The sequence below is a fragment of the Lactuca saligna genome, chromosome 2 (assembly GCF_052625555.1).
Source record: "Lactuca saligna cultivar CGN05327 chromosome 2, ASM5262555v1, whole genome shotgun sequence".
In the NCBI taxonomy this organism is placed as follows: Eukaryota; Viridiplantae; Streptophyta; class Magnoliopsida; order Asterales; family Asteraceae; genus Lactuca; species Lactuca saligna.
This window is the reverse complement of record NC_136418.1, coordinates 164239593-164311681: the sequence shown is the minus strand read 5'-3', so window position 1 is coordinate 164311681 and position 72089 is coordinate 164239593. Positions and strand designations below refer to the sequence as shown.

The 72089-nt window shown below is 35.8% G+C and overlaps 6 protein-coding genes, 1 long non-coding RNA gene and 1 other non-coding gene across 11 annotated transcripts; 3 read left to right on the top strand and 5 right to left on the bottom strand.

The window, feature by feature from the left end:
* Positions 1–2058: 2058 nt before the first annotated feature.
* On the top strand, positions 2059–3336 carry LOC145030333 (uncharacterized). The gene has a single exon (XM_078978716.1). It carries the CDS (start codon positions 2059–2061, stop codon positions 3334–3336), a length of 1278 nt encoding a protein of 425 aa, XP_078834842.1.
* Positions 3337–6007: 2671 nt separating this feature from the next.
* Positions 6008–7417, bottom strand: LOC145030332 (uncharacterized). The gene has a single exon (XM_078978715.1). The coding sequence runs from the start codon at positions 7415–7417 to the stop codon at positions 6008–6010; it is 1410 nt and encodes a 469-aa protein (XP_078834841.1).
* Positions 7418–10409: 2992 nt separating this feature from the next.
* Positions 10410–13863, bottom strand: LOC145030331 (uncharacterized). Its single transcript, XM_078978714.1, has 2 exons — positions 13839–13863; positions 10410–12865 (listed from the first exon to the last, which is right to left on the bottom strand). Exons 1-2 carry the CDS (start codon positions 13861–13863, stop codon positions 10410–10412), a joined length of 2481 nt encoding a protein of 826 aa, XP_078834840.1.
* A 166-nt stretch (positions 13864–14029) lies between these two features.
* On the bottom strand, positions 14030–15466 carry LOC145030329 (uncharacterized). Its single transcript, XM_078978713.1, has one exon. The coding sequence runs from the start codon at positions 15464–15466 to the stop codon at positions 14030–14032; it is 1437 nt and encodes a 478-aa protein (XP_078834839.1).
* Positions 15467–33427: 17961 nt separating this feature from the next.
* On the bottom strand, positions 33428–41988 carry LOC145032549 (uncharacterized). Its single transcript, XM_078981397.1, has 3 exons — positions 41681–41988; positions 41091–41398; positions 33428–35436 (listed from the first exon to the last, which is right to left on the bottom strand). Exon 3 carries the CDS (start codon positions 34901–34903, stop codon positions 33509–33511), a length of 1395 nt encoding a protein of 464 aa, XP_078837523.1. The 5' UTR covers positions 34904–35436; positions 41091–41398; positions 41681–41988; the 3' UTR covers positions 33428–33508.
* Positions 39279–39381, top strand: LOC145033090 (U6 spliceosomal RNA). The gene has a single exon (XR_013677332.1). It is a non-coding gene; the product is annotated as a U6 spliceosomal RNA (small nuclear RNA).
* An 11355-nt stretch (positions 41989–53343) lies between the features above and the next one.
* LOC145032548 (uncharacterized) lies at positions 53344–58942 on the top strand. 2 transcript variants are annotated; one of them, XR_013677159.1, is made up of 6 exons: positions 53344–53661; positions 56259–56427; positions 56502–56573; positions 56677–57943; positions 58529–58699; positions 58884–58942. It is a non-coding gene; the product is annotated as an uncharacterized LOC145032548 (long non-coding RNA). The 2 variants fall into 2 exon arrangements; XR_013677158.1 differs by having other exon boundaries at positions 58529–58796.
* On the bottom strand, positions 54128–61334 carry LOC145032546 (DNA glycosylase/AP lyase ROS1-like). Of its 3 annotated transcripts, XM_078981396.1 has the most exons (16): positions 61200–61334; positions 60742–60867; positions 59795–60640; positions 58085–59569; positions 57844–57934; positions 56664–57752; positions 56500–56584; positions 56242–56402; positions 56052–56171; positions 55509–55934; positions 55384–55420; positions 55101–55298; positions 54934–54999; positions 54727–54841; positions 54596–54634; positions 54128–54519 (listed from the first exon to the last, which is right to left on the bottom strand). In XM_078981396.1, exons 3-16 carry the CDS (start codon positions 60444–60446, stop codon positions 54407–54409), a joined length of 4677 nt encoding a protein of 1558 aa, XP_078837522.1. In that variant the 5' UTR covers positions 60447–60640; positions 60742–60867; positions 61200–61334; the 3' UTR covers positions 54128–54406. The 3 variants fall into 3 exon arrangements, with proteins under 3 accessions (XP_078837522.1, XP_078837521.1, XP_078837520.1); XM_078981395.1 differs by lacking the exon at positions 60742–60867 and having other exon boundaries at positions 59795–60635; positions 61200–61330; XM_078981394.1 differs by lacking the exon at positions 60742–60867 and having other exon boundaries at positions 61200–61326.
* Between the last annotated feature and the right edge of the window lie 10755 nt (positions 61335–72089).

Genomic DNA, 72089 nt, shown 5'->3' with positions numbered 1-72089 from the left:
TGTGTGCCGTCAATGCTAATCACCGGCCGACAATGTACAAACCCCTTAATAGAAGGGGCAAAAGCCCAAAAAACACATCTAAATTCCATGGGTTCTTCATTGGTTGAGCTCGAAACTAACCACTCGACTATAGTCCCTGGATTGAACTTTTGAACTGCGCATAGAAATTTGGGTAAAGCAGAATAAGATTCTTCCCAATTGCCAAATACTTGTTCAATCGCTTTCTGTTTTCCGGTCCAAACCTTTTTGTATGAAGGAATATAACCTAATTTATCGACTATTTCGGCTCTCAACGCAGGAATACTAATTGAAGGCTGCTCTTTAATAAGATGTTTGGTTTCCTGGGCTATCAAGCTTCCATCTAGATGGTCTTGCGAAATATTGTTGTATAAACAAGTATGTGGACCCATGTACTTTGTAATTTCAAAATATCCACTTCGTTTTCGTTTGATTGCACGAACTTGCCATTTGCAATCGGATTGTAAATGTAACTTGCATCTTATGGTCCATAGAGTTGGACGTGTCTCAACAACCTCAATCTGTTTATGTTTCCTAATACTATAAAGCTTGATAGCTCTAATAAGTTCTTCTTTGTCCTTGAAAGAATCTTTCCCTAACTCTTGTGTAAAATCATTTTTGCTCGCTAATTGTGTCACAATCCAATTGTTGTCGGTGGTCATATTCGTTTCTTCTATAATAGTAAAAGTTGAAGGAACTTGAAAGTTGTTGTCAAAAGCGTCTTCATCATCTTCTTCTCCTATGCCATCTTCTTCAAGCACTTCATTTGCATCAGCTTCATTGTCATTTGTTATTGCATTGCTCACCACTGCAACTTGAGAGATTGTATAGAAATTCTCATTTTGAACAATGTCTGATATGACATTAGCATCCATCTACCAAAAAATATAACATAACAAACAATCAGAACATAAACTAAAACTCAAATTTTCAAGCAAATTTAATTTAATTCAAGCAAATCTAATTTCATTCACTAAAATTTCGTTCAATGTGAATCTATGATGGAATGGAATCTAATTGCATTCACAGAAAATTTCAAATACTCACAAATGTAGACAATAAATCCTAACGGTGGTGAAAGCTATTACAATTGGAATCAAAAGTTTCAGTAACAACAACAAAATAGAGAAACAATTGGCTGTTGAAGATTAAGGTTCAAAAATTCGAACCTGTGATGGAAATCCAAAAAAAAAAACAGAAATCGAACATTAAGCTACAATAGAATTGTTTCTTTAACTGATTATCGAACCTTTGATTGAAGATTAAAGTTCAAAAAATTGAACTAATTGAAGAGTGCTTCTTACCTGTGAAGTCGCAATCTCCGATTGCCTTGGAGTCGTCGGCTGCAATGGATTCGCCGGAGTCGTCGGACTGGCCGGAGAAGAAGGTTTGGCCGGAGAAGGTCTGGCTGAAGGGCGCCTCTCTTCCTGCGGGTAAAAGTGACGCTGTGAAAGAATGAGTTAGGGTACAGTGTTTTTTTCTTTTTTTTACTGAATTACCAAAAAAAACCCATTATAGTAAATATGTTTAAAAGAATACCCATTGGGTAAATATTTTTTTCAAAAACACTTATATGGTTAAAAACTCAAAGAGAAAACAATTTAGAGGAATACTATCATTACCAATAATTTACATTAAATTATTTAGTTAATATTTAAATAGAAAAACTAAGGTTATAGAACTTGAATTCTGTTAGTTTTATGTTTGGAACCGTTGGCCCAAAGGATAATGGAAAATTTGACTATATAAATTCAAATCAAACGTATACTCTCTCTCTCTCTAAACTCTCAAGCAGTTTTCAACAACTCCGATTCATGCAATTAATCTCTGATCATCACATCGACGATGACAACGCCATTTCAACCTGTTACTGTGATCGAACCATGGAAATTCGAAGCCATAATCCCATCGCAGTTCATCACATTCACAATGCTAAACCCCCTTAACCACCGCCGGTTTCTCCCCGCTCTAGTGCTCCGCCTCGCCGTACTCGACTCTCCAACAGCCAAAGCAGACGACGACTCCCCGATAATCGTAGCCATGATTGTACCCAAAAACCGGGAAACAGACTGGAACTTCTGTACAAAATCTGGCCACATTCAGCTCCTACTCCGATCCCATCACATCTCCCGCCTCATCCTAATCGGTAACAATCCCCCGCGTAATCCAGGACTCGCCATTTATAAACGACCTCCGACTGCTGATACATTGGAGGAACAGAGACTAGTAAACGAATTGAAACCACTACTAATGTCTTTGCATCCCAAAATGAGTTTTAACCGAGGTTTGCCAGAAACCCTATTCTTGACGTATAAAGACGATGTGGCGTATCGTGTGACTGTTGCTAAAGTTAAAGGCCACGTTGTTGGTGAATTTCTTGTTGAAGATGTTGAATTGGTCGGTGGTAGTGATCGCAATAAAGAACTCCGGAGGAGATTGAGGTTTAAAAGAATGCCTACTTTGATCCAATCTCAGGCCCTTCTTGTTCCTCTTATTGACAATAACGAAGCTACTACACAGACAGATTTGGAAAGTTTGATGAAAACAGAAGGCGCGAAGTTTGAAGTTGATACGAGGGTTTTGGTTCAACAATACGTGATTCACATGGTTGCAGGTCTTTTCTTGATTGTTTCACATCTTAAAGAGCGATATGAACAAGGATTGTTTCCAAGGGCTTTGTGTTTAGGGATTGATGGTGGAGTCTTGTTAAGTTTCTTGAATACTCAAATGGGGCTTCATGTTACAGGAGTGGAGTCCGATGTGTCTGTTTTGATAGCTGCAACAGAGCATTTCGGGTTCAACAAATCACTTGCAATTCGAGTAATTGTTGCAGATGCCATGGAAGCGATTCAAAACTTTCTGCCCCTAAACCCAGGGGGGAAAATGGATGATAAATTTGATGTGATTATGGTTGATTTGGATTCAAGTGATGCTAAAAATGGGTTTTGTGCTCCACCACCGGAATTTGTTAAGAAATCTGTTTTTGAAGATTTGAGATCACTTCTTGATGATCATGGTGCTCTCATTATCAATGTGGTTCCTTTGAATGAACTGTTCTTTACGACATTGGTTAAAGAGCTTGGGGAAATTTTTCACAATGTTTATAAAATTGATACTGGGAATCAAGAGAATTTTGTTGTTATTGCTATCTTATCACCATCTTCCCCAGGTGATGATGATGATGATGATGATGATGATAATAATATATTCTTAGAGAGGTTGAAATCTACGATTCTAGGGATTTATCCATTTATTACTTTTCATCCCTTAAAAGGTGATGTACATGACATTAACACCCCAAATATCATATTCCTATAGATTTCATTTCCCAGAACATGCTTATTGATCAATTTGTTACTAGTTTTAGAAATCATACTTTGATTTTTCATTAGAATTGGAAGGAAGTTAGATTGAAGTGCAGTTAGAGTTGATGGGAACTAGGGATCGAGTTAAATTCTTACAAGTGTTTGTTGGAAAAAGCAAATGTGCCAATTATGTCTATGTATATGTATATATGAATGATCTTTTTGAACTTTGTCGTCCTAAAATCAAGTCAAATTATGAAGTTAAAAAGGAACTGTTACTGTAACCATGTCATGTTTTGAATTTACAATGAAAAGTAAAGTAATCAATCTTTAGCCATATAGCTAATTGTATATTGAATTTTAAGGTGATACAACTATTATATTCAATGTGTAACTCACAACTTCTTTTAGGAGATGCTTTTCTAAGCTAAATAAAGAAAATACAATATAATAAACTAATTTATGTTTGCTAAAGTGATTTCATCGATGCTGTTTTATTTATTTATTTATTTATTTTTATTTTTTGTCAAAAATGGAAAATACATGTAACCTTTCACCTAGGGGTATAATAACACGTATTAAATCTTCAAATCTTTACGTTGAGATTTCAGCCTTAGAAGAAATACTTACATGCATGTGTATTTTTGTCTAAAAAACAATCTAAGTTTTATAAGTGTAGTTTTCCTACTTGCATACTTTTATAAAGAAAAAATTATCAAACACAATCGTAATCATTTTCATGAAAAAAAGTTAATATAAAGGTGTAGAAATATAATGTTGTATTAACAACATCACCGCTCACATTAACTTATTTTAACTCATTTAGTGTGGTGTTGTTAAGGTACACATTTCATTCGAAAGCAAGTGAATAACCATGGTGCTTTTGTGGCCATGTGTTGGATTCATGATATTTATAGTTTAAGGTGATTAATGGGATGATTATGGTGATTGTTGCATTGATTAGCATGCCTTAAACGTTGTGAATATATTTTAGAAGTTATCCATTGTGCTTCAAAATTGGTCAAACTCACTAACATGGACGAACTAGAGATTATGCCTATTTGCACGACTTTACATGTACATGATGTAAAGTGCATATTCTTGCACGACTTTGAAAATTATGGTGCAAAATTGTATAAAGTTACGCCAAAATAGGTGATTTCCTGATCAAGTGGACAACTTTAAAGGAGTCTTTATAAAATAGTGTAACTTGACTTGATGTTTGGGATTTTTTTTAGAGGCCTAATGTGTTATGGTAGCCTTGTAAAACCATGTAATCGACAAAAAATGGGGGTTGTAAATACAAACCTTAATTTTTTAACTCTTGGGGATTAGTGTTCTAATGTAAAATCCTTATGTTGAATATAAGTTATTGGGCTTATGGGGAGTTTACAGCTACGAAGAATCAAAATTGACAATATATATAAATTTAAGTGGATGAAACAAAAATTACCTTCGAAAAATCAATCCCCATTGATAAACCTTTCACACTTCACAGGAACTTTAGCACAAAAGGGAAAGTTCAATTTTCCTTCTTTTTTTTTTTTTTGGCTTAAGAGAAGCAATACATGTGGCCAACGTTTAAAATTTAAAAATTTCATAGTCAATGGTTGCTAATGAAAAGATACTGATGGTTGCCATTGCCAATACTTCAATAAAAATTCTTTTTATACAAAAAAGAAAAACATAAATATATGCATGCTAGGAGAGTGTTTGGACATGTTTATTATGACTTAAGATCACATAATCAATTTATTACCGATTTGCCAAACTGCTTCTGCTTCTGATTCTAATTTTACAGGACCAAAGCAATTGTATATGTAAAAACATTAAAATAATAATAATAATAATAATAATAATAATAATAATAATAATAATAATAAACTTGTTCAAAACAAATGATTGTTAATGTATAGTTACATAAATTTTGTTCAAAATTCGTATAACCTTCAAACTCAAAGTCAAAGGAGAGCAACAACAATGAAGATGAGAAAAACGCCCATGAAAGTGTACTTCACACCAGCCATCAAAGTCGCCATTGTTGCAACAAACAGCTGCCGCAACACTTGTACACCAGCCCATGCCAACGCCCCAGTTAAACCCACCGCTACAACATTATCCGGATCCGGATCCAAAAGCAACTCGATCCACCTCAAATTAACTCTCGGAACTTCATCTCCTCCTCCTCCTCCTCCTCCCTCTTTTCTCAAATCTTCTTTACCATCGCCATTACCATTCGAATCTTCAGAAGATGTTACCTTAAATCCTCTACTGTTTTTTCTCCTTGATTTGAGTTGCAAAGATGAGAAATCGTTAGGTAGAAATTGGAAGACAAATCGACGGACTGTTTCTAGTTTTCGATTTGGATTCATGAATTGAATCGATGAAATCTGATGGGATTTGAGCCCTAGCATGTTTAGAGTGAAATGGGGATTAACCATAAAATCAGCTAATTAGGTTTTTTATTAATTGTAATGTAGCATAATTTCAACTGATATCCTTTTGGTTTAATTTTTAACAATGTCAGTCCCTAATTTTGTAGAAGTATTGCATTTTTCCCATATTAAACACATGAAAAACTTTGACAAAATTGGGTAAACTTCAACTATTTTCCAATTCTAATGAAGAATCAAAGTATGATTTCTACAACTAGCAACTGTTCTGGGATTTGTGAAACTGATACTTCACAATTTATGTAGTGACTCCATCTCCATGTAACCTTCAGGAATCACAGATTTCATTTTCTCCAAGAAAGCATTATCATCATCATTGGAGAAAGTTGGTGGTGATACAGTGGCCATAAGAACAAAATTATCTTCTTTATCAACGTCTGTTTCATATACTTTGTGAAAAGCATCCTTGAGTTCTGCTATCAATGTCTCATAGAACTCTTCATCCAGAGGAACCACATTCATGATAAAAACACCATGATCATTAAGAAGCAATCTTGCAGCATCAAAAACAGATTTCTTAACAAATCCTTGAGGTGGAGCACAACTTCCATTTTGAAACTCGCTTGAATCCAAATCAACCATAACCACATCAAATTTAGCATCCAACCCACCAATTTTAACCTCTGAATCTGAATCATCTGTCTCCTCTTCTTTTGTTGCAAAGTTTTGAATCACATCTATTGCATCTCCAGTAATTAGTTGAATAGAATTGTCATTGTTTAACCCGAAATACTGCTTTGCAGCAATCAACACAGCATCATCAACCTCCACTCCAACAACTTCAAACCCTAGTTGAGTGTTCAAGAAAGCTAACAAAGCGCCACCACCAACCCCTAAACACAAAGCTCTTGGAGTAATCCCCTGTTGAATTCGCTCATTCAGATGTGAAGCAATCAAGAAAAGACCAGAAACCATAGGAATCAAGTATGGGTGAACCAAAACCCTTGTATCAACTTCAAACTTTACGTTCTTCATTTTCCTCAAACTTTCCAAGTCTAACTCTGCATTACTATCGCCATCATCAAGAATGGGAACAAGAGAGACCTGTGATTGAATCAAATTAGGCATTCTTTTAAATCTCAATCTCCTCCGGAGTTCTTTCTTGTTATTACTTCCCAATTGAACATCTTCCACAACAAATTCACCAACAAAGGTGCCGAAAAATCTATCTATATTCACACGACACACCAAATCATCTTCATAATTCAAGAATACTGTTTCTGGCGAACCGTTTTGGAAACACACTTTCGGATGCAAAGCCATTACTAGTGATCGCAATTCTTTTTGGAGTTTCTTTCTATCAGCGATATCAATAGCCGGAGGGCGAACATAAATGCAGGGCTGTGGATTAAGCGCGAGATCATTACCGATAAGGATGAGGCGGGAGAGGTCTTGGAAGTTGAATAGGATCTGAAGTTGCCCAGATTCGGTGCAGAACTTCCAATCTGTTTCCCGCTGTTCCGGTACAATCATGGCGGCGATTTTTGGGAGCCCATCGACAGCAGCGGCTATCGGAGAATCTAGTACGGCGACGCGGATTCGTGGAGTGTGGAGATGGCAGCGGTGGTTAAGGGTGTTTGCGACTGTGAAGGTGAGGAACTGCGATGGCTTTAGGGTTTCGAAGTTTGGGTTGCTCGTCATTAGTAGCGTTGATGAGAGAAGTCAGTTGCATGAATGAATCAGAGTTCTTGAATTGTTTTGAAGATGAGAGAGGAGACGATTGATTTGAATTTTATATACAAATTTTCCATCGTCTTACCGGCCAAGATTCTAAACAGAAAACTAACGGAACTGAATTTTAATAATTATTTTATTTTTATTTAATTTTAATTATATAATCCAATATAAATATAAATTATTAATAATGGTATTTTTATGAGATTGTTTCTTTCCTTGAAATGCTTTCTCAAAACTGATCGCTAATAACCAATTTGATTAAGAATATATAGAATTAATACATGTAATACAATTATAAACCATGGAGATGTTGAAGAATTCAATATAACTCATCCACGATAATGATGTGGTATTAGAAACGTTCATACAAGGATATGTGAGAATGACAAGCAAGATGGTTTTAACTTGATATAAATTATAAGCACGGTTTTTTTTATTGTGTAAAAAAGATACAAAACCTACAAAGATTCAAGACTATTAGATGCATTTTTATGCATTATTTAGGATATTTCTCCTTTTTTTCATAACATTTCATATACACATCATGCATTTCATTACTTTATGGAATTTTGTACATATCTAGCGGAAGCATGGAATTATCTAATGTTTAGTAGAACATATATTTAGGAACACTTCAAGGGCCCATTTTCGGGAGCCATAAGCTAAAAACTGAAAAAGCTGGAAACCCGTTTTACATAATCGTGAGGTTTTGCATTTAAAATGTACATGAATGAGTTGAAGAAGGATTCCGTGTGGATTTAGCAATTACATGACCATGTAAATACATGAATAAAATTTTACATGAGTGTATGGGTCAATTTGTTGATGGTTCGAAGCATTTCTTATGCACGGTTAATAAAGAAAAAAAAAATATTTTCCAAGGAGGTTCAAGAGAGAAATACAAAAAGAATGGGAGAAGTTTCAAAGGAATTTAAGTGATTAAGATTCAAAACAATCTTTAATTATCGTTTGTAATTGACTAATTAGTAAATTAATTTTCTATCTTGATCGTGATTGTTTCCTATATTTGTATTGGATTCATGTTTGGAATTAACAATATATGTTTGTTTTACTCAAAAATCACATTGATCAAATTCACTACTTTGAATTATGTATAATCCAGATATGTTTTTGTGTTTCTAGACTTTGTACTTGTTTTAGGAGCAAATTTGCGGAAACTGAACGCTTTTCTATAATCATACATTGCGTTTTTATGAAACCTTTAAGCTTACGAAATGCAACATCAACAATATACCATATGATCGAATCTCATTAGAATAGGGTCGGGGATATAGATTTCGACAGTCATGTTCCTATCAGGTATAGAGAGATTTTGTCACATATAAGCTATGTGACATGTCCAAATTATAACTTGTAAATAAGACAAAACAAAGTGAAAATAAATCAAATTGAGCACTCATGATAATCAAAAATGGTAAAATATAGCATATGAATCTGGGAGCATGGATAGTTCATAATACAACTATCGAAACCAATAAAAAAAATTGTGCTTATGGAAAGGTGAAACGTTATTGAGAATCTTTTGATGTTTAAAGCAAATTATTATTTACTCAAACTTAATTATAACATTAGATTTAACTACCTAGCTCGTTTTGGCTACACTCTAATGAAAAGAAGATGTGTTAGAGCTTGTGAACACATACCAATTTAAATACATAACTTTGTGTCCTTTACACTATGTGTGGAGTGTGGTTAGGGCGAGACACATTCTTCAACATGGAATATGTTCAAAGTTGTATATTTTTTTTTAACTGTGTATCAATTTTTTTCTTTTAATAGACCTATTTATTAAATATCTTTCGTAATGGTCTTTGAAAATAAGTTTTTTTTTATTTTTTATTATAATTTTTTATTTTTTGCTTTAAACAATGCAGAAGGGTCCCAAAGTAAAAGGTTTACCAAAAAATTTGAATATTATTTCCAAAATAGCACATTGGATTGAAAATGCTAGTGAGGTGCACATGGTTAGACATTATATATAAATACAATAATATAACTTAAAAAGATTAACAATAAGTACTTTTTATAAAGATTTTTAAATACATTGTTTCTATAGTATATCCAAATACATAGTTTCCACAAATATTTCCAAATATATAATGTTCTCAGTATCTCTAATACATATTTTTCTTAATAATTCCATATATGAAGTTTCAAAGGTTTGTCAATACATAAAGCATTGCATTAGTTTAGAATGTAGAGTTTAAGTGAAGAAATATCATCATCTAATATCATAATGTATTTGACTGCAATACATGTCATATTTTAATTGGTTTCTCAATTTCCATTTCCATTCTATTAATTCCTTGAAAACTAGTTTGGGTTCTGGGAAGACCTTCCTCACATAGCCCAAACAAGCAGATATTTGGGCTCCTTAAGTGTAATATGTACTATTTCATGGGCTATCATCCGATCTATATATATGTTCACATATCTAAGGGCTACATATAGGGGTGGCTACCATAATTTATAGTAGCTACTTACTCTTCCATGAGGCTAGTCAAAGGGACAAGTATAACATTGGATACCCAAACATATATTCATGTCTAAAAGCAATATAAAAGTACCTTTCCGTTTGCCTATTTCCAAATGTCTTAACTTCTCAATGTTTTCCAATCATGCTCTGAATACATATAGCACAATAGCACATGGTTTACCAATGTTACTCAAATATCTTTAAATGTTATACATGATTCGAAAATATACATATGATTTTCTCAACTATCTATAAATATTATGCATCATTAAAATATACATATAATTACCACGTATTTTTAAATGTTATACACAGACAGAATACAAGCACTACAGAGCTAGGGGGACCAAGATTAAGACTTTATAATTAAACTATATAAATAATTTTTATTTATTTCAAAATTATGACATATCAAAAGTTTAAACAAGAAAACTAATATAAAGATTGTTAAATCGTTTATCAAAGTGGAACACAATGATCCTTTGCTTTTTTAAAATCTTCTACAATTGTCTCTAAACTAATCTTTTCAGCAAGTTCCCTTTCGAACTGCAAAACCAATGAGTCATCCAGAAACTCGTCTTCCATTTTATTCCGTAACCTTGTTTTAATGAGGTTCATTGCTGAAAATGATATTTCTGTTGTGGCAGTAGAAACTGGAAGAGTAAGTATGAGACTAACTACTCGATAAATAAGATGAAAGTTTGCTACTCTTCTAGTCTTTATCAACCATTGACACAATTCGGACATAGATGCCAATAGTTTATAATCTGCATGTTGAACAACATCAATCTCATAATGTTGAAGCTGTATCTTCAAAACTGTTTTCTCATGTTCATTGAAATCTTCAGGATAAAACTTATCTACTAACTTAATTATATCACCAATTTGAAAAGGCTCATCAACACTCTTAGGATCTAAAGTTGTTGAAAGTCGAAGCAACTCCGTTGAGCTATCGTTAAATCGATGATTTAGTTCCATTATTTGACAATTAATTGCTTCGTAAAATATATCCACTCGGTAATGATGTTCAAGTGTATGATCACTACGCTCGTTACGAGCTCGAGCCCCTCTACTAAAGTAGGGAGAAGTCATATTTGGGATATCAATGTTGCGTTCCTGACAAAATGACTTAACAAGAGAGAGCAAACTATCCCATCTTTCATCTTTCATTTTTTGTAATAACAATTTGGTAGATGCAACTAACCTCAATGCATTACAAATATCTTGAGTTTGTCTTTGTAAAGCTTGACAAATTAAATCAGTGATCTCCATTATTTCTTTCTCGAGATGAAGAACAAAAATGAACTCGGATGTAGTAATAGCCTCATATGCTGAATCTGCGTCGCCTTTGATTACACCAGTTCCATCTTCAATAATTTTAAGTAAAACCTCGCAAGTTGGACTAAACATTTTGATTAAGCTCGAAACTGATTTGAGGTGAGAACTCCATCTAGTATCACCAGCTCGTTGTAATGTGCCAATTTGATTAAGACCTCTACCTGTCTCTAGCTCATCAATAGAAACCTTGTATGCAATTTCCTCGGCTTGTGCATCTCTAATTTGGTCGGCACGCTTGGAGGAAGCACCAACAACATTGATAACAAAAGATAATCGAGTAAAAAACTTTTGTAATGCAACAACTCCTTGTGAAGCAGCCATTAATGCTAATTGCAATCGATGGGCAAAACAATGAACATAATACGCATATGGACAATCATTTGAAATCAATGCTTGTAAACCCTTGAAATGACCTCGCATATTGCTTGCACCATCATATCCTTGGCCACGAATAGACTTAAGATCAAGATTGTTATGTGACATTACAGAATAAATTGCATTCTTAAGAGTTTGTGCTGTAGTGTCAGGTACATGAACAAGCCCAAAGAAACGCTCCATAACAAATCCATCTTTATTTAAAAGTCTCAAAACAATTGACATTTGTTCTTTATTAGACTGATCACGTACTTCATCAACAACTAAACAAAATTTCCCACCGTCAATCTCCGCGCAAATCATCCTCCTCACCCTAGTTGATATAAGGTTTAGAACCACTTTTTGAATTGACGGTGATATATACGATGCATATTTAGGAGCAGTACGGAACAATTCTTCCGTCTCTGTGTTAAAATCGCCAATTGCCTTCAACATTTGACGAAAATTTCCTTTGTTTATGGAATCTGGTCCTTCATTGTGGCCTCTGTATGCAACTCCTTGAAAGGCACACCAACGTACTGCATAAATAGTAGCTTTCAGTCTTAATCTATTATTTTTACGCTCTTCTTCTGTAAATGTCTCAAACACATTTTGTATATATTGTGCCTCGTTTAACAAATCATCACATGATTTTTGTGCAACGATGTGAAAAGATGTACACTCAGTCCCTATGTGATGCAAAAAAGCACAACTTTTTCCACCAACTTTCTTCCAATTCTGAAATCCATCTATAGTAAATGCTTGTTGGCCGTAGTGTCCCATTCCCGAAGGCTTGTTGAATAGAAAACATGGAAAACAAAACGCAACATCTAAGCTCTCTGAATATTCAAGACAATGATATAATTTAAACCAAGAAGCTTGATAACTAAGCTTATGAGTTTCTGGTCCCGATTTTGGATATACAGCAAGTGTTTGTTGAAAGGGACCAAGATTAATATATGCTCGCCTAATAGTATCTCGCTGATTAACCGGATAATCATAAATTTGCTTACGCAAACCAGGATCTCTTTCTAATGTATTAAGATCAATTTCATTAATTTCAAGATGAGGTTTTTTGAAACGATTATCAGTATTATGAACATCGGGTGTGGGGGCATCTTCATCCAAAACAATCTCCGGCGGGTTTTCGGAATCTTGAGTAGAACTTAAGTATTTTCTTTTAAAAAACCCATCAATAGTTTGTTGTTTTTTCATGTTGATATCTACCATACAACCAAATTTATTAACAATCAACAAAATATCAATATAAAATACCGATAAACATTTAAAGCTTTTATTTTAAAAAGATAATATAAACTATAATTGGTGATATAATTAAGTTAGTAGATAAGTTTTATCCTGAAGATTTCAATGAACAAGAGAAAACAGTTTTGAAGATACAACTTCAACATTATGAGATTGATGTTGTTCAACATGCAGATTATAAACTATTGGCATCTATGTCCGAATTGTGTCAGTGGTTGATAAAGACTAGAAGAGTAGCAAACTTTCATCTTATTTATCGAGTAGTTAGTCTCATACTTACTCTTCCAGTTTTTACTGCCACAACAGAGAGATCATTTTCAGCAATTAACCTCATTAAAATAAGGTTACGGAATAAAATGGAAGACGAGTTTCTGAATGACTCATTGGTTTTGCACTTCGAAAGGGAACTTGCTGAAAAGATTAGTTTAGAGACAATTGTAGAAGATTTTAAAAAAGCAAAGGATCATCGTGTTCCACTTTGATAAATGATTTAACAATCTTTATATTAGTTTTCTTGTTTAAACTTTTGATATGTCATAATTTTGAAATAAATAAAACTTATTTATATAGTTTAATTATAAAGTCTTAATCTTGGCCCCCTAACTGTAGTGATTGTGTTCCGCCCCTGACCACGCTTAAATAAGTTTTGTCAAAAAAAAATGCTAAAAGTTTTATTTATGTTTTTATAAAAATGAGACAAACACTTACTATATTTTTAGTTATATGAAAAATAATTATTTTTGGTTTTATAATTTCAATTGCTGTCGTTCTCGTTTGATGTTTTAACAAATTCAGTCCCTTAATTTGTAGATTTATTGCATCTTGTCTTTAACAATTTTCCATTTTCAATTTTGGATGTCTATAAGCACAAGGCTAGAATTGCGACGCATATGTTATCGGAATCCTGTTCTTGATTACAATCTATCTTACCTTCAATGACTTCTCTGGTTCCCATTAATTCTGTAACAACTATACAATTCGATCATATGTTGCAAAATTCTTCATCTATTTTGCTATTGTGATGAAAAATCAAAGTATGATTTCTGTAACTACTAACAAAATTGAATAACCTGTTCTGAGAATTAATTGAATTGGAAGATGGAATTTGATGAACTGATACTTCACAATTCAACTACGGACTCTAAAAGACCTTCAGGAATCTCATACATCAACTTCTCCAAGAAAGCAGCAGCATCCTCGTCCATGGAGGAAGTTGGTTCTGATACAGTGGCCACAAGAACAACATTATCTTCATCCTCAACATCTATTTCATGTACACTGTGAAAAGCATCCTTAAGTTCTTGAACCAATGTCTTATAGAACAAGTCATTCACAGGAACCACATTGATGATACAGACACCATGATCATCATCAAGAAGTAATCTAACAGCCTGAATCACAGATTTCTTAACAAATTCTAGTGGTGGAGCACATATGCCATATCGAGGCTCACTTGAATCCAAATCAACCATAACTACATCGAATTTAGCATCCAAACCATCAATTTTAACCTCTGGATCTGAATCATCTGTTGCCCCTTTTTTTTGTCGCATCGCAGAGTTTTGAATCAGTTGTATAGCATCTCCAACAATTAGTTGAATAGAATTTCCATTGTTGAATCCGAAAAACTGCTTTGCAGCACTCAAAACAGCCTCATCGATCTCCACTCCAACAACTTCAAACCCCATTTGAGTGTTCAGGAAAGTTAACAAAGCACCACCACCAACCCCTAAACACAAAGCTCTTGGAGGAAACCCTTGTCTGATTCGCTTATTGAGATGTGAACCAATAAAGAAAAGACCAGAAACCATAGGAGCCAAGTATGCGTGAACGAGAATTGTTGTATCGATTTGAAACTTTACGTTCTTCATTTTCTTCAGATACTCCAAGTTTATCACGTCAGCAACAACCTTGCCATCATCAGCCATAACAGGATAAAGGTGGACCTGTGATTGTATCAAATTAGGCGTTCTTTTAAACCTCAAATTCCTCCGGAGTTTTTTATCAACGCTGTCATCATGAACTTCCATTAACACATCTTCAACAACAAATTCACCAACAACAGGGCCTACAAATGTAGTTACAATCACCCGATACAACAGATCATCTTCATATGTCAAGAATCGGATTTTCGGCAAACCGTTTTGAAAACACACTTTGGGATGCAGAGACATCACTAGCGATTGCAATTCGTCTTCTAGTTTCTTTCTGTCAACATCAGCGGTATCAGTATCCGGTGGTCGAGTATAAATGCAAGGAGGTGGATTAGGCGGGAGATCATTGCCGATTAGGATGAGACGGGAGATGTTAGGGTAGTCTAATAAGAGCTGACGATGACCGGAATCAGAACAGAAGGTCCAGTCTGTTTCCCTCTGGTCCGGTACAATCATGGCGGCGATTTTTGGGATGTCATCGGCAGCGACGGCTACCGGAGAATCGAGTACAACGACGCAGATCCATGGAGTGCGGAGGTAGCAGCGGTGGTTAACGGGGTTTGGGGTTGTGCATTTGACGATCCGCGATGGCTTTAGAGTTTCGAACATTGGGTCGATCGACATTACTTGCGTTGATGAAAAGATTGAAAGTTAGTTGCTGGAGTCGGAGTTGTTCACAACTGTTTTGAAGAGGAGAACAGTATCCGTTTGATTTGAAATTTATTACCGTCGCCCTTTCGGCTCTCGGGAAAGGATTGAATTTTTACAATTATTATTTTTGTTTAAATTTAATCTTAATATAAATTATTGATAATGGTCTTTTGTGAATATGTTTTTTCGAGTTAAGCAGAAAAAATATTGAAAGAGTTCCGAGTAGAACAATTGATATATCAAAAGAATGAGTTGTTTTACAAAACTACTTGGTGAAAAAAATAATAATAAATAAATAAAAACTTACTTAGTTCCATGATTTATTTTCCGAAAAAAAAATAATAATGAGTTATTTTACAAAACTACTTGGTGAAAAATATAATAATAAATAAATAAAAACGTACTTAGTTCTATGATTTATTTTCCGAACAAAAAATAATAATGTGAACTATTCATGGAATTCTGGAAGAAAAAATAGTAGAATTGTAAATCCATGTACGTAGCTGTAACATCTCGTTTAAAATAGAACGATTAAATAATAAACCCGAACCTCGAGAAGTAATTATTATATACATATATAAAAAATCCTAGCCTTCGTGAACAGTATAATTCATCCATTTCAGATTTTAACCCCCATTAATATGTAGAAATTGACTTTCCCGTCCTTGTAAATTCCAACTGCCTTCTTGCCACTCATCGTTGCTTTCTGTATGTTCTCAAAAACCTTGAACTTTCCATCGTTTCCAATCTCTGCAACTCTTTTGTTAGGAAGATTAGGGTTTGCGGTGGAGATCTGGATACCAGCTTGGATCATGATATTACTTTCCGAACTGATATTTCTACCCTATGTCTGGGTTAAAAGAAATTCAGTCTAGGATAATTCAAGCGGACACCTACGTTTCTAGGCACAGAAAACATAAGTTATTATGCTTAAAGGTTCTGTGAATGTATGATGAAAAACGAGAGCTAAAAACCGTCCCTCTTCTGGAAACGAAGAGTTGTTTATATACTAAACACAATTAGGGTTTCATTAGGGTTGGACCGTCATTACTTGCTTAGGAAGCAAGTAATATTAATCCGGATTAGGGTTACCAAAAACTAACGAATTTCGTTAGATTTACCATAATCACCCTCAAGAAATTGAATTTCCATTACTTGCCCCTTGGACCCCGCTAGGGGTGCTGCCCCTTTGGAAACCCCGGACCCGGGGGCGCTGCCCCCGGACCCCCGACTAGTTGTCGAACCGACTTCTGACTCGATCTTATACATGTGTGCACTCCGCACAAACCCGTACATGTATTAGAGTACAAATCATGAAACCCCTTAGCTCACATGTTAGTTCCAGTTACTTAAAATGACATGGTGACACTAAAATCACCAACATCTTTCTTCGTTTCCAAATCTTTGCAACTCTTCTGACTATCTCCTTCTCTATCATTTTAACAAAGTTAGGAAATAGTGAAAATTCTATGTACTTCTCTTTCTTCATTTCCAATCATTGTAATTAGGAAATTTTGAAATAAGTTCACAAATCTGATCAAGGACTTTCTCTAACCTTTTCTAAATTTGTTCAAAACATCGACATAAAAAGGTTTATTCATATGTAAATATTGGTGATTTCTCCTCCAAGAATTTACGGTTTCCCACCCACTTCTTCCGATTAATAAGGCATTTCAATTCAATCTCTTTCTCTTTTCAACTTTTGATCATCGACTTTTCCCAATCTTTTTGAATTTGTTCAAAAATATCGCCAAAAATTGTCTTCTTCATATGTTAATTTTGTTGATTTCTGATTCATAAGGTTCATCATATTATCATGCTCCCAGTCGGCAACAATACTCGATTGTGATTCAGAAAATATGTAGGAATTATCTCCACTTTCATCAACTAGGGTTCGATTTCTTATTCATAAGGTAAGTCTCTTGCTCACTCTCATACGTACATAGTTTGCATTGTTTTTTTTCACTCTCTCTGATACGCACAAACGTATCAAAATTAGTTTTCCTATGTTATTTTGCTTGCCAAAATCTTTCAAAACCGTATCCTTTCTACCCTGTATATTACCTTGTAAAATCCTGACATTTGGTAATTCTTTGTGTGATCCAACTTTGACTAAATTTTCAAACCCAAATAGACATGAACGAAGTCAGAAGCGTAAATAAGAAAAAAAAAAAAACCTTTGATAAAAAGGAATCAAATATTGAAAAATAAGAAAAAATGGATTATAATCTTCAATTTCCTTTAAACTGGTAAACACATAAGTAAGAAAAAAAATCAAATTGTTCCAAATAATGTCTTTGAATGATTGTTGAGATATACTTCATGTTGAAGAGACATGGATTAATACAAGCATTTGGACTACAACATATGAAAATATTACAACATTTTCCAGATAATCATAGTGAAAAAAACAGCCAACCTATTATTCGACCCTACTGTACGTCTTTGGAAATTACATACTTTTCTATACTTTGTAATTAATTTTCCTTACAGATGATATGAAGTCATTTCTATAGTTGAAGGTGGATGAAACCCTTTTTTTATTTTCTTCAATCTGTTGTGTATACAACCAAGGTTAGATATGATTGGTATTTGTTTTTTTTAAGTAATCTATTATACTAATGGTATATATACAAGACAAACACATATCAAATTCATCCAAGGTTAGGGATATAGTTGGTATTTGTATTTATTAAAGTAATTTGCTATTTTGATGATTTTTTAGTTGAATAGATAAACTATTTTGTGGTTCTTCTTGTTATTTCACCGGAATGAAGAGTTTTTTGTCTAAGTTAAAAACAATTTCATATCAAATCATCAATATTTTTTGATCATTTTGCCCTTAAAGAAAGCTCAAAGTTTTTATCAGTTTTTACTAAGACTAAAATGTGAATAATAAAGAAAAATGATTGTTGGATAAACCTTAAAACTAATGTGATAACATATAATGCTGACAAGAGTTTTTTTTTAAGTAATCTGTTATACTAGTGGTATATATACAAGACAAACACATATCAAATTCATCCAAGGTTACGGATATAGATGGTATTTGTATTTATTAAAGTAATTTGTTATTCCGATGATTTTTTTAGTTAACTAGATAAACTATCGATTTTCTGTTCCATTTTCAATTATGATTTTGCTCTCTTTTTTCCTTTCTAACTCTCCTTCTCGAAATGGGACAAGATATTGGATCATAAAAAAATGAAAAATAATAGAACTAGAAGCATACAACTAAACATGCATATTATATACTAAATCCTGTAGTATTCCTTTGTATTTTATTAAAAAAAATGTTTCGTTGAAATATTCCATTTTTAGACATGTGAAATGATAAAATATGCTACAAATATGGAAGAAAAAAAATCTTATACAACAAGTCTAAGGGTAAATGATGATTTTGCCCTTGCTAGAATCCAAAGGTATGAATTTGATAATCTTGAAAATGGATAATTAATGACTATTTAAGAATCAGGTTTTCTGTTTTTTGACATTAATTGTAACGACCCAATTTTTACGTCCGAAAATTTCATTTTTAAGATATTACTTTAGAAAACATTAATAAATAAAAACATTGTTTGTTCACACCATAACACATCGCAACCATGTTCTAAAAAGTCAAACCATACATCCCATCAAAATATCAGAGTACAATCCCAGTAAATCTCATAAATGCGGAAACCGAAGAGTGTGTGTATGACGTGCCGCTACCGCGCCGGCTCCTTCCCCTTCGATGCAGAGGTACCTGAAAACAAAACTGTAAACGTAAGCACAAAGCTTAGTGAGTTTCCCCCAACGTACCGCATACCATACAAACACATAACATACGTACTGCCAGGCTATTCTGGGGTGCCTGACTACCCGGTACGGCCATTCTGGGGTGCCGTCCTACCCATACGGCCATTCTGGGGTGCCGTCTTACCCGTGTCAAGCCATTCTGGGGTGCTGACTACCCATGTCAAGCCATTCTGGGGTGCTGACTACCCATCGGTCCTAACAACCGATCCTCGGGGACTATTTCACCCCCTACTACTACGATCACATATAACATAACAAGCCAGCATGCAAACATGTCATCACGTACTGTCAGACGTATCTGGGGTGTCTGACTACCCTTTGGTCCTAACAACCAAACTCTACTACTATCACATACAACATATCATGCTAGCATATAACATATCAGGTAGTAGCAAACTTAGATGATATCACAAAGACAATCATCTATCATACATCTCCTACTGGTGGGTCGGCATTGTGGCCTTAGACCCACTGCTACTGGATGGTAACTCACCTCAAAGTAGCTGCTAAACTGATCGGGAACTAACTGACTGCTGCTGCTCCGGGAGTCCTCCGGCTGCAATTCCCACAACATACTCAATCAAACACTGCTAACTGTCCTTTAGGTAAAATGACCATTTTACCCCTGGTTTAGCTCTAAGCCAATGCTAGGGTCAACTTTCAGTTGACCCGACTCGCCGAGTGGATCACCACTCGCCGAGTCCCTAGCAACCATTGTCCTGGGTCCCTGGTTCTACTCGTCGAGTCGGGCTATGACTCGACGAGTTCACCTTCTAACTGCCATTCAACTCCTTCATCCTACTCACCGAGTTGCATGAACAACTCGTCGAGTTCATCTTCATCCGAAGAACACTTTATGCTAAGACTCGCCGAGTTGTATGAACAACTCGCCGAGTCTGTTCTTGATCTATGAAGATTGCCTTGGACTCGCCGAGTCAGGGCATTGACTCGTCGAGTCCTAACATGGGTGAGTTCAGCTCCCAACTCACCGAGTCACCCCCCTGTGACTCATGGCTCAACTCGACACATGAAGAAGGGACAAACTCGAAGACTCGCGAGCAGACTCGCCGAGTCACATGAACGACTCGCTGAGTCGTTGCCATGCACTCCTTAAATATACCGATTTGCTCGATTCCAGTCCATGCCATTCATAGATCTGGACTTCTAGGACACGAATCACACGTAAAGCTTTACGTGTGGATATTCACCAATATGGATTATAGGGCTCAAAATGTCTCAAAAGGGTAGATCTAGGGCTAACAAGCCTCATGGGGCCAAAAAGCTAACAGATCTGAGCTCCTGGAGCTCAATCTTGCATAGATCCAAAGGCCAAACGCCTTATTACGACATGTAATGCACATACAAACTTGGGGAAATGACCAAGAAGGACCCAAATGAAGTTTTAAGCATAGAATCAAGGGGAAAACGGGTTATATCTCAAAGGAACTGCTGGAAGGACAGAAATAATGCTTGGATGGCTTCCCTTCTTCTGGATCTACTTCCTTCCTCTTTCAAAGCCTTCAAAAACACACCCACCAACCTCAAACTCTCAAAGAAATAGCTTAGAACGAGAGATACAGGGCTTTAAGGGTCAATGGGGACCGGCTTGGGGCTGATAAGTCCTTTAAATAGGGTGCAAACCCCTGAAACTTAGGGTTTCATCCAACAGCTGTGACTCGCCGAGTCCAGGATATGGACTCGCCGAGTCACCAACTTAAACGTGTCCCGGGTCCCGCATCCACTCGGCGAGTCGGACCTATGACTCGCCGAGTCCAAGGCAAAAAGAAAGGAAATACTCGATTACATTTACGTACCAGGAACCGGGTGCTACAAATCTCCCCCACTTATTTTAGACTTCGTCCTCGAAGTCTGCTGCTCGATCCTGAAACAGCTCGGGATAATGCTCCCTTATCTCGTCTACCGGCTCCCAAGTCCACTCTGAACCCTTGCGGTGCTGCCATTGCACCTTCACTAGCTCCACCCTCTTGTTCCTTAAATCCTTCGACTTCCTGTCGAGGATTGCGACTGGGCGCTCAATGTAGTTTAGGCTGTCATCAACCTGAATATCCTCCAAAGGTACTACTGCAGAATCGTCCACTAGGCACTTCCGCAACTGCGAAACATGGAAAGTGTTGTGGATCTGGCTAAGCTCGGCTGGCAGATCCAGCCTATATGCCACCTTGCCCACCCGGGCTAAGACCCTGAACGGTCCGATGAATCGCGGGCCCAACTTGCCCCGCTTCCTGAATCGGATGACGCCTTTCCACGGCGACACCTTCAGGAGGACCATATCCCCGACCTGGAACTCTAAATCGGATCGACGCTTGTCGGCATAACTTTTCTGCCGACTCTGAGCAGTCTGAAGCCTGCTCCGGACCTGCTGGATCCTCTCAGTCGTCTTGAGCACCACTTCGGTGCTTCCCATGACTCTCTGGCCAACCTCACCCCAGCATATCGGGGTCCTACACCTCCGTCCGTACAACATCTCGAAGGGAGGGCGGTCGATACTCGCGTGATAGCTGTTGTTGTAGGAGAACTCAGCCAAAGGAAGATAGGTATCCCAGCTAGCACCGAAATCCAGAACACACGCCCGCAACATGTCCTCCAAAGTCTGGATGGTCCGCTCACTCTGACCATCTGACTGCGGGTGAAAGGCGGTGCTGAAATGCAGACGAGTGCCTAACTCGTCATGGAATCTCTTCCAAAACCTGGAAGTAAAACGCACATCCCTGTCCGAGATCACCGATACCGGCACCCCATGCCGTGCCACAATCTCCCTGATATAGATGTCGGCCAATTTCTCGGCCGATATGCTCTCCTGAATCGGAATAAAGTGAGCACTCTTGGTCAATCTATCCACGATGACCCAAATCGAATCCACTCCACGTGCGGTCCTGGGAAGCTTCGTGATAAAATCCATTGTGATATCTTCGCATTTCCACAGTGGAATATCCAACGGCTGCATCTTGCCATGCGGTCTCTGATGTTCGGCCTTGACCTTCCTGCAGGTCAAACATCGCTCGACATACCATGCCACATCCCGCTTCATGCAGGGCCACCAATAGTCTAGACGAAGGTCCCTATACATCTTCGTCGCCCCGGGATGAATAGAGAATCGGGACTTGTGCGCCTCCTCCATCAAAATCTGGCGCACGCCTCCGTGATACGGCACCCACACCCTATGGTGTAGTGTCAATAACCCTCGGCTATCATAATCGAAGGAGGAAACCTGACCTACTACACGCTCGCTCTTCCGATGCTCCTCCTTGATAGCCTCCTGTTGAGCCTCCCGAATCTGCTCCAACAGGGGAGTCACCACGGTCATCCGCATGCAAACGTCCCTGATCGGCGCCGCCTTGCGGCTAAGCGCATCGGCCACCACATTGGCCTTCCCCGGATGGTACAGGATCTCGCAATCATAATCCTTCACCACATCCAACCACCGACGCTGCCTCATGTTCAGATTCGGCTGATCCATGAGGTACCTCAAGCTCTTGTGGTCCGTGTAGATGGTACACCGAACCCCATAGAGGTAATGTCGCCAAATCTTGAGGGCAAATACCACCGCCCCCAACTCCAAATCGTGCGTCGGGTAGTTCGCCTCGTGAGGCTTGAGCTGCCTCGAAGCGTAAGCAATGACATGCCCCCTTTGCATCAGCACCGCGCCCAACCCAGAAATGGACGCATCACAATAAACCACGAAATCCTCTACGCCCTCTGGCAGGGCTAAGATCGGCGCCTCACACAATCTCTGTCTCAGCGTCTCAAATGCAGCCTGCTGCTCGGGTCCCCACCGAAAGACCACGGCTTTCTTCGTCAGTCGCGTCAGGGGCACGGCTATCTTGGAGAAATCCTGGATAAATCTCCGATAGTAGCCTGCCAATCCCAGGAAGCTCCGAATCTCAGATGGAGACTTCGGAACCTCCCATCTCATCACGGCCTCGACCTTGGTCGGATCGACCAGAATCCCGTTCTGGTTGACGAGGTGTCCCAGAAATTGCACCTCGCGCAACCAAAACTCACACTTGGAGAACTTGGCATACAAGCTCTCCCTCCTCAGGGTCTCTAACACCTCTCTCAAATGCTCCTCATGTTCCTCCTGGGTCTTGGAATAAACCAAGATATCATCGATAAAGACTATCACAGACCGGTCCAGCATCGGTCTGCATACACGGTTCATGAGGTCCATGAACGCGGCAGGAGCATTGGTGAGCCCAAACGGCATCACCACGAACTCGTAATGGCCATAGCGCGTCCGAAACGCGGTCTTCTGCATATCCTCCTCCCTGACCCTCATCTGATGATAACCCGAACGCAAATCAATCTTGGAGAACCAAGATGCGCCCTGAAGCTGGTCAAAGAGGTCATCAATCCTCGGAAGCGGGTAACGGTTCTTCACCGTTACCTTGTTCAGCTCCCGATAATCTATACACATCCGATGCGACCCATCCTTCTTCTTCACAAACAGAATCGGGGCTCCCCAGGGCGAACTGCTCGGACGAATGAAACCCTTGTCTAGCAGCTCCTGCAGCTGCGTAGACAACTCCTGCATCTCGGGAGGAGCCAACCGATACGGAGCCTTGGCTATCGGAGCCGCACCAGGAACAAGGTCGATCCTGAACTCCACCTGTCGCTCCGGAGGTATCCCGGGAAGCTCCTCTGGGAAGACGTCTACAAAGTCCCGAACCACCGGAACCTCGCTCATCGATGCATTACCCGCCTTTCGGGTATCCATCACATACGCGACATAACCCGCGCATCCCTGCTGAAGGTAGCGCCTAGCCCTCGCTGCTGAACATACAGTGGGTCCACACTGCGGCCGCTCTCCATGAATCACTAACTCTCCCCCGCTTGGGGTCCTGACTCGCACTAGCTGTTGTGCGCAATCTATCACTACCCCATTAGGGCTCAACCAATCCATACCAATAATCACCTTGTTCCCACGCAATGGAATGGGAACCAGGTCTACCAGGTAACGCTCCTCAAACAGTCGCAGAACACAATCTCGAAACACCATCGATGCTCGCACCGATCGATCGTCAGCAATCTCTACCTCTAACGGGCAATCTAACTCGCCTGAAGTCTCATGAAATCTCTTGCTAAGAGCAAGAGAAACGAACGATCGGGATGCACCCGAGTCGAACAATACCTGAACCGGGATGCCGTTCACATGGAACGATCCTAATACACATGTATACACACGGAGCACATATCAATATCATAACAACGTAAAATAAAAGATAGAACGAAGGAATCATACCCGTCACCACATCGGGCGCGGCGCGTGCCTCCTAAATGATAAACTTTTCAAAGTGAAATGCTTTGATAAGAACAAATTAAAACATCTTTCATTTTATATCTTATTTGTTCTATATGTCTGAAGAAGATAATCAACTTAAGAACAAGAAAGAGAAAGATCAATCAACTATCAAAAACAATTACAAATACATAAAACCAAGAGATTCTAAAACTATCTCTGTATAAAATAAACATAATGAAAAATAGAAATTGATTTTTATAAAATGAACATGATGAAAAATAGAAATTGATAACCAAGAAATCTCAAAGACCCTAATTTTCAAGTAGTGAGAACTATAGAAGGAACTACCCATGTCATTCAAACTTTTTCATCCAAACCTCTTCCTCATATAACAATTAAGATAATAACTTCCAAAAAATGCCCCCGGAACTCTTTTTGTCCTAGATACTGAACACAATTGTAACAGCCCGGAATTTTCAGGTATTCGTTTTGGTTTTATTTATGGAAATTGTGAGTGGACTCGGCGAGTTGGAGCTCAAACTCGCCGAGTAGGATCGCGGATTTGGGCACGGGTTCGCATCCGGACTCGACGAGTCCACGCTGTATGGTGAAACCCTAATTTCCGAAGATTGAGACCTTTTTAAAGGGCCTTATGGCCATCATTTGTGCTCACCCAACCCTTAGAGAGAAACCCTTGAGTGCTTGAATGTTTTGAGAGAGAAAGGAAGCATTCTTGACCTTGTGTGTGTCATTTAGCAAAGAAGGAGAAGATTCTAGGCAAGAGGAAGCAAAGGAGGTTGCTATTCTGTGGATTTGAAGCTTAGATCATCAATCTAGAGGTATGATTTCGGTTTATCTTCTGTTTTGTGAAGTATAATGGGATTTAGGGTTTCTTATGGACATTTATGGGATGATTTGATGCGAAATAGTTCCCTTCTTGGGTTGAGGCTCTGGATCTGGATCCATAGAGGTCCAGAGAGCCTCACTCATCAAGCTTTATGTATAGCAATGGAGTTTATGACATTGAGTTGTAGTATTTGAGACAAAAACATCATATATGGTCATATAGAGATTGTATGTGCATCAAGATAGTGACTTTACGTGCTAAATAAGCTTGGAAGGACTGGATCTATGGGTTAATGGACTAGATCTGACCTTATGAACAAGTTTGGGTCATTGCATGGCACGGACTCGCCGAGTCCGAAGAACAGACTCGGCGAGTAGTATGAATAATGCCCGACCACACAGCGAGTGGTCTTGCCGAGTTGGGGAGGGTTGACTCAGTGAGTCAGGGGGAAGTCAGAGTGGACAGGTGGACTGAATTAAGCTAGACTCGCCAAGTTGTTCTTGAGACTCGTCGAGTTGAGTTGTGGTGGCCCCACAACTCATGCCAGGTGGAACTCGTCGAGTTACAGAGAATACTCGACGTGTCAAGGGAGGATTTCAGGGAAATCAGTGTATACGCTCAGACTCGCCAAGTCGCTATAGTGCACTTGCCGAGTCCGGTCAAAGTTGACCATTGACTTAAGTTGACTTGTTAAAGAGTAGTCAACCTTAGTTGGGAAAGTGTTAATTAGAGATGTATTGTGATTTAGGAGGACTTTAGCTCGGGAGATCGAGCACTAGTGATTTCAGGATTCACGACTTACCGAGACACGCGAGGTGAGTCTTCTCACTATACTTTACCTTGAGTAGGTAACCAGAGTTATGTGATAGAGTATTTGTATGTTATGTGTTGTACTGCATTATTTCTATGTGATTTATGATGTGCATGTTTACAGAGTTTGAACCTGAGGGTTCACAGAGCTTGGGTGCACGGACCCACAGAGTTATAGCCTCGAGTGGCTAATATGTGTCATATGTGGTATTTTGGGGAACTCACTAAGCTTTGTGCTTACAGTGTTTGATGTTATTGTTTCAGGTACTAGTGACGACCGCGGGAAGGCGCCGACTTGATCCGTACACACACACGGAGTTTATACATTTGTGATCTTGGGATTTTGTATTTACTTGAATTGGATAATTAAATATGGTTGTTTTATGATTATTAAATGAATTATGTTCTATGAAAATTTGAAAATTTTGAAATTTTGAAATTTATGGAACTCTTTTTGTCCTAGATACTGAACACAACATTCATATGTAATTAGATTTTTCATATGAATGAATTTTAAAATTTCGACCTCATTATGGTCTTAATTTGCTACAAGTTCAACTTTTTCTTAAAAGTACAATGCTATTCTTTTTGTTTCATAAAGACGAAACTGCACAAATGGTCCCTATGGTTAGCTAAAAATTGTCACTTTAGTCCAAAAAAATTTGGACTAGCACTAGAGGTCCAAACTTTTCATTTTTTTGCGAGTTTGGTACGATTTGCCTTGAACTTTTTTATAAAGACGATTTTGCCCTTGCTGTTTGTTTTTTTAGTTTTTTATTTATTAAAATATTTTTATGATTAAAAGATAATTTAAAAAGGCCAAATCTCTCTCTCTCTCTCTTTCTCTCTCTCTCTCTCTCTCTCCCCCCCCCTGAAGAAAATATCGCATCTGCTTCCAATCTCGTTTTCATTTGGGTTTTTCTAAATCTTAACTCAATGGAAATCATTTGTGAGTTTTTTTAAGGGTAACTTTTGAATTGGATTCTTAAATTCGAATCAAAAACTAATATATTGTGTGTTTGTGTTTCTGGAAATCAATTTAAGAGTGTGTGTGCGTCTTCTGAATTTCTGGAAATCGATTTTTGGGTGTTCATCCCTCATCTTCATCTAGAAATCGATTTTGATCTAGAGATGATTTCAGAGATAGGGGAGGTACTGACCGCTTCTTTGTGAAGGTTTGCTCGTAGACATATTTGAGGTGGGACGCCACATCTATCAACATCTCTCTTACAGATCCGATAAATAGGGATGTGGTCAGACGAATGAAAAGATCGAAGACAAAGAAGAAGATCAAAGGTCTTCCATATAAATAAATGTGTAATCATCTACACCTTCTTCACCTTCGACCCCATTGTCAGGGTTTCATAAACCTGCACTAGGATAATGGTTGTGTTAGGGTTTCAGATTTTGAAACCAAAACGAAACCCTAATGTAGACTCGTTCTTACAGATCTTGAAACGAGAAGGATGCGGTGTTAGGGTTTCAGGAAATGATAAGGGCCAAGAAGAGAAAAAAAGAGATGTAGACAGATAAAGGGGTAGTGGGGGGTGTTCTTCGTCTACTGAAGGATTCAATTTGGAATCTTCTTCTGTAATTTATGATTTAAACCAGAAGCTCAACATAAATCGGTCATTAAGAATTTGATTTTTTTAAGATAAACTAAACAGCTCAGGTGAAGAAGAAGAATAAAAGAAGAGAGAGGGAGAGAGAGAGAGAGAGAGAGAGAGAGAGAGAAAGAGAGAGAGAGAGAGATTTGGCTTTTTAATTTTTTAATTTATCTTTTAATTAGAAAAATATTTAAATAAATAATAACCTAAAAACAGCAAAAGGCAAGGGAAAATTCATCTTTATAAAAAAGTTTAAAGTAAATCGAACCAAACTCGCAACAAAATGAAAAGTTTGGACCTCTGGTGGTAGTCCAAACTTTTTTGGACCAAAGTGATAATTTTCAGCTAACCACATGGACCATTTGTACAATTTTGTCTTTCATATACTGTAGTGAGTTAGCCCGTAGTGAACCACGGTCACTTTTTTAATTACCTTTTTTACATGCTCTGAAGTGTATATTACGCTACATCCGCGGGAGCCTCGATCACGGTCTACAGCTCTACGTGTCCCTCGTATCTGATCTTCGTGCCTACTCTGATGCGACTGGGGAGGGTGCCCCGTCTCACGTAGATCGACGTCAGGAAATTGTGTATTTTTGGGTGACAATCTCATTTCTTGGTCATCTAAGCGACAAGGAGTTATTTCCCGATCCAGTGCTGAAGCTGAGTATCGAGGCATTGCAAACGTTGTTGCAAAGACGTGTTGGGTTCGTAATTTACTTCGTGAGCTTCGATGTCTGCCCGACAAAGTTACTATCATCTTTTGTGATAACATCAACTCCGTATACATGACCTCGAACCCAGTCCAACACCAAAACACAAAACACATTGAGATTGACATTCATATTGTGCGTGATTTGGTTGCTCGTGGTGTTGTTCGGGTCTTTCACATTCCATCATCCGCTCAATATGCCGACATCTTCACCAAAGGCTTTCCGACACAACTCTTCAACGATTTCAAGACCAGTTTGAACATTCGGAATGCTCCTTCCGCTCAAACTGCAGAGGGATGTTATCGGATATTATATCCATAATATTTATTGTTATGTATTTCATGTATTGTATTATTAGGTCCATTAGTTTATACGTATCTTGTGTGTATATGGCCCAAGAAGGCAACCTTGTATTTATACCTTTGTGCAATGCATATTAAATTATGAGAAATATGCTCACTAACATATAATAGTTGAAGTGGTTAAGATGAATGGTTTAAGAAAGGATATGTGCCACTAAGATTTGAACGGGATAGTGTTAGTCTAGCTGATGTGGGTGTTATCTTCAATGAAGCCGTGAAATCTCCTATCCCCGTAGTGGAAAGGCAGGTTGAACAGCATGTTCAACCTGTCACCGTGCTTATGAATTTATTTCTAAATTTGAAGGCCTCAATATCAATTCTTTTTTTGAAAAATAAATAGGGCTTGTGAAGTGTAAAACAAGATTTACATCGAACTGTCCAACGAATAAGATTATATCAAAAATAGAAGAATCTACTACACCAGTCAGATTTGATGTCAAAAAAAGGTACAAAGTTGAAACTTCAAGGTGAAAAGACACAACGCATGGGGCATTTATCTAGTTGCAATAGAGAATTTTGAAGTGGCACCTTCAATTCACATGGTTGAGGTTCGAAAAGCAGGAGATACATTAGAATTTCACAAGTTTTACAAGAATTTTTCTATTGTATTAAAGGCTATTATGTAGAGAAATGGAGTTATGGCAAGTGGAGATCTGAATGGTTCGAGGACAAGTCTCTTCTTCAAGACGGAAATATTGATAGAGAATGGGTTATGGGTCTTATATAAATATATGGGAAAATATGGGGGACCTAATTATAATATCTATCATTATCTGTTTTGTATCATATCTATAATTATCTAAATGGTACCATAAATAATGTAGTGATAGGAGTACTGGGCATTCAGTCTTTTGCATTTGAAGTCATCGGCGTTAGCTTGGGCAGGAGGTCATCTCTTTGAGACCTTCTCTCACCTAGGGCAGGAAGGATAATCATTTGATTAACTTCTCTAATTTTTTATGGGAAGTTTCATATATGTCCTTCTTAAACATCAAAACATCATATTTACCCAACTTAATTTGTAAATATCATATTTACCCTTCATAAAATTTCTAAATATCATATTTACCTTTCATAAAATTTCAAAATATCATATATGTCCTTTTTAAACATCAAAATATCATATATTCCCTTCTTAAATATCAAAATATCGTATATGCACTTTTTAAACATCAAAATATCAATGGTAATATTTAAAATATCATCCATCTAGAACATAATAACAATCAACAACAACAAAAACGAAACAATCAAAATATACATTCCATAGAAAGGGTTGAAGATGAATCTTTTTGTCTGTCAAGAGGCCGAAATTCCAACAATTTAGAAGTTCACATTTCATTATAACAAACGTAACGATAATATGGTTAAATTTCTTAATTATTATAATAATTCTAAGATATAAAAAATAATTATAAAATATTAAAAACATTATAAAAAATTTTTGGGAAAATATGATATTTTGAAGGTTTATGAAGGGTAAATACGATATTGAAAAATTAAACTAGACAAATATGATATTTTGAAGTTTAAGAAGGGCATATATGAAATTCTCTCATTTTTTATTTTGTTATTTCCACTTGAAGTTCATAGTGATCAAGCATTCGGTGTTCGTTTTTTATTATTGTTTTAAGATTCCTATCAGAATCCGCATTCAAAGTTTCGGATATGGATTCAGATATTAATTCGGGTAACCGAAATGTTTGTGTTTTTTCATCAATCTAAATAAGTGGTGCAACATTTGAGTAATAACCATCTAAAACATCTTATATTTACGTTAAAATTTCCAAACCTAAAAAAAAAAAATGAAAGAAATCGACGAATACAGTCAATATGCACTAGGAAGAGATGATTGTTTAATGTTTATATGCTCTTGTTCTATAGGTTGATAGGACCAACCATAAAGTATTCTTTATATCTTCTTATATGTAAAATGACAAGCATAAACATTGCATATCTTAATGTTAAGATATGTAATAAATCATCACAAAGTGGTCAAAAATGGTCAGATGAGTTGGTGAAATCCGCTTACTTAAGGTGATAAAGCTAAATGTATATTTTATTTTGATACAATTAATGTTACTATATTAGCATTCAAAGTTCAAACAACTTAATAAGTTTTAATCTAGCGTTTTTTATTTACAAATAACAAATAAAGGAAATCACAGAATATATTTTTTAGATTTGGTATATTCAAATATCAAAAAACTTTATAAAATTACTACAATAAAACGAATTTTGATTAACATAAAGTGGCTCTATTCATTTTCATTTTCAAAAAATAAATAAAATATATTTAAAAAAAAAAAAAAAAAGGTGAAATCCGCTTACTTAAGGTGATAAAGCTAAATGTATATTTTATTTTGATACAATTAATGTTACTATATTAGCATTCAAAGTTCAAACAACTTAATTAGTTTTAATCTAGCGTTTTTTATTTACAAATAACAAATAAAGGAAATCACAGAATATATTTTTTAGATTTGGTATATTCAAATATCAAAAAACTTTATAAAATTACTACAATAAAATGAATTTTGATTAACATAGAGTGGCTCTATTCATTTTCATTTTCAAAAAATAAATAAAATATATTAAAAAAAAACATATTCTCGGATATCGGATATGTAAACTTCTATAGAATTACTATCTGAATCTGAATCCGAAAAATCGGATATCTAAATTTCGGATATCTAGATATCATATTTATCGGATAATTTCATTTCGGATTTTCAAGTTCAGATGTTTTTTAATACCCCTAATTGGCACCAATAATGGAATAAGTGTCATCTTTGACCAACATAAGGTGTGAGCCTATTCATTATATTGTTTTGGTTTCATGATATAATTTTTGATCTAACTTTTTTATTTTATTTGTTACAAATGATTCATGGAAGCCATGAAAATAACTGATAACGCATGCAAAATATCACGTGTTGGCATGCATGCATGCGCACACATACGACCTTCAATAAAGGATTCAATTTTGCCTTCTACAAAAACAAAGGAAAGCAGTCATGTCCACAACTGAACGACCCTTTACATTTTTCATGAACTAAATCAAGGTAATTAGTGTTGATTCATTCAAATACTTAATGGAAAAGGCTCTCAAAACTTGGTCAAATGTCTTTTTTGAACTGTATATGTCATGTGATACACTAGAGAATAGAGTGTCTGGATTCACAAAGGTTAATAGAGGTTGACTGGTAGGGGCGAAGTAGCCCATATACATTAATTTTATACATATTAGACCCAAAAATATAAAATTTCACTGCTCACCGATTTGTATACATATAATATTTTTGGTCCTTCTAAATAAAATGTTGAAGTTCTGCCCTTGTTGACAGGGTTAGAACAAACTGGGTTAGAAATCGATTAGGTTAGAGGCTTTGACCGAGTCAGAAGCAAAAATTGATACAAAACACTTGGACCGAGGACCGAGTCCGAAAACGAAGAGTAAAACTCATTCCAGAGGTTATTTGTCGTACCGGATTAGGAGAAAAAAGTTGGACTCGATCAGAAATTAGGACCGAGTTAGAATCCTCAATGCAAATCAAACATGTTATAAACTTTTGTCGAACATAGTCCTAGCTATGGGCCCGTTTAGAACCCTCATCAAACAACCCATATGTAGTGGAAGGACGTGAGAAGGTTGACGGTAGTTGTGAATATTTGTTAAATATGAATAATCAAGCCTTTAATATTCAAAAATCCTATGATCGGTATTATTGTCCACATAAACAACGGTAACATGGTAAACAACTTATCGAATATTGTTCGTTATGTGTTGCCACAAGTGGTTACATTAATACATTGTGTGATATCAATGGTGGTGTGTGTCATCATGTGGAAATAGATATAGTGGAAGGGGATCAACAATCGGTAACAATCAAATCCTAGTACAACGATTTCTCAAACTAGTCAATTTAAGTATGTTCATCAAAAATGGAAATGAGATGGTTTGAAACCGTGTCCATTATGTGGAGAAGTTTGAATTTTGTATGAATTATTGAGAATAATAATGATAATTCAAGGGGTGAATATGATGGAGTCAACGATTATTGTGTGAAAATGAAGAAGTCGGTGTCTATGGAAACCATAATGATTTTTGGTGTAGATCTCCCCCATTGCTATGTCTAGGATCTATTATTAAGTCCAAAGTACCAATACATTATCAACCTACTTTACATGTCTCACCGAAAAAGACTTTCTAATTAAAGCAAAACAAATAATCCAAAAACATGTTTTAGTCGTATTGTCTTTCTGAAAACTATAAATGGCTCATTATGGTATTGAATTTTTCCAAAGTTGGAATAATGAAAGACCGATATGTTACATTATATGTTACAGTTGATCAAGAATTCAAATATGTTACATGATATGGATTGCATTGTGAATCTAATGATTTTGACTACTATGCTATTTACCTTTATGTTGTCAGCTTTTCTATCATTTATATTGTGAAGTACAAAGCTACTTTCAGAAAATGCAACCTTCAAGGCTTCAACTACATATGTTTTCAACTCTAAATTCAACATTGTTAAGGACCAATGAACAACATGGTTTAATACTGTTGAGATGTACAAGAAGAGGCTCTTTGAGATGCCAATATCATGTTTCACAATTCCACTATGGAGTCCATATAAGCTCCCTGAATCACAGATCTCAACCTTTTCAAGAAAGTGTTATCATGGTCATTGGAAGAAGATGGTGATAAAGTGGCTACAAGAACAAAATTATCTTGATTCCCAACATCTATTCCATAAACCTTGTGAAAAGCATCCTTAAGTTGTTGAACCAAATTCATATAGATTACCTCATTCTGAGGAACCACATTGATGATAAGGACACCATGATCATGAAGAAGTAATCTCACAGCTTGAAAAACAGATTTTTTAACAAATTCTGGTGGTGGAGCACTAATTCCATTTCGAGCCTCACTTGAATCCAAATCAGCCATAACTACATCAAATTTATCATCTAAACCCTGAAAACTAACCTGTGAATCATGTGTGTCACCTTTTGTCACAAAGCTCTGAATCACTTCTATTGCATCTCCAACAATTAGTTGAATAGATTTCCCATTGTTTAACCCAAAATACTGTTTTGCAGCACTCAGAACAGCTTCATCGGCCTCCACTCCAACAACTTCAAACTGCATTTGAGTGTTCAAGAAACTTAACAAAGCACCACCACCAACCCCTAAACACAAAGCTCTTGGAGTAAACCCTTGTTCAATTCGGTCATTGAGATGTGAAGCAATCAAGAAAAGACCAGAAACCATAGGAGTCAAGTATGGGTGAACCAAAACCGTTGTGTCGACATCAAACGTTGCGTTCTTCATTTTCCTCAAACTTTCCAAGTCTAACTTTGTATTACTCTGGCCATCATCAAGAATGGGGATAAGAGGGACCTGCGATTGAATCAAATTAGGCATTCTTTTAAACCTCAATCTCCTCCGGAGTTTTTTATCGCTATCATTATTACTTTCCATTTCAACATCTTCAACAACAAACTCACCAACGAAGGGGCCGACAAATCTAGCTATAATCACACGATACAACACATCATCTTCATATGTCAAGAATAGGAGATTTGGCAAACCTTGCTGAAAACACACTTTGGGATGCAAAGCCATTACAAGCGGGTGTATTTCGTCTTCTAGTTTCTCTCTATCAACAGTATCAATAACCGGAGGGCGAATGTAAACGGGGGGTTCTGGATTAGGCGGGAGATCATTACCGATTAGGATGAGACGGGAGAGGCCAGGGATGTTGAACAGAAGCTGAAGATGACCAGATTCAGTACAGAAGTTCCAGTCTGTTTCCCGTTGGTCCGGTACAATCATGGCGGCGACTTTTGGGAGGTCATCGGCAGCAACAGTTACCGGAGAATCGAGTACGGCGACGCGAAGCCTTGGAGTGTTGAGGTTGCAGGGGTGGTTAACGGGATTTGGGACTGTGAATGTGATGAACTGCGATGGCGTTAGGGTTTTGAATATTGGATCGTTCATTACTTGCGTTGATAAGAAGATAGAAATGCAGGAATCGGAGTTTTATAAAACTGTTTTGAAGATCGCAGTACACGTTTGATTTGAAAATTCATATCCAAATTTTCCATCATCGTTGGAGTCGAGCGTTCTAGGGTGTTTGGGAGTTTCTTAAATATAATATCTAATAAAATAAATTTTTAACTCTCTCATTTCCGTTTTCCTATCTCGTTCAAACATACGATCCATCCTCTGATGACTCATCTCCGTCGAATTGTCTCTAATCCTTCATCAAATTTCATGCTTTTGATTTTGAAATTGCTTCTACTCACATGAATACGGTGAAGATAAACGACGAACATGATTTATCTTCGATTTCCATATCCCAATCGATCAAACTATCATCATTGATCATCAACCTATATGAAATCTGAAATCCCCCAACGATCAAAGTTTTATTGTTACTGAACTCCTCGATCTCACGTTCTTCATATAAAAAACTCCAGAGTACACTGTAATCGCCGACTTCATCTCGGCCTCCACTATGGATTGAAGACCTGAACGAAAAAGATGATCCCTTGTCGATCAAAATTTAGGTATCATTTGTTTCTATTGTTGACTCATGACCTTTGTTTGAAGTTTATGAATTTTTTTTGCCTAATTGTTTAGTTAAACTTGTTTAGTGAATATGTTTTTATAAAGAGTTAAATCCTTGTGTTGATTGTAGGTATAAAAATAGACACATGTGTTATTGAAAAATATGGATATTTATTTGCACTCAATATGTTCGATGAAATGCCTCAATGAGATATATCACATGTTAAATTCACTTTGACTTCATAAATTATAAACTAATTCCAATTTAGGTTTCTGTCCAAGTCAACATCGGAAATGTTGATGAACTCGTTGCCAATAAAATCATCACACGGGTACTAACTATACCATTCTATCTAAAGTGGCTGAAATTTGAGTTATTGTTTTTTTATAGTGTTGTATGACTAGATAAAACTTCATGATATTCATCAAATATGTTAAATGTTAGTGTCTTGATACATTAATCATTTTTCTTTTACTTAACTTATTAATACATTGTGTCCAAATTAAGATTAAGTAAAAAAGAAAGTCATAAAAGCTATCTGGATTGATTGAGTTAAAAGAAAAGGATCCTAAATCATTGAAACTTAGTAAAAAAAGATATCCTGTAAATATTTGAAATGGAAGGTTGCAGCATATTGAGGTATTGACACCAATGAAGAAACTCAACTACTATGTTGTCCTAAACCATTTGAGGTAATCTGTGATTCCATGAATTCATCGTTTTCTTTGAAAGGGGATTCATGTTATTCATTGTGTACTAATTTGAATTGAATCTATATCTTAAATTCATGTTCTCATTGTTACACAAATTAATAATTTCATTTCCAAGAACACCTTGTAAAAACTTCCAATGGATTTGTTTATGTTGCCATATATTGAGATCAAGAGAAGCCAGTTCTTATTACATATCCTGATTTAGCTTTAAATTGTAAGTGATTTTGTTTTTCATTCGTTAATCAACAAAATTTGTTGAAAATAAATGAAATCTTGCTTATTTGTTTGCATGTTTGCACATATATGTCATGTTTCCAAGGTATTTTCTTGTGCCCCAAAGCATTTTCTTTACTGATTCCTAATTTCTGCATTTACCATATTAGCCCTCCCGGCCATGAGGTCAACAATCAAAACTTCATTTTTATTTTTTATTATTCTTTTTTAAATATATAAACAATTCAATAGTAAAACAATTTGTATTCCTATCTTATTTTATACATCTTTAAGAGCTATTGTAGTTGGGAGCTGCAGTAATGTCATATAATGATCCATTGTTATCTGTTGATGACTTAGCTGATCAGGTTGCTGAAGTTCTTGAATATTTTGGGTATTTTTATATTTTCTTAGTTTTTCAACTAATAATTTGGATATAAAGAATATTTACAAACATTCTAATACTTATATTATTTTTTGGACATAAACTAATTATATAGTGCACTAATAATCACCATCTGCTTCTTTAGTATTTAATTTTTGAATTTGTGTTTTGGAATTCAGCAAATCTCATATAGTTATAGAAAAAAATCACATGTAGTTCACATATGGATCACATGTGATTCACATATAAATCATAAGTGAATCACATATGAATTACATGTGATTCACATGTAAGTAACATGTAAATCACAAATGATTCACATGTGAATCACAAGTGATTCACATTTGAATCACGAGTGATTCACATATAAATCACACATGAATCACATACAAATCACAAGTGATTCAGATATAAATCACATGTAATTCACATGTAAATCACAAGTGAATCCCATATGATTTACATATGAATCACAAGTGATTCACATATGAATTAAATGTGATTCACAAATGAATCATATATGAATTACATGTAAATCACATGTAATTCACATATGAATCAAATGTAAATCTTATATGATATATGCATGTGCATTTTTGTGAGTGTTCCTGCATTAATCAATTTTTTTTTTTAAATTTTCTTGTAGATTTTGAAGAATTTGTAGAAAATATTGAAAAGGTGAAAAGTGATAAATTGAAGAAAATATAAAAATCTTGATATGACGAAATGATAACATTATGAATCTTCGAGGCATTTTTTATTTTTTATATTTGATTTTGTATCGAATAAAATACTTGTACTATTATATTTATAGATTGATTAATAAAAATGAGATTTTTTTTATGATTTCCTTACGAATATTATAGTATAAGAAATATAGATATATTCATTTGAAAAAAAATATGAATATATGCACCTAAAATGTTGATTTTTTTTTTTGTTAAAAACATTAGAGTTTTTTTTAAATATTCTATTTTTTATTAAAATTTACTGATTTTAAAAAAAATATATATTTTTTTAAAAAATGCAACTTTACTAAAAGACTTGCATTTTTTAAAAAAAAAAAGTTGTAGTTTTTTTTTTTTGAAAAAGTTGCACTTCTTTTTAAAAAATTGCAGTATTTTAGAAAAAAATGCAGTTTTTTGAAAAATTTATAGTTTTTTTTTTTAAATTATTGTTTTATTAAAAAAATTTGTAGTTTTTTTTAAATATAGTTTTTTTTTTCAATTTTTTTTTTGAAAAAGTTGCAGTTAAAAAAAAATAAAGTTCTTTAAAAATTTATGCTTTCCAAAAAAAAAATTAAAAATCTGCAATTTAAAAAAATGAAAATTATTTTTTTTATAAAAAATTCAAAATTTTGTTTTATAATGTTAGTTTGAGAGTTTTTTATTAATATTTTCAATAATACAAAAAATTAAGTGAGATTGGTATGATAACGATTATGCTCTTAATGATTTGATTTTAATCCAACGCTCCACCTTTAGTTCTTAGGTTATCGGAATAATATATATATATATATATATATATATATATATATATATATATATATATAAGGTTAGATTTACGACGTAATATTGAAATATAGAAATGCAGGAATCGGAGTTTTATAAAATAAACCGGATGCTTATCGGTTAAACTAATGACATAAATTTTTTATTTTTCTAAAAAACTAAAAAAAAAAAAAAAATGTTTAAAAAACAATCTCAAACACGTCCATCTTCATCATTCTTATTAACTTTATTGATTAATTTACGATTCAATTATATCAAAATTCCCATTAAAAAGTCAAATAGAAAAACTAGAAGATTTTTAAAAAAAATAAGTTCGGGTTTAATCAAGAAAAAATTTAAATATAGAACCATTTATGATATTACCCTAATTTTTAGATATAAAATAAAATAAATGATTAATATCATAGAAGATGTATATTGATTTTTTCGATTCGATAATTTTAATTGTTCAGTTTTATTTTATATATATATATATATATATATATATATATATATATATATATATATATATATATATATATATATATATATATATATATATATATATATATATATTTGGAAACCCATTAATTTTTTAATAAACCTTTAACTTTTTTTTTTGGGATAATGACTTAGGAGGGTAATAAAGTTTTCAGTTTTTCCGTATTAGGTCACTAAGGTTTTTTTTTTTTTTTTTTTTGCGTATTAGATCAATATGGTTGTTATTACCGTTTAGAAATAGTCCTTTTACCAGTTTTAACGGGTAAAATGGATTATTTCTAAACAGTAATAACAACCATATTGGTCTAATACGCACAAAAAAACCTTAGTGACCTAATACGGACAAACTGTAAACCTTATTACCCTCCTAAGTCATTAACCCTAATTTTAAAGACATTGAGAATATATGACCATCAACAGTAAACTACTTCGTTTAGAACTCACGTCGTCCCATATAACCTGCTACTCCTCTATATGACGAAGCTCTTCATCTATAGTCATCCCTTTGGGGACATCCGATAAAATTGGAACGATACAAAGAAGATTAGCATGACCCCTGCGCAAGGATGACACACACAAATCAAGAAATGGTCCAAATTTTTTTTTAACCCTTCGTCATCTTCTCTGGAACCCTAATAACCTTTTCAAATGTTAATAGAGTTCAATTGCAATTCTCACGTTTCAGTAGTTCATCTACTGAAGTCATGATCAGACAACATGTGGATTCTATGGTCAGATTGATCTTCTTGTTGATGTCTTCAACCATTTGTGGCAAGTAAGGGTGATCTTTCTTTCTATAAAGTCTCCTTTAAGTTTTTTACTTTTCCTGTCATTAAGTTTCATGCTTTATAAACTTCCGTTTATGTGTTGTATATAGTATGTATGTATTTGTTTATGTGCTGATTTTTTTTTATTCATTTTGCAACTTCAGTTTCTTAGTTCATGTTGTGGTTTTGCTTTTTATAAAATAATTGATAATAGACATCCTCTGCAAGTTCCTGTTGGTTTTACATTTTCATTCGTTATCAAATGTAGACATTGATGGGAGGTATCAAAGTGAGATTGTTTTTGTATATATGGATGTGTTCATGTAAACATTTAAATGATAAAAAAGAAGTTATTGATAAAATGTTGCATATTTATGTAATGAAGATCATCAATCATATGAGTTTTTGAACTTAGAAGTTCTGGAAGGTTGTGAGATAAATTTAAATGGAAGCAACTATTTTCAGTCAAACAAATCAGTCACATTGATTAGTAAGCATGTTTTCTAAATACTTAGGGTTAATGACTTAGGATGGTAATAAGGTTTTCAGTTTGTCCGTATCAGGTCACTAAGTCATATCCTTTTTTTTTTACCAAAACTCCTCACATTGACAAACTGTTTCTATTGAACTTTTTTTTAAAAAAATTTAGCTCATAATTCCAACTAGTAACCCCCCCCCCCCCTCCCCCCTAAGTATATTGTTTTCATAGTTTACATATTCATATGATTTTTCTGCTTGAATACGTATTATATATATATATATATATATATATATATATATATATATATATATATATATATATATATATATATATGGTAAAAACATAAAAAAAAGAAACTGTAAATTTAATGTTTTTTTTTTGCGAAGTTAATATAATAGTAAACTGTTATCACCGGTAAAAGGGTAAAACCAAACATTTTTTGGAAAATGTTAAGGTAAAACAGGAATAAAATTCAACTTTGGGCAAAACCGATAAAACCCTGAAAACTTGAGGGTTTTTATGACATTAGTCAATTTAATTATGAAAAATATTTCAAACATTTTAATTTTTCGTTCAAAAATTATAAAAACTTCGAAATATTAGTCATAAGTCACAATAAAAAATGATAAATTGTAGATTGGTAAAGGGTAAAAGACATAAAGTGGTAAAAAAATAATTTGCAAAAAAAAAAAAATAATAAAATAAAAAATAAAAAAAATCAAAGGAAGGTAGGATCGGATCGGAACACCAAGTTTAAAAAATAATTCAATAGTAAAATATATTTGTATAAGAACACTAACAAAAAAAAGAAACCAACCTGCAAAAATAAAAAAGAAAAAAGAAAAAAATAAAAAAAAAAAAACTATTCAACACCAAGTTTAAAAAATAATTCAATAGTAAAATATATTTATATAAGAACAAAAACTAACACCAACCACAGTTGATAATGTATTGAAAAATGTGAAAAAAAAATCATGAATTCCTATATAAGAAACCAAATCAAGTGAAAATTTGAACCATAAAAGACTCATAAACACAAAAATTCATATATGATTAGGCTCACCTAAGTTGAAGGTAAAGTTGAACGAGTCTGTGGATAATGTTAGAAACCATTCAAGGACAATTTGTTCTAGTGAAGTATCATCTTTATCCTGCTCTTTTAGCAATGTCATTAAGTGTATGAATTATATCCTCCTTTATTTCCAGGTTGATTGGAGGTGGTGTGATAGACCAAGCATTTGAGAATGAAGGCTCGTAACCTCATATCTGTTTCCTTTAACCCTTTATTTAAGTAAGAATTGTTTTACAGGCCATAAAATTAGGGCAAATTACATGGTAATCTCCATACTTCAATGACTATCTTTTCAATACCTAAATAAAAAAACCATAATTAGCAAAGTTTTTTTTATAATATAAGTTAATTATTTGAACATTCAATCAAAAGAAACACATGAAAATTTGATGATAATTAGACACATATACACAAACATTACCTAAACCACATCTCAATTCTAAGTTATCACACTATAAGTAAATAAATTAGATCAAATAAGCGTAGTCTATTGTAAATCATTTAAAGGGAGAACAAACAATTTTGAATGAAACGAAAGCAAACGAATAACTTTAGGAATATATAGTAGGAAAATTGTTTACCTTCCAGGTCGAAAAAATTAGAAATATCATGTTACTCCTCATGTAAATAGAAATCAATCCAATTGAACCAAAAGAACCCCAATTGCTAATACAGGAGGTGGCAGTGATAAAGAAGAAGCAAAAAGAAGACGTAATCTATAGCACCGATTTAGTACGACACCATTGATTCTAATTGCTAAATAAGGCGATGGTGCCCATTCAAGGGACGGTGGACATGAATGTCGATGGTGGAGGCTATGGCAGGCAGTGTCGCTGGAGATGGGTAAAAAATTAGAGAGAATGGTGAAAGGGTGAGGGAGGGGTGGAATTGAAATGAGAAAGCAGGTTCGAGAGAAAATCAATAAATGGAGAGGCGGTGATGAGCGATCATTTAATGTATGTGTCTAATTGGAAGAATGGGGAGGTGGAAGCAGTGAATAACACGTATACCACCAGAAAGGTACAACAAATGAGTAAAAAAATTGGCCCAACAGAAAGGAAGTATTGTTGGTAAAGGAACTCAAAATTAATATGATTATAAATATATTATTTTTCATTTTATTGGTGTTTTTGATAATTTTTAAGGAAGACTCTTATAAAATTTTATTATTTTGTCAAAATTTATGAAAAAATCTCAAATTAATTATTTTGCTTAAAAAAAGACACAATACTGACTAACGTAATCAAATCAATCAAATCAACCTATTTTAACCTTCTTAGCACGTAACTTGTTGAAGTGGTCTAACTACATGACATGGAGATTATTGTGGCCTAGTTATTTTACTATAAAAGTCAAATTTTGATTTCCAATCACAAATATCATTGTTGTTTTAACTTTCCTTCAAATCACCACCACCAGATCATTAGCAAAAAGATTTATGATTCAACACAGTGAAAGCTAGAATCCTAGAAATAACATAATTCTAACTTAATATCATAACTAATCTAAACCTCTATACAAATATATTATGAATCCTATTCAACATTTACAAGTTGTATATATTATGGGTGAGCATTTGGATCAGACCATACTCGTTCCTTAACTGATCCGGTTTTGCAAAAATTGGTGGACATTAGACCGGACCTGTTGAGGCTTATCAGGTCCAAATCTAGGTTCGATTTCCGGTTCTTTGATGTAGGAGTGAGCATTTGGACCGAACCGATTTTGCAGATTTAAAAAATGGTTCGAATAGAAAACATAAAATGCCTTTAAGGAATATGATACATTAGTATGGAGCAAATTACTTTTAAGACTGAAATGTTTGTAACGGAGAAAACATGAAAATTGGAATTTGCTTACATAAAATGTGTCAAATGTGAGAATATTTTCAGAATATTTATAAAAATTGTTCAAAACGGGAAGATTAAAGGTAAATCCGCTAAAATATCAATAAAAAGGAAAAAGCTAAAGGTCGATTTTAAGGAAAAATCATGGTTTAATACGAAAAAACCTACTATATACAATATTTTTTCCATATCATAAAAAATATTTTTTTTTATAAAATTTTACGACGAACTAAAAAATTAATCAAATTAAATATAAACTACTATTGAAGGCTTTATTGTTACATTGTTTTTTCTTTTAGTTTGTTTATTCAAAATTAATGATTAACCAATTTGATTTAAATATAAAAAATAATGTAATTAATACATAACTAGTAACTGGCCAATCATGTGTTGCAACAGAAAATTCTTGAGCTTACCTCAATCCTTCAGCCTCTAATGACTCTCAGGTTCAACGTTATTCGACAACCACTAATAACTATCAGGCTCACCCCGATCCTACAACCATTGATGACTATTGGGTTCACCCCGATCCATCAACCACTTACCATGGCAGGATAAACTATCATAAGACATAACCATAATTATGAAACTTAAGTATCCATATTAAGCATTTGGATTGTGAATCGAACCCCCAAACCCCCAATCAAATAAGAACAGACAAGGAGGTCTTCATCACAATCCTCCACCTGAGTCCCTAACATCCTAGAACCACATACATGAGAAATGCCTTACAATCAAAGGAAATACCTTTGCACCCAAAAACTAAGGCTATCATAGAAGGAATTTATAGCAATACATACAACACAACCAACAAAAAACTCTGAAGGTCGCACAAACGTGAAAAATCCCTCAAATTGAGCAGTCTGATAGAAGATGAATCGACTTAAAGCCCTCCCACTGCAAAATCACCAATCTCCCCCACTTGGAATTTACGAATCATTAAAAAGATGCCAACACGTCACCAAGAGATCCAAATCGACCCAACCGGGATAATACTAACCTAGATTCTAAGAATTAAATTGGAATTGGAATTAAATAGTGTTAGGTTGCAAAGTCACTCTTGGATGTCATGTGTGCTTACTCATTTGTATGTGTGTAATGAGTTGTCTTTCATTTATAATGAAGTGAGTTACACTCACTGTATGTAAGAAAGAACTTTGTGAGAGTTAGTTTAGAGAGATAAATTTTGCAAACCCACTTGTACTCTTTCTAAACTAATGAGAGTCAAACCCAGATTTATTTACTCTTGTGTTCTTTGTGTTCATGATTATTGCATGATTCACTAAATCATTTCATATCCCGCATTCGTCATCATTCATTTACACCGCTACAATTGGTATCAGAGTTAGTGGCGAGGATTCAATTCTCTCATGGAGCAATTTCTGAGGGGGATTGTTGGGGGTCAGAAATGGCATCGACCAAGTCCTCGCACGATGGCTTGAAATGCCGAAATCGAATGCCTGGTCCTAGAGGGCTAAATGCGCTATATGGTGATTATGAAATGTAAGAGTTTTATATGTTATTTTTCTCAAACTAAATATGAATATTAGCTTATCATAACACATTTTTCATACAAAACACTTTTTATACCAAAATAACCAAACATATTCAACATACTACATTTTAAGACCAAAATAAATAGTTAGAAGAATTGTATTCAATGAGGGTATGAACCAATATGACGTATGTAGTATTATAATCGTTATTAATCATTAGGAGGTTATGAAAGTTTACATATTAACTCATCAACCTAAATTTACGCTTTGGTTGACTTTTGTTGGCCAATTTTGACGGTTGTCACATCATCCCCCCATTAGAAGGAATTTCGTCCTGAAATTAGCTTTTTGTATCAGGTTCCTAGGAAATAGGAAATAATTGTGGATACTTTTGTTTCATTTGGTCACCGTGCTCCCAAGTAAACTTAGATCCTCGCTTAGCGTTCCAACGAACCTTCATTATAAGGAGGCGACTTTGTTTTGTTTTCTTGACCTCCCTATCCATGATCTCGACGGGTTCCTCGATGAAGTTTAGACTTTCGTTGACCTCGATCTCACCTAACATAATGACATGACTTTCGTCGGATAGGCATTTCTTCAGGTTTGATACGTGAAAGATAGGATGTATATTGATGAGGTATTGGGGCAATAGGAGATTGTAAGCTACATGACCTATCCTCGTAGGGGTCTCAAAAGGTCCTGTATACCATGGATCAAGTTTTCCTTACTTACCAAATCGTATCATCCCTTTTCATGGTGAGACTTTTAACAGTACCTGATCTCCAATCTGAAACACCAAATGTTTGCTTCTCCTATCAGTAAAGCTCTTTTGCCGATCTCGAGATGCTTTTAGTCGTTACCGTATTTGAACGATCTTCTCCACTGTTTCCCGTTTAATTTATGGGCATGTGAGTGTGATATTCGTCACTTGACCCTTAGCCAGTAAGGTATCACCAACCTCAGCCCAACATCATGGTGACCTACATTTGCGTCCGTAAAGAGCCTTGAACGGAGCGACTTTGTTGTTGGAGTGGTAGTTGTTGTTGTAGGAGAATTCAACTAAGGGAAGGTGAGCATCCCATGTCTGTTTGGGGATGGTAAGATGTACTCATGTCGATTCGGGTTCCCAAGGACCTCTGCAACGATTTCCAAAAGCGAGAAGCGAATCGAATATCCCTATCTGAGATGATGGATAGTGGCACACTATGCAGTCTCACGATCTCCTTGAGATACGTCCTTGTCAGCTTTTCCATTTTGCCAGTCTCCTTGATTGGTATGAAGTAGACGGACTTGGTTAATCTGTCAACAATCACCCAAATTGTGTCAAATCTACCAGAAGTCTTGGGTAATTTTGTTATGAAGTCCATCGTGTTTCGTTTCCACTTCCACTCAGGTATCTCTGGCTCCTGCAAAAATCCTAAGGGCTTTTGATACTCTAACTTTACCTTGACACATCTCAAGCACTTGCCCACATAATTAGCAATCTTAACTTTCATGTTTGGCCACCAATACAACTTTCGTAGGCCCAGGTACATTTTGTTTGAACCAAAATGAAAAAAATATTTAATCTTGTGTGCTTTATCCATAATCAATTCTATAAGTCCACTAACATTTGGCGTCCAAATTCGATTCATGAAGTATTGAATCCCGTCATCTCCGAGTTCAAAGTTCTTATCCATTCCTCACAGCGCTTCACTCGAGGCACTTTCTATTGTATGGGCCTCGAGTTGAGCATTCCTAATTTACACGGAAAGATGTGATTATATGGTCGTCGTTAATGATCTTACTCGACACCCTGAGTGTTCCTTCCGGCTTAAAGCATATGTCACTATGTTCACCTTGCCCGTATGGTAACAAATATCTCATTCATAATCGTTTAACAACTCGACCCATCTTCATTGCCTCGTGTTAAGCTCTTTCTAGCCAAGGATATGTTAAAGGCTCTCGTGATCAGTACATACCATACACTTGGTACCATACAAATATTGTCTCCAAATCTTTAATGCGAATATCACGGCTTAAGCTCAAGACCGTGGATAATGTAAATGACCTCATGGGTTTTGAGCTGCCTAGAAGCATAGGTGATGACATTTCCTTTTTGCATGAGCAATCATCCCAACCCCAGGAGGTCTTCTGGATATATGTCGGGAAAGCACAGACTTCTGGTATGTCCATCATTTCCTTTGCCTCTTTCTCCTTATTTAGTCTTGGCCCTCATCCACACCCTAAACCTCTTATTAAGCTTAATTTTGGTGTTATAATCCCTTTGATGCCTTACCTGCACGTAAAGTTAGCAACTTTACGTGGTATCTTAGTCTAAAAAGGCTAGATCTGTAGGTTAGGACATTGGAGTCAATCGGAAAGGGCTGAACACGTTAAGACATGAAAACTCGACGAGTTGCTTAGCCAACTCGATGAGTTGGTGAGGGTTTTCCCCGATTTCTGGATACTGAAGAACTCGACGAGTTACTCTGCCAACTCGACAAGTTGGATCGAGTTTCCCGTCTTTTGGATGATGAGTGAATTCGATGAGTTGATGAAATAACTCAACGAGTTGGCTTAGGGTTTCTCCCAGTTTTCTAAACACTAAAGGAACCCGACGAGTTGTTAGATGCACACGACGAGTTAGGTCAACATGAACTGTTGACCTTGACTGTTGACTTTGACCATGGCTGACCAAGTTGACTTATGAGGTTATATTGGTAATTTGGGATTTTAATGGAATTAGTTATATGGTGGTTACAGGCTGTTGAGTTTGGAGTTGTGTGTTGGGATTCGATTTTATCTGTTCAACACTACTTGTGAGGTGATTTTTCCTCACCATACTAACAGGGCCGAATGCACCAATGCCGACCCTTTTTTGGATTGTATCTTGGTTATAAGATAATGCTATGGTTAGTGATCTTTAACTCAATAAGACCCTCCGTTCAATGTGTCTCGGTGGGACCCTCCGATCCCAACCTAGTAAACTCATAATAACAATATTCAACATAAATCACAAAGACATAATGCAAAATATCACCATACATAGATAAGCACATAAGACAACTCAATCATGCAAATATACCACTCATAGTAAGTATAGTGAGAAGACTCACCTCGTAAGCTAGCAAGTAAAAGTCTCATACTCTGAAATCTCGAACTAGCCTCCATCTAGCACATTAGATAAGTATCTCTAATCAATATCCCGTTATTACTAAAATACACCAAAGGTTTTCTCTCACACTCTCTCTAACTCTTGGAATGGGTAAAAGACCATTTTACCCTTCCATGGTCTCCATTATTTAAGTAAACAGAAATCAAACTTGAGTCAACAGTCCCAGTTTGACCTGACTCGCCAAGTGTACTCATGTGACTCGTCAAGTCCAGTCGTTACTCAAAGTTCTTCGTGAGGGTCCAGCCCGTCGAGTTAACCCCTAACTCGATGAGCAACAACATAGCCAACTCATCGGGACAAACCCCAACCGACTCGTCGAGTCAGCTCCTCGACTCGGAGAGTCCATTCGGACTATTTTCTCATTCAGACGATTTTAAGGCAGAAAACATTCCCAAACTCTAGATCTACACTCTCAGAGCTCATTTATCACGTAAAGTCATAGGCTTTACGTCCATGCATGACACTTAGGGCTAGAAATGCCAAAACACACCTTAAAAAGGGGTTTCACTCATTAGCATTATTAGGGATGAATCAAGCAGAAGCTTTTGGACTTTAGGGACCTCCCATGGTCCAAAACTGAAGTTTAAACCTCAATATGAACTTAAAACACTCTAGATCCTCATATTAGATAGAAAGAGCCCTACACTCCCAAAATCATGAGATCTACATTAACAAATGAGAAAGGTGCAAGCTTTATACATTTCCTAGAAGTTATAAGGTGAAATAACCACAAATCTAGCAGCTCCTTCTTGTGTCTTGGCTTGGAGTCCCTTTCTTCTCTTCAAAAGATGCACCAAATGCTCAAGGTTAGATGAAAACTATCTCTCTAAGCACACATGCAAATTAGGGTTTACTCTCAAGGAAGTATAGCCACAAATGAGGCTATAAGTGCCTTTAAATAGGGCCTAAACCTAGGGATTTAGAGTTTCTCATCACAGTGTCTATTCGGTGAGTCGGCTCTCGGACTCGTCGAGTAGGTCATTAATCCCACGTGGCACATCGCGACTCTACCCGACGAGCTGTAGCACCGACTCGTCAAGTAGCTTAATATCCCTCAAAATAATTAAATAAATAAACAATATACCTGGAAGTCCGGATGTTACACCCAGACACGTCGAGTAGAAACGAGATTGGCCGCGGGGTTTTAAGCAATCCGCTTGACGAGTTGAGAGCCCTCAACTCGGCGAGTAGGTCTGCCAGAGTGAAACCCTAATTTCAGGGTTTTTTCACCCTATTTAAGCCTCTTAATCCCCACTTTATGGCCTCATTTCCAGCCTCCAAGTCCCAACCTATAATCCATGAAACCCTAGAGCGTTGTGTGAGTTTGTGAGTTATTTTTGAGTGAACTTTGTGTGATTTGAAGCTTGTAGATGAAGAAGAAGCTATAAGATTTTAGGAGAAGATTGTAGATCCAGAAGCAACATTTTATCCTCTTCATTTTCTGGTAATCAAGCGTCTAGCTTGTCTAGTAGTTTCTTAGATATTCTTATTTCCACTCTATTGGGTTTTTGGGTCCAAGAAGCTTGACCCTTGGGATATGAACGTCCCAATCAAGGATCCATTCAGATCTGGAATCATTAAGGGTTGTTGAGGCATAAAGGTGCAAACTTTATGCCATTGGAGCCCCCATGCAAGCTTTAAGGTGTTATTTTGGCCTTTTTAAGCCTAAAAGGCCATGCATGGAAGGAAAGTTAGGAGATTTACGTGTTTAAATGATGTCTAAGGCCTAAATCTATGTTAGTATGCTTTAGTTTGGAGTATTGTGGCTTTTGGACCAAGATCTATGTCCTAGAGAACTAGGGTTTTAGCTAAACCCATTAAGAAGGACTATTAACGGATAAAGTTGGAAACTTTACCCTTAAAAGGGCATTTTTAGTATGTAGAAAAATTATGGAGCTTAGATATGAAGAGTAGGGGTTTAATCCTTTAAGAAGGCCCATACAGACTGAAGAACTCGTCGAGTCCATGGAGGAACTCGATGAGTTGAGTCGTGATGTCCCGATTCTGTACCAGATAGAACTCGACGAGTCAGGAGGGATGACTCGATGAGTTGGATCGTGATTTCAAAATTTTTGATTTATAGAACTCGGCGAGTTGATAGGTCAACTCGACGAGGTGGGTCAACCCGAAATGTTGACTTTTGACCAGAATGTTGACTTTGACTAGGGGTAAAATGGTCATTTTAGCCTTAGAAGGATTCTCAGTTTTTGACTAAGTGATTAATGTGATAATGATAGTCGGGGAGTCGTTGGAGTAACCATCAAAGATTCCTCACACAAGATTTCCGCAGCCAGCTTGAGAGGCGAGTTTCGTTCAGTAGAGACGGGTCGAAGGCATCAATGTCGGCCCATGTAGAGTTGCTAAGAGTGGGTTGGGCCCGTATATTTGAATTATTTATGTTTAGTAGCTAAGTTTGGGATGAGCCCGTATCTTAGACTTGTTTATGATTAGTATCTAAGTGTGGGCAGGGCCCGTATCTTAGTATTATCTGAGTATATTTATGAACTGGTAGATTATGTTTATACTTGTTGTCTGCATGATACTTGTATGTATGTTTTAGTTAGCGGAGTGTGGTCGGGGGCTTGTATCTCATAGATAATGGAGTGTGGGAGAGGCCCGTACCTCCTAGCCAGTTTAGTAAGGGCGAGGCCCGTATATCCTAGTTAGCTGAGTATGGGTGAGACCCGTATCTCTGAGATAGCTGAGTGTGGGTGAGGCCCGTATCTCATAGTTAGCCGAGTGTGGGCGGGTGCCCATATCTCCTCAAGTGTGGGCGAGGCCCGTATCTCCTCAAGTGTGGGCGAGGCCCGCCTCTCTTAGGTATATGTTATATGTTATGTGTATGGTATAGGGTAGTTAGGGGAGACTCACTAAGCTTCATGCTTACAGTTTTCAGTTTTGGTTTCAGGTACTTCCGGTAGCAAAGAGAAGAGCTCGGGATGATTGCAGTCCACGTTTAGATTATGATATTTTGATACATTATTTTGTTATGATGAATTGAGATACGTGATTTATGATCTTTATTATTATGTTTGACGAATTATGGTTTTCTTAAATGAGTTTTAAAATGAAAATTTTAGACCGTATTTTTTAGATGTTTCATCATCTTGTTATGATCTATGATTTTAGGAAAACTTTGATGTTGGAAATTTTTTGAAAACTGTTTTGTAAACACTTTATGGTTTTGGGTTATATTTAAAAAGTTTAAATTTATCATGATTTTTATAAGTGTTACAGTATGTATGGTGGAATATTTGGTCATACCACTGTGTCGTGGCCAACCAATGGCTACATCGTGGCAGCTATATGACATGGTAGTCGCGGTCAAAACCCTCCACAACATCGTGGCCAACCACCTACTACGTGATGGTGAACGTCCAAAATGATTTAATAGATTAAGCACTTAACCTTAATCTCCATAACTAAAAAGATGAGACCTGATGACTCTAATGGTCTTAATGGATAAAGTTTCCAACTTTCATTCTCATGTCTTAAATGCACCTAAAATATAAACCTAACTTCAAAGTGAACCAATACACATGCTTAACCTTCAATAAGGAGCACGCAAACACAAATTTCTATCAACACTCAAGTCCAAAAGTCACTTGGTTCACTTAAATGGTCTAGAAGTTTCTCAACTTGAAGGATGTATAGGAAAGAGACTCAAAAACCACATAAAAAGGTGCATAAACCTAGGTATAGAAAAAGCAAAGGTCAAGGTTTTAACTTTATACATCTAATGACTCAGAAATATGAAGTAGATGATGGATCTAAGTTAGCTCTTTGCTTCCTTGCACCAAAACAAAGTTCATTCTTCCTCAAGCTTCACAAAATCAAGAGAACAAGCTCAAAAACCAAGTATGGAGGCAAGGGTTTGGGAGGGTAACGTTCTCAGAAGGTGGGGTCTGTAAAATGAAGCAACCCTAGAAGTCAGAGTTTTCAAATAGGGCTCAAAACTTAGAGTTTAGGGTTTTGAACCCTAACCGCCACCATGTTGTGGCCAACCTTACACCACCCTGTGGCTACTTAAATGATGCGACCAATTAAATGACGTGGTCGCACAGTGGTGGTTCTCCATCACCATTTTGCGGTTAGTCAAAATCCAAAAATTCAAGACTTAAAATAATAAACTCAAAAGAATAATACCACTAAAGCGGATGTTACATAATTAGTAAAATGTAACTTAAAACTTATATTCCAACTAACGACGTATACACTTATTGATATATAAAAGAGGGGTGTGTGATATTAATGACGTATACACTTATTGATATATAAAAGAAAGCAGGGGTGATATTTTCCTTTATGTTTTCTAATCTTTCAATTAAAATAGATGGTCTCTTTAATTAGAATAAAATGTATAAAAGTTAAAATTTTAAAAAGATAAACTTAATATCATAAGTGAAAATATCACATCCATAACACCATGTTCTCAAGTTTTTTTTAAGCTAAAGAGAAGAAAAGTTGCATTTTTGTGTTTTTTTTAAAAGGAAAATAAAGATGCTGAAAACATGTTCTCGAGTTTCATTTAAAAATATTGTTTTCTACACATCTAGTCACTGATTTTTTTTTTCCACATTTGCTCATTAATCTTGTTACCTTATACACAATCAATATTTATGACCGGTTTGTGTGTGTTTAGCCGGTTTTCTGACGTTCTTTGCAGTTCCGATGAAACTCTTATCATCTTTTTCGACGAGTCTCCGTCCCACGTGATTTTCTGACAAGTTGTAACACAAACAAGCAGTCTGCTTTAAATTCATGCACTCGAATTTGAGCATATCATACAAAGCTTGAATATGACACCGAAACATAAAATATATGATGAACAAATATGAAAAACCTTTGAACAAACTTGCAAAAAGTTTGAACAAGAACAATATGACATATTTTGTTTTGATTTCTGAACCCAAATTTCATTTCCATTTCCAAACCCAAAACTCATTTGAAACATAATAAGATGACTGGTTTTCTAGTGAACAATTGAATAAAAAGCATACATGAACTTGAATCCAAATACACACACATATGAACTCGAATTCATAGATTTTTGATGAACGAACATGATTATGTTGAGATTTCAGATGAAGTTATGTGCTTAAGATTAACGAGGTTTAAATTGTGTTCTTGAGATTCATATGATGCTTTAGTTTGAAGATCAAACACCTTACAAAAACCCTAGATTCGAAATTGTAAAACCCTATAAATCAAAATCGACTAAACGTGGAACTTGAACTCGATCTAACCAAAATTTGACAACCCTAGAAAAATGAAAAGAAGAAAGAGAGAAAAAAGAATGTTCATATTTGTTTCACAAATAGAAGGCAAAAAAATGTATTAACTTGTTTCAAAAAATGGAGAAAATAAAATAACTGGACAAAAAGATTATAGTCAGAAAAAAGATTGTTTATTGGAGAAAATCATTGGAAACTGTTGGAGAAAATGATCGCGGTCTTGTTGAAGGTGCAAAGATGCTGAAAATCGATTACATCCAAACCAATCGGTCATAAGAATTGATTATGTACAAGATAACAATTTTAATAAATAAATATATAAAAAAAAATTTAGTGACTAAATATATACAAAAAGCATAAAAATATTTTACTTTAAGTATTTTCTTTTTTACTTCCCGAACCAAAAAAAAAAAAAAAAAAAAAATTAAAAAAAAATCCCAAAAGGAAAAAAAAAGAGCATAAATTCTCTTTCATTTCCTTCCTTTTTCCTTCTATTTCTTTTGGATTCTCCTTAATTTTAAATCAACACAGAGAGGACCTATAGAGAGGGAAGAGGGAAAACTCAAAGACCGGATGTATACTGTCGCTAAAGAGGAGGGAAAACACAGAGACGGCCGCAAAAGGTGCAAATACAAGCGCCAAGCGGGAAGATCGCGGTTTCTGATTTCTATTCAATGACAAGCCACAAGTATTCCTTTTTAAGAATCCGTCCTTGATTTTCGTTTATGTTTTTATGCTTTTTATCGTCGATGCATACACAAATATAGATCGCTGCAAGAACTCTGATATTTTAGGGTTACGGGTTTCATCCGTTTAATAATCAACCAGGTAAGAATCATCTGGAGTTATTTTACAAGTATACGAAGTGTATTTCAGTATCCTCAACATGCGACATCTCCTCTAATCTTTATGTGTCCGTGATTGATTAGTAAGTATGAAAGTTATTATGGTCATCTTAGCTTAGGTCTGATTTGCAATCTCTATGCAGATATTGGATTTACCATTGTTGCGTTCCTTGTTTAGAGTCGTATCGAACAAGTGTTTAAAGGTTAAATAATCGTTTATATCAATTTCTTTTTGTTTTCAATATGCTGTTGATTTAACGTTTTTAATCATAAAACTCTAGTGTTAACTGTAGACCACTTAGCAACTGTGGTGAAGTATTTTTTAATTGAGAACCTCATAGTATGAGGATCCAATGTTATTAGCAAAAGTAGCAACAGATAATAATATCTGTCTTGTGACAAAACTGTAAAACATGTTGGAAGCCAAATTAATTTGGATATCACTTGCAGAAAACAATGGCTCCCGATAAACTGTATTATTTGAAAGCTGTTAGACAATACATACATGTATCAGAAAGCAAAAAGAATCTACTCTTTCATCTGTAAATGGCTAACTTGGAAATGAAATAATGATGATAACAATCTGACATCAAATTCTCTCTGCTAAGTTACATACGTCATGACAGTTGAAATGTACAACAATTGGAATTGGTTAGTCTCTGAGATGTTTTCCCTAAGGCTACTCTTTAACCTGGAGCTTTATATTTGTTTTATGATTCATAGCTCAATTATTTGGCTTCATTCTTTATCTTGATCAACTTGCTTGCTGGAAAGTGTAACCTAGCCATCAGAGGTCTAGGAGCCCTAGTTTTCCGATCAAATCCCCTCACACAAACAAATCCTGCAACCATTCCAAAGTTAAATTACCAGACATTTGATCATTATTAGCTATGTTTGAGAATTGAAGTGATACATACCTTTCCAAAAGCAATATTGAATCCCCTGAGTAGATAGCCCTAGAATATAAAAGTTTTTTTCTCATTAACTTTTAGTTAAAAACACATGTCCACTTTAGAAGAGATGTAACATAAGGTTTATGAAGTTGTACCCCTAAAGATTGTTGATACAGAAGTCCCAAAGTACACTGTTCGTCTTGGTAAATTCCAAATCCATGCCCTTGGAACATCAATCGGGTTCAGGCTTGATGCATGATCTGCAAACATCTGCATAGTGCACATATATATGTATTTGAAGATAGTTTTAAAAAGAAGTAATTTAGAATTTACAGATTTGTATTATTGTACATAATATATACCTCATTAACTTGGAAATATGTTCCATTGAGTGGAAAGCTCCCTCTCATTGCTGTTCTACATGGTATCTGTTATGAAACTAGTTAATAACTACTTGATCTAACTTGTTTTTTTATTCATAGTTACAATATATATCCTGTATTAGTATTATATAGTTAGGACTACTCACTAGAATAGTTCCTCTAACCACTTGTGAATTAGCTTCCTTTATGCTATTGCATGAAAAACAAGTTGTCTTATCACACAACCTCCCTGATTCTTGGGCACAGCATTCTCTTTCTGGTGGCTGTATTGAGTTTGCAGTTTCACCTGGTGTCCATATTGCTAGGAGGTAGGGGCTCGGGTCATCAGGTTCCCTTTTTTCCAACTGAAAACAGTAAAAAATAGTGGAAGTTAAGTTGATAAGGTATTAGCTATGTGTCAATTAACTAGTCAACAACAAAATCACTAACCCCTTCCAAAAGTCGATGTGAATCTGGAAGTTCATACCTGTATGATATAGACTTACAAGCTGTCATTATTTTAACAAGGTAATTTTTCTTTTTGTTAATTTTAGGACTTATTTATAAAGACTTACACTTGATGCTCTGTTCTTAGGCGACTAACATCTTTCAGTTTAGGTGTAGGGATGTAAGCAGCATTAGGGTTCAATGCAACTAATGCTTTTGACATGTCATCTTGAAGTAGTTTCTTGTCTTGCATTATGCTTTGTAAATTGGTTGTGAATTCTTCCATGTTGAGTTTGATTGTTGGGATTTCATCCGAATCTTCATAGTATTGTTCCTCAATGTCACTTAATGATAGTTCTGTGGCTTCTGGCTCAGGTGTTGTTGGTTCTTCAATAATCGGTTCACATTTCTTCTCAAAACCCCCTTCACTTTTATTCTCAGCTTCAGGCAGTGGCATATGCGTAATAACCACATGTGGTACTGGATCTGTTGGAATAGAAGCATTTGAAGCCACTATCTTTTTTTCCTCTGGACCTGGTAGTGCAAGCCTTGCACTGCACCATTATAGATGAATTCTTCATTATTTAAACCATTATATATATATATATATATATATATATATATATATATATATATATATATATATATATGTGGATAATAGATTCATGTACCTTGCAAAAGCACTGGCAAAGTGTCTACATTCAGCTCTCATTGGACATGCATTACAGTTTGGTTTACTTTTTGTGCAAAAAACCTTTCCAAATGTAATCATCTGGTAGTGTAGCTCATATCTATCAAAGAAGCAGATATTAGTGATTATCTTTTTTATATTTTATGATGTCTGTATAGTTACAAACTTACAATGTCAATTGATCCAGCTTGCAGAGTCTAGGCCAAAGATATTTCTGAATGGAATCCAACACTGGATACATCTCAAGTAGATGCAGCTGTAGGGACTCTGGTAGTGGTTGCAGAGGAACCCACCCCAGTCTCACTGCTATCCTCCCAACATTTGTGTCCACCTGGCAAACATGATATCATGAATATGTAAGAGTAAGACTTCGCTAACGTGTCAAATTTTATAAAGTTTTGTTTTTTGAAGTTTGAACATTGACTTACAGGGAAGGCAAGATGATGAAGTGTCAATAGGCGAACACACTCCACACTTTTCAGCCCCAATCCTCGAAAACTCAGTAAGTACTCCCTTCAATACAAAAGATTATATAAATTGATTGCATTGATTCAATATTAAACAACTGGATCTTGTATTCTTGTGTGCTTACTTTGCTTTTTCAGGTGGTGCATCTCTCAACCATTCTAGGTCAATCTTTCCATGATCTCTCACCAGGCGATTGAGAAAATTCTGCATCCTTTCAGCTAACAGGTTGTTCATTCCACGTTCTTTAATAGCATCAGAAATTTCATTCACAGGTGCATGTCTGAATGCTTCATAATCAAGGGAATCACTTGCATCTGTACTTTGATCTTTCTTTTCACCATTGGACATTGCCTGCTTTCTCAAGTTGTCCCAGTTCATTGCTATATTTCTTTCATCATCAGCTATACGCTTTTTCTCCTTGGACGTATTTGCCCCTGTCCCATTTGTTGATTCTTGAGAGACATTCTGCTCCTTAGAGTTTGCTTTAACTTTGATTGGTATTCCTTCAAGACTGGCAGATTCTTGTTTTTGGGCACTATTTTCACCATGTGCAGTTTTTAGATCTTCTGCTTCTGAATTTGACCCTGAGCTTGACGTATTTGCCCCTGCCTCGTTTGGTGGTTCTTGAGAAACATTCTGCTCCTTTGAGTTTTCTTCAACTTTGATTGGCATTCCTTCAAGAATGGCAGATTCTTGTGTTTTGGCATCATTTTCATCATGTGAAGTTGTTAGATTATCCGTTTCTTGTTTTTGGGTACCATTTTCATCATGTGCAGTTGTGAGATCTTCTGCTTCTGAGTTTGACCCTGAAGTTGACGTATTTGCCCCTTCCCTACTTGATGGCTCTTGAGAAACATTCTGCTCTTTTGAATTTTCTTCAACTTTCATCGGTATTTCTTTTAGAATGGCAGATTCTTGTTTTTGGGCACCATTTTCAGTTGTCAGATCTTCTGCTTCTTGTTTTTGGGCACCATTTTCACCATGTGCAGCTGTTAGATCTTCTGCTTCTGAGTTTGACCCTGAGCTTGACCTAATTTCATCAACAATTTGAACTGTGGATGACTTGAAGGAATCTTCGGTTGCTGGTTCCTTTATATCTTCTTGACATTTTATGCTGTCTTTTTCCTCTGCTACTTCTATGGGTTTTTCACATCCCCCATCTTGGAAGCTAGTTTTAAGGGGGAATTTTGCTGCAAGAGCCATGAAGGCAGAACTGCATACATCATAAGAAAGACAAAGCCCATAAGTTGCTATTATTAGCAGGTTTTATTTCTAAAAGTAAATCAGACAAAGACAACACAAACCTTGAAAGATGATCCGAAACATTCTGTGTGAGAAATACACCAATCACCGAATCAACAACAGATCCTTTCCATCTTGAAAATCGTCTATCTCCTGAAAAAGGTAAAATTTAAATAAAGTCTTTTATGGATACTACTTATTTTAATTTGTCAATAAATGAGATATATATATATATATATATATATATATATATATATATATATATATATATATATATATATATATATATATATATTTATGTACCTTGAACAAGATGCATACGCGCAATGAATGAGTCAGCACGTCCACGAAACACTCTTCTTTCATTTTCCCACCATTTTTCTTTATCTTTTTCTAGATTCTCACCACCACCATCACCACCACCACCACCCTCACTCCCTTCCTTCCCCATTAGTAACCTCCAAAGCCTGTCTGTTTCTGGATCCAGGTCAACTTTAGGACGTTGACTTTTTTTCTTTATAGGCTCAAATGGAACAATGGCATTACTACCTCTGTATAAGACAAGTTCATTTTCTCTTTTCTTTTTTTCATCATAGATATGCATATGCTGCAGCTTATATGTAACATATTCAACCGAAACTTCATCTCTCTCCACCCTCCATCCACTTAATGCACGCTGCTTCTTTTCTAATAAAGTAGCAGGGTAAGTTATAACACCATATCTAATGCCCTCTTTCGGTGGAATAGGTGGCGGCTGATTCCATCCTATCACATGGCCCTGCGTATGGAACTGTAATGATTCTGGTGGATACTGAGAGTTGATGACATTTGTGGTTGTGGGGTTGACTTTTTGACCATAAGGATGAAGCAACTGCATCATTGAGCCGTTTCCGTAGATGCCATTCATTTGTGTTGAAGGTTCTTGAAACTCACTTTGGATCTTTATTTTCTTGTTGTTTTCCAAGAAAATGTTGCGATCATGAGCACGATGTGCAACACCTAGCAGTAGTTTCTGGTACAAAAACAGAGAATCCATGGCAGAATTCTGTCTCTTGTTGCCTCTTCTTTCATCTAAACTTATACTTTGTTGCATTTTTTGAAGGTTTGCAGGGACAATGTGATACCCGTTTTCCCGTGGACTCATGTTCATGTTTCTTGCAAGCACGTTTATTGCATGGTGTGTTGTTTTTGGTATTGGAACATTTAACACAGGCAGTGACGTGTATTTATTGCCATTTATGTTTCTTTCTTGTTCTATATCTTGTGGATTGACGTTAAGGTTTATACCAAAGTCAAAATTGAGCTGTTTTCTGCATGATTTGACTGGGGTATCCTCTACTACGGTGTTTTGCTGTTGACCTTTGGTCTTGTCAATGTTCTTCTTTCGTACATATTTCCTTTTCCCGACACTTACCCCTGGGGTTTTTTGTTGTGTTTCTGAATTAGCGACACCCTTTCTCCTCACGTACTTTCTTTTTACTCGTGTCTCACCAGGGGTAGTGCTGTCTTTTTGATCTTTGTTGGGCTTTTTTGGTTTAATCACCCGTGGGCGGTGCTTTTTTCTTCTTGTGGGCGTCTTTTGCTGGGGTGTTTTGCTCAAGTCAACACCCTGTTCTTTATCCTCGGGAACAACGTGTTCTTTATGTGTTGTTGAAACTGCAGAAGGTGGGGAGTCCCCATTGGTTGGAGAACTGACATTTTCTGGTACATGTTGGCTGTCGTTATGCTTAGCTGGCGTGATAGGAGCAAGTGGTACGGAATCAGTTATGGTAGAGGAAGTTGCTCCACCTGTGAGAAACAAAACAAAAACAAAAAAAAATAAAAAATTTTCAATTTCATTATCTAATGAATGTGTAAGTTTTACTATGAGCAAAGGAAGCTAATTTGTACATCCAGATATGCAAACAAACATTGTTGTTAAAAATGGAAAACCAATAATTAAAACCTAAACTGCACTATACTCGAACGACATTGTACCTTGATTTATCTAAACTTCATAACGAAATTACTCACCTTTTGAGGTGTGTTCATCAGCAATGAAAGCCAACTTGGGAGTTTTTCGAGTTCCACGTGAAGAAGTTGAAGAAGTAGATCTCTTACTAGTGTTGCTTTCAACTTGAAGAACACGTGGCCTGTTTGAAAGATGGATTCCATAGTTTTGCGCTTCATATGTACTCTTGGAACAAACAATAGACGCTAAATGATTGCATTTCCAATTTGCGGGGTCACTAGATAAAAAGTATGAGACTGAAGTTGCGTCTTGGTTCTGAACTGGGCTTGTGGACAAGGTTCTCTTCTTTGTATTATCAACTGTCTCTTCTTTCAACAAACCCGTGTACATCCCGATCAAATCCTGCCAATTATCGGTACCCGATTCCTTTTCTTGCATGTCAACCGACCTAAGCTTGTCTGGAGTCACTGGTGTCCAGGAATTATTCCTGTGAGGAAATGAGGTTCCATGAGTTGCTGGTTTCCAATCGTTTGCTCTTTGGACAATTCCATTCGCCCCCTCTGTGGTATCCGCATTTCCTCCAGCTGTTGCAGTCAAGGAATCCTCATTACACACAGTTTCACTTTCACGTGGAATAGGCATTCCACGAGCCACAGCATTCCAGGTATCACCATTTCCATGCTTTGTGAATGGAAAACCCCTCTCAAAGTTCATACTTTAACTCACAACAACCACCAACCACCAACCACCAAGATCTCTCTTACTTTTTGCACTCAAATGCTCCTGAATTTCTATCTTTTCTTCAAACTTTATTTCTCTGAATCAAATTATCGGTATAGAATGCAATGAGCTCTACGTGGATCCCAATTCCTTGTCTTGAATTCCGATTCCCATTCTCCGAACCTAACCTACCAAAAAACCCCAATTACACTTTTTCATTGAAGTCATCATATACCTAATGGTATAATTCAACAGTGAGAAATACAGAGAGAGAGAGAGAGAGATATACATGTTACACACAGGGGCTAATTTTTGGGGCTAAATAAAAAAGCATTCGTGCAAAGTACACTGAACTACCAAATACTATGGCAATTATTGCCCAGAAATTTTATCGAAAAATCCAAATTTGCTTTGCCTGTGAACAAATGATTTTACACATGAAAAATTACCAAATAATCGAGATCAAAGAGAAGAAAAAAGAAAAATCAAATATTTCAAACACCAGAACTGGCATGGCCGAATAAATTTCGAGGATTTAGTTCCACAATTGTTAAGTGGGGTTTTAATGAATTAAAAGGAGCACACAGAAATTAATTTGAAACCATGGAAAATCCCAACGGAATCGCATGGTTAATTCGTTTGGAAATGCGAATCACGCCAACTTAAATGATTTATAAAGTGGGAAAAGAATGCAAGACATGTGAGAGAGAATCAGCAAAATTGTATCTCAGGTAAGGCTGAGCTCACCGATCTCTGGCTCTGGCATCATCGCCGGAGCAATTCGCCGTAGGAGTCCATTATGATGAGCCAAGTCAGTGTGTGTGTGTGTTTGTATGTGAGAGAGGGAAAGATAGAGAAAGAGAGGGAGAGGCCACCAAGATAGTACTTGGTATTTATAAGAGAGCACATCCTAGTGATCCCACAACGTCAAATCTCATTCAAGCCTTTAAAATCCACAAGTAACTCCATCATTTACTTCTTTTTTACCTGTACTATAAATATAATTAAAATAGGGTTATTCACAAAATTAACCACATTTATTTAGAGAATATAGGCATTTGACTAATACCATTGGAGTTTACAATGGCCATCTTGTTTGTATATAAACGTAATCCGACATGTGATACCCACTACATCTTGGAACTACGTTTTGATTTCTCTGAAAAATTCCGTTGTGTTGAAATATGAATTAGTATTTGCCATGCGATTAACAAATACGAAAACTGAAGAACAAGTTTGTAATTGTTTTGATATGGTTGGATAAATTAGGTATGGCTACCGCTTGTAGTGTGATTAGGTTTTTATCTTGTTTAGTAGGAATCTTCGACAATTTGTTGTTAGATTAGAGAACCTAGAAATACCTACGATTTTATTTGGAACAAAAACCCTAATCTGAAATATGAAGAGCCATTTTGGAAAGGGTTAACTTTTTAATTTAGTATGTGTACTTGGGTTTTACTAGGTGTGGTTTGCTATGTAGTTAAGTATTGATTATATATAAGTATGCGTGGTTTTCAAACAACAAAGTTTTTTGAATTAGTTTGAAATCTGAAGCAATATTCCAAATAAGTTTGAAGGCACATTTCATCACTTTGCATTAATGTTGCTTAGAAAAATTCTAAGTAAGTTACACAGATGAGGAGATAATAACTCACCGTTGAACTTTTAGAATTAGAGTTATTTCCATTAACTGATCGATTAATATCTAATATATTATATCCACATTTTAATGATATCATATTATATCATACTAACTAATTTTTTATTTATAGAGAGAATCATCGTTTGTGAAGTAAAAAAACGAAATTTACACCCAATAAAGTCAAAGCTTAATGTAAGGAGGCTTGAGGAGGTGTTACTCAAACTGAAAGCATATAAAACTCATAAAGATGAGATTAGGTCAAACTTTGATATGCGATAGTTTTTTTTTTTTTTTTTTTTTTTTTTTTTTTTTTTAACAATATAGTTGTTAAAATTTTAATTGTTTTTTCACATTCTAAAACATTTACTGTTTCGTCATCTTTGTCATTAGAATTTAAAGTGGTACGTGTGGAGGTTATATGGTGAGGCCATATTGAGAACACTATGATGGACTTCATTAATGTGTATAAGAGCAATTGGAAGAAATATAGATCCCATTATTGGTCTCAGAAGCCAATGAGCGTAGAAAGTTAGTGGTTTATCATATGACAATGCTTTTGATTGCAATGTATAAAGATATGCAAAAGTTTATAAGTCAATGGAAAGAATTGAAAAAGCACGTGTGCTGAGTCCATGTTAGGAGCGAATTTTATTGATCGACACAACCATGAATTGAAATCTACATGGAATTTTATGAACTTCACATAGACAATGCTTGATCGGAAGTTATGTAAGTCCCATGTACACTTTCAATTTAAGAGAAGATATGTAATGTTATTTTGAACCCTGGTATTTCATTTGTTTTTAATTTTTAATGTCGGTTTTATTCATTTCCATACTCATACCGAAACGACATGAAACACTATAAGAACCTTATAAACATATAGCAACGTCCCAACGGCGTGACATGATTAGCATTAAACAACATCATAATAACCAAAACACTAAAAAATGTTGAAAGCCATAAAAAATCAAAACCCTAGTCATAATCAGATTACTAGTGTGCTTTAAATGGTTTTTGCATATTGGATTCGCTAAGATGTTGCTAAGTCATCTTACTTGGCCATTGCATTTCAATGACTATATCTTTGTACCAAATGTACTAGTATTACAACAACGAGCTACTACAAATAGACCCAACTCCTCTACTACCAAGACGTGCGATGTTAAATAGAAATCATCAGGAAGGACATGAACGTCTATATTGCAATTAGTTTGCAGACAATTGTATATACCGGTCGAAAGAGTTCAAAAGAAGATTTCGTTTGAGTAGGAATGTGTTCCTACGGATCGCCAACGCCTTGGAAAGCCGGTAATGTTTCTTTAATTTTAATACATATTTACTATATTTTTATACAAAATAAATATAAATTTACTACATTTTTAATACTAATGTACTATATTTTTAAAACATAATTAATATATATTTAGGTATACATTTTTATTTGAGATATGATACTAGACGTAAACGAGGATTCACAACGTTATAGAAATGTGTTGCAACCATTCGTTTGATGGCTATGTGGGAGTCACCCGACACCATGGATGATTATATGAGAATGCCCGAAAGAACTGCACGAGAAAGTTTGTATAGATTGTCAAAAGGTGTTGTGGAAACATTCGAAGACGTATATTTGCGGAAACCTTCGTTGCATGATATGCAAGAACTTTATGCAACACCATGAAGAAAGACATGGGTTTCCTGGAATGATTGGAAGCATTGATTGCATGCACTGGAAATGGAAAAATTATCTAGTAGCATGGAAAGGGCAGTATGCAAGTGGTGATTATGGTTCACCTTCGTTGGCTTTAGAGGCTGTTGCTTCCTAAGATTTATGGATTTGACATGCATTTTTCGGGGTTGCGGGTTCCAACAACGACGCCAACGTTCTTAATCATCACCAATATTCGACGATATTTTGAATGGAAATGTCCCTGATGCTCCTTTTATAGTGAATGAAAACGAATACAAGTTTGGGTATTACCTTATAGATGGAATATATCCTCCGTATTTCACATTCATGAAGGCATTCCGACACCCCGTTGAAGAAATAGTTAAATTATTTAAGAGAAGACAAGAAGGAGCACGTAATGATGTGCAACATGCTTTTGGAGTGCTAAAGACGAAGTGACACATAGTTGAACATACGACACGACCATTGGACTTAAAAACTCTATGATATATCATGTATGCATGTATCATAATACATAACATAGTAGTAGAAGATGAATGACGAAATATTGCACACTATATCGCAACAGAGCCCAGACAAGTTCAATTTCAACAAGGAACAACAAAATATTTGCATAGAGTCGTTGACATTCAGGACGCAAATAAACGCATGCAACTTCGAGAGGACTTGACATATCATATCTTCGACGGTAACAATAATGAATAGCATTGTTTAGGAAAAATAAAATATGTTTTTTTTTTTTTTTTTGTAATATAATTTGGGTGTTATGTGTAATTTAAATGCTATGTTATTTTTAATAATAAAAAAAACTCGGAAAAAAATAGAAAAGAAATTATGAAATGTAAAATAGTTGTTATAACATGTTAATATGGTAATCATTTCCTCATTTGGTGTTATAATACCATTGATGATGTAACATATAAGGTGACACCAAAATAGTGTTATAACCAGTTGTCTATATCCAATGTTCTAAAAAAATCCATAAAAACATAAATCAGTTAAACTAAAATCGAAGCTACACACTTGACTTTCTGGAACTCATGACGGAAGCTTAACACCTCAATTTCCTGGAACTCATGAAGTTTTCTTGGAATTAAATAGCATCAACAAAATTAAAAATTAAAACAACCCCTAATTTTAATTATACACAAACCAAGTTTCTAAAAGAAAATCAAATGTTAACAAAAGAAAAGTGCACTGTGAACTACCGGCCTCCACCGCCGCAACTACCAGCCTCTGCATTTTCTAGATCTATAACCGCATACCGAAAATGAGATCAGTGGTCGGGATTCGCAAACAGTAACGAGATCGGTGGCCAAAAGAAACAAACATGGATATACCATATCGTCGCCGCACCAGAAACGAGATCGGATAGATCGGGAACGATATCTATAGAGGAACCAGGGATCTAGAAACACATCTTTTGGTCAACCTTTTTTCCGGAGAAGGTAGCAGTTCCGTAAAAGGTTTCTGGCAGCATCTATCGATTGACGATAACAGATTGATCAATATTTTTGGAAGGAAGATAATAGATGATACACGGATTTTGAAGATGAAAAACACAATAAAAGATCTTTTCTTTTTCCAAAATAATGATGAACAGTAAATGAATAATCAATTGAAATAGGCTAAACAAATGTTTTAACTATAAGGATTTAAAATATGGTTATATTTTAATTGAATTGAATTTGATTTGATTTAATTGTATTTTTTAAATACTTAATTTTAAGAAAACATGGACACTTGGAGGGAGTGGTAATACTCTTAGCACGTTGCCACATAAGATTTTTTAGTTTTTTTGATGCCACATAAGCTGAACATGTTTAGCACAAAAAAGGTAGATAGTGGAAGTGTGACAATTTAATAGGTTTAATTTTGGAGAAAAAAATTAAAATATATAAAGAAATACAAATCAACCAATCAGAATACCCATTCATACCTTTTCTCCCCTCTCTTCTCTCCCTACACTTATAACAACTCTTTCTTAGCACCCTCCTTATCACAAGGTAGGGAGCGGTGTATCATCCTTAACACCTCCCACTCCCTATAGCCTAAATATGTAATTTTAACCGAACCATACACAATTTTTTTAATTTAAATAACATCTAAAATAGATTACGCATGAATAAAGAAAGTACATGTGTCAAATTGCTCATTGATTCCTGAAATAATAATGCGACGACAGTTTTAAATCCTTTGGAGGCAGTTTTGGCAAACAAGGCGAAGGAGATGACTGTATGGGCTAAGTATGCATGGTGTTTGGTTTTGAATATGCCCGACTTGGCGTGAGGGATGACCACTAGCAGGGGACGAAACAACATGTGATATAAGAGGGACTTCAAGGGCAGCCTCAAGGATTTGATTAGTGGCATTTGAAGTAGTTGTAGAGACAGGACCAAATTCTTCAACTTGGTCAATAGGAGCCGTTGATGGGAAGGAAACAACGGGTGGTGGACCAGTTGAAGCAACCTTAGGATTATCATCCCCGCAGAGGCTAGAGGTGGGTGAAGGGGTCGGAGAGGCCGAGGAGGTAGAAACAGGTGACATTGGAACAATGTGAGCATAATCTTCATCAGAGAAACGAGATAGCACAAGCAATGTCTCCAAGTCTTGGGAGGATGCACCAGTGAATGGGAACAATTGTTCATCGAATTTAGCATGTCTAGTAATAAATATGCGTGAAGTGGTGGGTTCAAGACATTGATATCCTTTGTATTGCGAGAAATAGCCAAGAAAAATGCATGGAAGGCTCCTTAGAGAGTTTGTTTGCAGCATAGTCGCGTAAATATGGATAGGCATGACATCCAAATGGATGGAAATGCCCATATGATGGGAATCGACCAAAGAGAAGTTGAAATGGCATCTTGTTTCGTAGAACCATCATTGGAAAGTGATTTATGATGTAAACGGAAGAGATAAAGGCATGTACCCAATAAGCCGGGGAATGTTACCATTAAACATCATGGCTAAACCTATTTTGACAATATGTCGATGTTTACGTTCAACTCGCCCATTATGTTGCGGAGTATACAAACATGAAACCCGGTGAAACGTGCCATTTTCAGTTAAAAGGCGCCGAACATTGTGATCGAGGAACTTAGTGCTGCCATCACTTTGAAATACTTTGATCTTGCACGAAAACTGTGTTTGAACAAATTTAAGAAACACATCCAATATGGTGGGAAAGTCCGATTTCGTCTTAAGAGGGTAGAACCAAGTAAACCTGGAATAGTCATCCACAAAAGTAACGTAATAACGGTAAACATCTACCAAATATTTGGGTGACGGGCCCGATAAGTCACAATGAACTAAATCAAGAATGTTTGAAGCTCTTCTTTCATTATTCATAAAAGGCAACTGATGTGCTTTAGCAAGTTGACAAGAATTGTACAAAATAGGTTTTGGTAATATAGATGTAACCGATAAGTGGCCCTTTTTATTTAAAAGTAAAATGGTATTAAAAGACACATATCCTATGCGGGAGTGCCATAACTCAAAGCAGGTGAGGATGAGGATCGGGTGGATGCAAAACATGCTTGTGGAGTGGTAGAGAGAATGTAAAGGCCATGATTACATGTGCCCAGTGCTAGAACCTTCCGCATCGTGCGATCCTTGATGTAAAAATGTGGTTGAGAAAACAAAACATCCAGGTTATTGTCAGTTATCAATCGTCTAACAAACAACATGTTTTTAGAGATCTTTAGCACAACCAACAGATCCGGAAGCCATAAGTCCTTGGATAAAGGAGAGTGACCGGTATGAGAGATGGAAAGAACGTTACTATTACCAAAGGTGTCTTTTCTCTTTTCAGAATAAAGCTTAGGTTGAGTCATAGATGCCGAGGAGGACGTTATGTGGTCGGAACCACCCGAATCTACATACCAGTCAGTAGGGGTGGCAGTTGTTGACACGACACAACAAAAATACACGTCACGAAACGAAATTGGGATGAAACTGAAATTCGAATTCGTGTTCGTGTCGTGTTCGTGTTAAGTGTAAAAAACATGATGTCGTGTCGTGTCGTGTTCATGTTTAAAATTCGACAAGAAATTGACACAATTTAACATTTATTTTTCGTGTTTGTCGTGTCATGTATGATTAAATATTAATAAATAAACTAATTTTTCATTATGCTATATTTGTCGTGTCGTGTTTGTTGTTTTTTAATTGATTCATTTTCGTGTTAGTTAAAAAAAACACGACATCATGTCGTGTCGTGTTTGTGTTATATAAAACCTTGTCGTGTCGTTTCGTGTCAGACAAAAACACGATACGATGGCCCGATTTGCCACCCCTACCAATCGGGGTCACGGAGGTGACATGATATTAGGCTTGAAAGGCTTTGAAGAGGCCAGTGTCCACAACAGGAGCATGATTGGAAAATGAGGCAAGATTAGGGCAAGCATTAGTATAGTATCCATTTATACGACAGAGCTGACAGTGAGGGGGACGATGACCCCAACCATGATCACCACGAGATGTGTCACAGCCCCAAACCAGGACGGTGGAAACGTCTAAGGGCGGATGGAGTGACTTCATGTATAGTAGTATAACAATTGAATAGTAATGAAACATAGCAACCCAAACATTCATACATTGATAATACAAGTTTACATTATTTACAACTTTGTTTTGCTCAAAAGTTAAATATGAATAACAAGAGTAGAAAACATAAAGCAGCGACGCTGGGCCTCAAAACGTGGTGAATACCTGTCTACTGATTCCCTGAGAATACAAGTGATTTTGAAAAGTGTCAACGATAACGTTGGTGAGTTCATAAGCATTTTGTATGAAACAGATTTGTAACGTTTTTGAGAAACTGATTTTTGTATACTTCTAGAAAATTCAATATTTTTTTTTAAAAACAAATTGTAAGTCTTATACCTAAGACCAAAAATGTATGTATTTTCTTTGAATCTTTTCCTTGTAAAATGATAATGTATGTTTTCAGAAAATCCAATATTCTCTTATGTACGAACTGTAGATGTATGTGTTTCCTTTGTATACTTTCCTTGTAATTGTAAAATGTATGTTCCTAGAAAATCTAATATTTTATGATGTATGAAATATATAGCCTTAAACCCTAAGACCAAAAATGCATGAGTGTTGTTGTACTGAACAATAGTATGTAGTTGTATCTTTTTAGAAAACTAATGAAGTGTAAGCTTCCTGTAAACCGAGATAGTATCGTTAATCCCTATGTGAGTTCTTATAACCATGCTAATATGACTGATATGCCTGAACGACGTTCTTTAGGCGTCGGATCTGGAAAGACATTTGTCACCATAGTCTTGCCGGTCTAATGGTAGCGAACAGTTGAGGTATGGGGTTGTCAATCCCTTATAGATCTATACATAACGGTCTCCCTCTCCCTCAAGAAGTCTCTGGTTATAATGCAGTACTTAAGGTGTACACTAGGTAGGTATGGTGAAGAGAACGTCTCACAAGAACATTAACTGATTTACGTGAACTATGACTCATTTTTCTTGTAAAACGAAATAAGTATATCTTTGAACAATTTTATGTATCTTCTAAAATGTAGGTGTGGTTTGTAACTTCCAGACTATACCAATTATAGCTTATCGTGTTTGTTTGAAACTATTTATATAATCTTTTATACAAATATCAATGCGTATTTTATCTAGTATCAAAACATGAAATCAAAACATAATATTTTTGGGTTAAAACCCACCAAGTTAGCAAATGGCTATGATGTATTCATTTATGCTAGAAAAGCTATCTTTTTAGAAAAGTTTTCAAAACCATGTAGTTTTATAATCATAAGTTTTCTTATGGTTTTATATCATAGATTATGTTTATTAAAAAAAAAATATGTATATCACAAATATCTGTTTTGAAAACTAGTATAAACCATGACTTATGCAAATAATATTTTACCTTTAACATAAAGATGTAAACATGAAATTATTTGTGGGATAAACAAAGTTTTACTTGTATCCCCCCCCCCCCCTAAAACATGAAAAAACATGAAAATGTAGGGGTATGAACTCACATTGAGTGGATTTTTGTGTGTAGCTTGAAGTGTTGTGAAGAGATTTTTGTCTTAAGACTGAATAAAGAAATGGTTAGGATTTGATTTTATTTATCGTCAAAATCTTGCGAGATGATATGAAATTTTCATAATTAATTGCACGATTTTAATAATTTCTGGGAAATGTTAATTGTTAGGTGGGTACAAGTGAAAAAAACAAAAAGATTAAAAGTAAAAAGAAAAAAGAAAATGAAAATTCAGTTGGAGCATATATTGGAGGTAATAATCTGTTGCTTGGGGTCTTTTGTATCTAGATCTATTATCATTTGAGATTTGGGGCATTTATTTTGGTATGATTGAGAACTATTTCGAGTTAGAGGCTTAGATCTGAGGTTGCTACTCCAGATCTAGATTTGTGATGGCCTAGAATGTCATAAAACTCCTGTCTAAGAGTTGGTGGTGAAGCACCCTAGTCCTTAACCCTAACCCTAGTGTGTTTTGGGCCTATATCTCCTTGGTTTCACGTAAAGTTTGCAACTTTATGTGAGGGTTAGATCGTAGAAGAGTGGATCTATGGATTGAAGCCCCTGCATGGCTCGAAAAGCCACTGTATGGATTAAGAACTGGAGAGACTCAGCGAGTCACATGGGTGTACTCGACGAGTTGTATGAACATGTGCATGGACTCGACGAGTTGGAAGAACAACTCGACGAGTATGTTGAAGATTGCCTTGGATTTGGCGAGTTTGTTCTTGGACTCGACAAGTCTGGTCGTGGAACCCTAACCTCTTATGGTTAAGCCTCGAATCGGTGAGTCAAGGGACGACTCTGTGAGTTGAGCAGGATGAGACTCAGAGATCGTTGGACTCGACGAGTCTTGGGGAAACTTGGTGAGTTGAGTCGTGTTATGGGAGTTTCTAAGTATAGGAACTCGACGAGTCGACGGGTTGACTCGACGAGTAGAATCAACCAGGGGGGTTGACTTTGACTGAGGACTTTGACTTTGACCAAGAGTTGACCAATTCGACTTCCAAGGGTATTTTGGTAATTTTAGTAATTATGGAATTGGTTCTTTGGTAGTGTTTTGTGGTGAAGTTCATGTTGGTGGTTGGAGCAGCGTGGTCTTATCTCTTCAGTTGGCAATTGCATGTGAGTTATCCTCACTATATCAACAGGGTCTACGACACCAAGGCCGACCCTTTATCGGATGGAAATCCGGGTATTGTTTGTTCTGTTATTACTTTGCTAGATCTACATCCTGGTATTTAGGATGGTGTTATGTTAGTGACCTGGTTAAGGTTGGTACCCGATATATAGGGTAATGTTATGCTAGTGACCGGTTAGGTCGAAATCCTGGTTAGGATGTTGATATGCTATGTGTGTTGAACTGTTTGTCTGGTTAAGGATTTGTTATGTGATTAATTGTTTTATGTGCACATGGTTGTTTGAAGGGGGCTGGTGATATGTGCATATTTAGTGTGTATTAAGTATAGTTTTTATATTCATATATTAGCTAAATTATCGCATATTATGGACAAAAGGTACTTAAAAGTGTTAAATTATGTTTTTCAGTCCAAAGATGAAGCTCGGAAGCAAAAGGAAGCAGGAGAAGCGGTTAGGAGCTCGAGAGTGGAATGAAGAAGGAAAACACCTAAAAAAGGCTTCTACTCATTGAGTCGAGCCTGGACTCGATGAGTCCGATCGAGGAATCAGAAGGATAATGATTCGGAATTCCAGATAGTTATCGCAATACGGAGAATGTGAGAGGGACTCGACGAGTCACCACTTGACTCGACGAGTCGGATCGCTTATTTAAAGATAACTCCACAGATCGATCAGAAATTTTTTTTGGGAAGTTTCAAAAGTGCTTTGCTGCGATAAAGAAGCCAGAAGAACCCTAGAAGTCGACAAAGAAAGCTAGAATTCAATTCCGGAAGTAATTAAGGCACAATTCCATCATTATACTTATTCTTTTGTTTTGTCAATATGATTAAGCAACTGGAACTTGTTTGTTTGCTGTTATTTACTTTAATTATGAACTAAAATCTTTAGACTTCTGTTTGGGAATACAAAGTTGACAATATGGTTTGATTGATTGGTAGGATTAATTCCAAGTTGGTGAATTTTTGTTATTTTAGCTTGCTAAAGAACCTTGTGTATGAATAATAATTACTTTTCTGTTAATAGGAAGATAATTGATTAGCATGAACATCTATTGATTATTGACCTCATATGATATGTGACCACTATACCATATGTCTAAGATTAATGAATATGAAACTAGAATTAATAAGGAAATTGAGTAAATTCA

What these genes read in the sequence shown, in the direction of transcription:
- LOC145030333 (XM_078978716.1), top strand. Translation starts at nt 2,059, where the DNA reads ATGATTGTACCCAAAAACCGGGAAACAGACTGGAACTTCTGTACAAAA.
- LOC145030332 (XM_078978715.1), bottom strand. Translation starts at nt 7,417, where the DNA reads ATGACGAGCAACCCAAACTTCGAAACCCTAAAGCCATCGCAGTTCCTC.
- LOC145030331 (XM_078978714.1), bottom strand. Translation starts at nt 13,863, where the DNA reads ATGGGAACCAGAGAAGTCATTGAAG. An exon ending in AACCAGAGAAGTCATTGAAG is followed by an intron (nt 12,866 to 13,838) that starts GTAAGATAGATT and finishes GTTGTATGGTAG; the next exon opens with ATATCAACATGAAAAAACAA.
- LOC145030329 (XM_078978713.1), bottom strand. Translation starts at nt 15,466, where the DNA reads ATGTCGATCGACCCAATGTTCGAAACTCTAAAGCCATCGCGGATCGTC.
- LOC145032549 (XM_078981397.1), bottom strand. Translation starts at nt 34,903, where the DNA reads ATGAACGATCCAATATTCAAAACCCTAACGCCATCGCAGTTCATCACA.
- LOC145032546 (XM_078981396.1), bottom strand. Translation starts at nt 60,446, where the DNA reads ATGAACTTTGAGAGGGGTTTTCCATTCACAAAGCATGGAAATGGTGAT. An exon ending in TGATGAACACACCTCAAAAG is followed by an intron (nt 59,570 to 59,794) that starts GTGAGTAATTTC and finishes TGTTTCTCACAG; the next exon opens with GTGGAGCAACTTCCTCTACC. An exon ending in GCGTATGCATCTTGTTCAAG is followed by an intron (nt 57,935 to 58,084) that starts GTACATAAATAT and finishes TACCTTTTTCAG; the next exon opens with GAGATAGACGATTTTCAAGA.